We start from the raw sequence: 70,447 nt of genomic DNA on the forward strand, positions 1-70,447 counted from the left end.
AACAGAATCGAAGCTATAAACCTGCAAAATGGTCTGAACAACATTTGATGAAGTGCAGGTAATTGTAGGCACGAGTTCGTGGGCATAAGCCTTCGTCTCGAGGGAAGTATTTATGTACACAACGTGCAAAGATGGAGGAGATTTTGAGCCTTCCGCCAAATAATCCATGTAGGCAGGAGCAGATGCAGCATCCGCCAGTGAACAGCCGATTCGATCGTCAGACATCCGATAGACACCGATCTGCATGTAAAAAGCACAGACAAGATCAACGATCTTTGTTTCACAGATAACTTAAGTTGATTAACAGCAGGAGATCTGAAGACAAACATCAGATGAGAAACTACCTCAGAAAATCTAGCCTGATCGAGGATTGCACGGACGTTCTCCGACATGAAGTCTACTCCGAGAACTGTTATGAACTGGCACCCAGCTTTTGCCATCTTAACGGCTGAGTCAGCCATGACCAAAGAATCGGAAATGTGGATGTGGGGCCATTCCTTCTGTGCAGCTGTGAGGATTCCTTGGACTTCCGGGTCCATATAGAAGTGTGCCACAACACCAATCTTCTTCTCCTTAAGCACACCAACAAGTTCTTTCACCTTGAACCCGTCCGGAGATAAATATCTTGCCTGCAATGATACTACAACGAAACTCAGGTTCTTCATTGCAGTTAGCAACTTTCTAGCTAATATAGGCTTAGATCAGATCCCTGAACTAAACCTCGACGGAAAAATACATAAAAGAAGACTGGAAAGTTACCAACCTGAGCTTCAGCATAGCTGCCCTTGGCATGGATGCCACCGGCCGTAACGACCAGAGACGGGAATGGCTGGAAAGGAGCCTTACCGTCACGCTCAGCCATTAACATCTTAGTTCTCTTCTGCATGCTAATCAACACGTTATGCCATGTGTTGACACGGGAACGTTCACCACCGCGGGGCAACCCCACATTCAGAGATGCCAAGTCCTCCGTTTTCAATTCTAACACCTCCTCTGGTGCGGCACCGTCGAGCATCCAGACCAAGCAAGAGCAGAACCCTCTGGTGATCTCAGAATCACTGTCAGCGCCAAACCTCATCTTCCCATCTTTATCCATCGTAGCCTCTAACCACACCTGTGGGCAGTTGGTACGAGAGAACCATCAATGGAACAGGCCAAGGCGCATAAAGCGAATTCCTTTCCTAGGAGCTTGGGGGGGGGGGGGGGGGGGGCTTCCATTTTTCTAACGAAATAATGGAAAAGATTAGAGCTTTGATTGGAATTCGACCTGAGCAGTGCATCCCATGACCCGGTTCTTGTCGACGCGAGCCGAGTCGGAGAGCCTGGGGAGGAGGGTGGCGTAGTGGAGCAACCGCGTCACCCTGTCAACGGGCTCCGACAGGGACTGGAACTCGGAGACCAAAGACTGGAGCTTGGAGGAAACGAGGTCGGACGTTGGGGATGGTGAAGAGAAGGTGAAAACAGAGCACGCGACGAGGGAGGTAGGGTTCTTGGAGTCGCGGGATTGGGCTAGGGGGAGGTGATGTCTCTCTCTATGCTGGGGGCGGCGGGAGGGGGAAGGGAGGAGCCTGATGGGGAGGGATCTGGGGTTGGAAGTAGGGTTTGGAGGGAAGCCGAAGCGAGGGGAAGGGGGAGCGGACCTCATCATGCCCGTAGCTGCTGCAGCAGAGTCCATATGCAGTAGTACCACTAGAGACAGAGGGGGCAGAGATAAACAGAAACAGAAAGAGAGAGAGAGAAGCTCGAAGAGAAAGGGGCTAAGTTCACAAGCAGGAGAAGAGGAAGAAACGGAGAGGGAGGAAGCAGGAGAGCCTTTTAATTAGAGGGAAGGAGAGGCCGAGGCCGAGGCAGAGGCAGAGGCAGAGGCACGCCCACCACACCCCACCCAACCGCTCTGCTGCGGAAACTACCCGTGAAGCATACTCTCTCTCTCTCTCTCTCTCTCTCTCTCTGTGTCACTCCCCACTGTTGCCACGCTATGCTATGCTACGCTACGCTTCTGATCCATATCATCATCATCGTCATCATCATTGTGTTTGTATATACATGTCCGTATACATATATATATATATATATATATAGATTTCATTCATCGGGATGAATCAATCATGCACATCATGCTAAGACGATATTGAGTTATGTTCTTTTTGACGTATCTGCTAAAGCTCATCCCCAAAGATTTTCTTACTAGTCGTGGTTAGGATAAAGTATTGGTTATTTATTCTCATATGATATAAAATAAAATATCATATGCATATCCTTATGCAAAGAAGAAAAGTGCTTAGAACCATAGAGATTTTCGTGTATAAAAATATACGTATCGATTGCTTGCGGCCATCGTGCGCAAACTGACAAGACAATGGCCATGAAAGATTTCAATTTCCTAGACTAGACTAGATTGCAATAAAATTCCCCTAGAAAAGCAGTTCCTTTCCCCTTCTTCTTCTTTTTATTTTTTTTTTTATTTTTTTTTTTGTGAAAGCAGTTATGGGAGTTATTTGGAACGATGGGAAATCACACTCCTCGCACTCTGCCTGCCCGGATTGTGGTAGCTTATGATCGGCATGGCTTCCCATCCTTCATGAGGCGCAATCCGCCACCGAGCTGCGTGCTAAATATCAGCGGGTTCAGCTTATATTAGCTCCCTTAAGTTCGAGAGAACCCTTTTGCAAACTCTTTCTTCTTCTTTTCTTTTCTTTTCTTTTTTTTTTTAAAAAAAATTACGTGTCAAACTTTCACTTTATGATAACTATGATTGCATAAAAACAACTTGATTTCTTCTATAATATTATCTTCGTGGTAGAGATCTGCTATTGCTTTGTAGTATGGTTCTATCAAAGCTCTTTACATGACGAGCATCATGATGCTGCTGATGATGATGATGATGATGATGATGATGAATTGGTAATGATCCATCCAACTATACAGTTAACAAAAGGATTGGAACTTGTAGATAGATAGCGGGATGAAAAAAAGGATACGCTGCTGCTGCGAGGCACCTTCTGCTTTTTGACCAGTCGAGTCAATCAGTAGTCTCAAGCAAAAGAGAGGAGCGCCGCCCCCCGCTTCCTTTCCTCCTTCGTCATCAAGGGCGAAATATGCCCCCCATTTGGCCTCGGCAACACCCCCCCCCCCCCCAACCCACCAACTTTCCAAAAGGGGAAGCTCTCAACATGACAATAACCAAACCAAAGCCTGATTTCATGAACTGAACAAACAGATGTTGCTTTCCATTGTCACTCGGGCAGGCGGGCAGGCAGGCTAGTGACACACGAACATAAAACCGGGAAAATCAAGCAATAAATTTGTTGCACCGAGGACTGATTGTTATGAGTGAGAGGATAATACAAAGGATATGAATGGATATTATCGGACAAGGATGGCTATGATACGATTAGGACCTACCGCGTCCGCGCGTGTCCATACCAGGGGACGGGGAAAGGAATAACCAAATAGTACAAAAAAGAGCGTTGCGCTGTCCTTGAAGCCCGCCACAGCCACAGCCACACCCTCATCCACCTAAGTACCCCTTGGATCACTCCAAAAGGCACCTCCTCCCCTTCCCTTGTGACTGAACCTATCAATATCATGAATGGCTGCTACAGCCATAGAATCTGCAAAAATATTATGGGATCCGGCCACAAATGAATTTCAATCAATCCATGAATCCTACCTCAGTCAAGATTGAACACAACTTGGATTCAGTTCGAGCGTACATAATAATAATGATTATAGTAATCTAGTCATTTCTTTAATGCCAACCTGGCTACTGCGGAAGTAAAGATGTATACATTAATTAAACCCAACTTGCAAAGGGTCCCTATACATATATAGAATTTACACAAACATTTCTTCTACGAAAGGGGGAAAAAAAAATTAAACGCATTCATCTCATTACGTAAGCCAAGAATTCCACATGTTAGCAGCAGCAGCAGCAGGAGGTATATTCTATCCGAGAAATACGTCATATGGCACCACTTCAAAAGACCCCCAGGCAAGAAAAGGAGAGTTTCTCAGAATTTACAGCATCGCTTGTTCAATTATCTTGAATAAGTATATCATTATCTCCTGTGATGGTGATCCCGATTGAAAAAGGGATGCCTAAGTGCTTCTCTCGCCGTAAGCCGATCCGAGGGGTCGTATTTCAGGAGTCCGCGTAGTAGATGTATGAGATCCCCAGCAGAATGGTCCATATGTTCCATTATCAAGTTCTGAAACAAGCCAAAATACCATATGGTTTATCAATACTTTCAACTAGAAAAATATCCCAAAGTAATTCCTCTGGTTTAAACCACCACAAAAGTACCTGAAGACGGGGCAGCTTATTAACAGCTCTGATGCTTTCTCTGGAGCTGGCTCCTTCAGGCCAATACAACCTTCCCCTTCTAACATATTTCTCCGCATGACGACTGAAGGAATCACAAGATAATTAGCAAGACTGAAACTCATTTTTCTAATTACCCAAATCCCTTAAAAACCAAAAGAGTCACAACTCACTCTGCTCTCTTCAGCATGTGAGGAAGCAAAGGACCCAAAACACGCTCCATCATCGCAAGGTGCTCAAGATTCTCATGAGTTTGGAACAATGCCTCACCCTGCATGCGAGCAAGGGATAAGGTAAGAGCCCACTTGGTGATCCATATCAACCCCCCCACCCCAACCCCCCAAAAGGGGGGGGGGGGGAGTTAAAAAAAAAATTGAAGACATTGCATGCACATACCGTGCACAGTTCCACTAAGATGCACCCAACACTCCATATATCACAGGAGTAATTCCAACCAAGACCTGTACCAGCACCATTCAATGATTAAACTTTTCATGCATTGAGCAAAGTACAAGTGGTGGTTGATAAATTCAATACGCAAAAAAGCACTTGCCTAGAATAACCTCCGGTGCTCGATAATGCCGTGTCGAGACTGTGTAATCCTGGTCCCTGCTTTCATAAACAGTGCTTCCGAAATCAATCACTTTGATAGCACTTGATTTCGGGACTCTCTTAAAGTATGAACTACTCTCAGGTGATCGAGATGTGCTCTGCAAACAGAAAGACAACATGTTTCAGCATCACATATAACTGTGAAGAGCAAGTGTCTTGAAAGATCTGCACAACGCCAACTTAAAAATGTAGAATCAGCGATCAATGCGGTTAAGTGTTGCATCACAAATATTATACACATCAAAAGAAAGCAAATATGTGAATACCCTGTATTCTGGGACTTTCACATATTCTGGAGAAACTAGAAGGATGTTCTCAGGCTTCAGATCAGTGTGTATAAGATGCAATTCATGCATGACTGCAAATCCCAGCAAAGCAAATTAGTACAGAAGTCAGTGAAAAGCACTTATGTACAACTTTCATGGTAGGAGATACTGAATTAATGGCACCCCGTTTCACAGGGGATGTTAGCATGAAAGTAGTTCCAGATATCAAAGAATAATTAATTTTTATAATGCAAGTAGAGGAGCTAGCTTCAGATAATTATTACACACATGCTACACACTCCAACAGTTGTCTGCCAATCTCACGGACGATATCAATGGGAAACGAGCGATAACTGTTTTTCTGAAGGAAATCGTATATGCTTGGCCCAAGCTTCTCAAACACCTGTTGACCCATCGGAATCCATCCAAAAGTTTTAACCCCCAAGCTTATTGTTAATTGGGGAAAACAATCCACAACAAGCTAACATATACTTACGATACAGATATGGTTACGATAGTCAAACCAGTTCCGTATTTGTACACAACTGCAAGGAATAAACCCATTCAACAAATGGTACAGAGGTTGATTAAAAAGAAAAAGGTTCAGGAATATTACTAAAAGGGATCGAAAACTGCAACTAAAGAGTACTCACAGAAGCCAATACTCACCGATTACCATCTTTATCATGCCTTCCAAGTTTCTGGAGAACATCAATTTCAATCATAGCTGCCTCACGATACTTACTGACCCCACGCACAATTTTGATAGCCACCATTTCTTTCTTTTCTTTATCCCAACATTCTAGGACCTGACCAAAAGTTCCTATAACACACAAATGGGAGAATTAAGCAACCGCCAAATAATTAGGATTTTGAGGGTTTTATTAACTTTTAGAAGTGAGAGGTGTACCTTCACCCATTTTGCTGTGGATCTTATCTGTGGAACCAGGAAAAAGAAAAAAGTTAGGTTGATAATATCAAGCAACAGCTAAACAAGGAGCGAAACTACCAAAACCAAATACATGTATATGTAACAATTTAAAAAGCTAACCAAAAAAGATAAAGGTTCTAATATCACGCAAAATTGAATGTTATTCCAATTCCAAAGCTTCCACAACAGTAGGGAGTAATCATCATCATGAGGTAGGTTCCTTAAGATTTTGGTAAAGGAAATTACAGCGTGAAGTTAAGTTTTCTCCGAGCTCAAACTTGTAATGCCCATCTTTGTCATCTTCTCTCCTCGGGGGAGAACCATTTTGAACAACTTGCTTTTCAAAAAGAGAACTAGAAGTGTATCCGGAGGGTGCTGTTGAGCACGTATAGCCTGTAAGACTCGAAACCTCGGGTCCACTTATCATTCCCACCTGAGCCTACACAAGTCATCCATCCACATACGCTAAATATAACAAACAAAACCGAAAAACTCCTCTACACAAGCAACAGAAGGTCTATGAGGTCCTGCTTCAAGATAATCAATGAAATAAACCCAAAAATTGGATAACTAACTATCAGATCAGACAAATTTCACCAAATTCTCTCCTCAGATATTGAAGAAACTTCAAGCAATTTAAGGCACTGAAATGAACCAGCAATTGTAAGAAAAAAGGCTCAAACCAAAGATATCAAGCAAAACCAACAAATTTAAGCAATAATTATTCACCTGAACCTTGTTTAAAAAGGAAAAAAAAACGGATCTGGCATCTTATGAAGCTAAAGATGCGATTGGTGTGAAAAATCAGGCGATAATACCCAGTAATCATACCCGGAGGTTGATTATCGAGTAAAGCACTTACACTTATCCAAAAATATACATAAATATATACCGGGAGGCAGAAATTCGGGAAGATCGAATTAACACGGGCTAGATCTAGAGAAATCGGGGAGAATAAGATACCTTCGGGGCTTCAGGAACATCCCAACCGAGACGGGCCCTCTTCCGAGGTCGAGGATCCATGCGGGTGTGCGGAAACTCAGTCACGCACTCGATCTCCATGACGGCAGAACTGTGAAATCTCTGGAAGATTGGTGGTAGATTGGTGGTAGACGATGGAGAAACGTAGGACAGAAACGAGACGAGGGAGGTGAGAGAGGAGTTGATTGCGATGGCGACAACCAAACCCTAAGCTTCTGAGGGAATTTTATATACACAGCCTCCTCGAAAAGGCCGGAGAGCTCCGTGACGATCTGACCGTACACGTTTCTCCCAATTATTAGAGATGGAGGACGTGAATATGCTCTGCATCTTTCTTTGACCGATGGACTTGTAGGCCCACTGGGCTCTATGGGCCTAGAGAGACGAAATCAGGTTATGGAAGCCCATGACAGATTAGGCCCATCTGAGACTATCTACCGGGACACGACAAAGAGTCGAAAGCCTTGCGCTTTACGGGTATAGTACAGTGGCACATAAGTTCAATTGCCATCGGTTCCGTAGGTTGGGTGTTGAGATTGAACCTGGACTAGTCGAGGTCCGAGCTACAAAAAAAGAGATACTTTCGTTTGATCAACGAAACCCGAGAAGACACCTCCTTTAGGAAAAAAAAATTCTGTTAGGAAAATCAGTTATAGCAGCTATTAAATAAATTGCTCGTCAGCCAAGAGATGGTAGTTGGACCATAAAAATGGAGCTACAGAGGCATACCAACAAATTCAAGCTTCCTAGGTTGTTGCACTAATGAAATAGGATAGATCTTCGGTGGTCCTGCGTGCTACAAAACTGATGAACATCGATCCCATGAAGTCGATGCCAAACTCATCACCCGGCTCCATTCATCCCCTCTACTCAAACCCACTGTTGGTTTGGACTTGGCTTATCAAATTAATGGACTCGGTAAAGGCAAGATCTTCTTATTATTGGCCTGGAAGCGAAAACGGTGGGTGGTCCGACACTGAAGAGGTCAAAGAAGATGCTAGAACATTCCAATCCAGGAAGTTCCGGAACCTCCGGAAGGCAAGGAAGCAGTTGAAGGTTCGGGTTCCGGGCTTGAGGCGCACATGGTTCCGAAGAAGGAGGGCCAGGATATTATTCTTAATCTCTTCCCTGAAGCTTTCATGGGAAAGAGCTCTGAAGAGGCTGAAGAGGGGGCTGGCCCACTGGAATGTTCTTCTTTCAGGGAACCATATGTTGTTCATGTGATCGCAATTTGGTCTATGACTTAATTTGCCACTTCCATGTCGTTCAGTGGTCATGGAAGAACGGTGTACTATGTTGCCACGTGCAACGGTGGCTGAGTTGTCACCTGCTTTTCCAATTCCAAGAAGTTTTTGCAATTCAGTATAATCAAACCAAACCGCCTCCACCTCTGGTTTTGTTATATCGTGTATATATATATATATATTCACTAATAGGAAAAGGATCCTCCATGAAAGCTCCAACGTTAGCTGCAGTCTTCTCTTCTTTCTTCTTGCCAGCTTAATTGTTCAGCTGCTTTCTGTAAAAATAGTCTTCTCCCTTCCCAATCGTTTATATAGTTCTCGGTGCGACAAGATGACGACTGTTGCAGTGCCGAGCATCAAAGAAGGTTGTTTCATGGTCCGGGGCAAGGCGGTTTTGCATGGAGTTCCACAGAACGTGTCTGTCAAACCGGTCACCTTGCAGTCGGTTTTCATTGGTGCAAAGTCCACCTCTCCAAGCTCGCACCATATCTTCACTCTTGGACACCTAGAGTAAGTTTCCGATCGTCCCCTCGAGCTTAAAGGTCGATTCATAAGCTTAACAGGTGCCATTTATACATAACCCAGACTACTTGTTGGCTTGAAAGTGTTCAAGAATAGGACGTTCTTAAATTTTCTCGAGGTTTAAATGATGTCGTACTAGTGATGACAGGATATCCAAGTTCCTGTTTCTGTTTAGAGCCAAAATCTGGTGGATGATTCCCCGAGTTGGGGAATCTGCCAATCAGATTCCAGTGGAAACTCAAATGTTGCTGCAAGGAGCAAGACGAGATTCTGCTGTAGACGATGGAATGTCACCCGATGGAAATCCCGAGAGTAGGTTTTACATTCTAATGTTACCGGTCTTGGATGGTCCATTCTAGGCAAGCCTACAAGGGAATACGAAGAATGAGCTCCAGCTCCGCTTCGAAAGTGGTAAACTAGCAATCAACAGGAGTACCGATTCTACTGCAATGTTGTCAGAAGATCCTGTGTCCTGTGCTCGAACTTTTGCTACTCGTGTCTCAGGTGATACCAATGTCCAAACCACCGAGGCCCTGGAGTCAGTTCTTGTGAATTCTGGAGATAACCTGTTTGAAGTTATTAAGGATTCGATCAAGTGTGTTATTGCATTGGCATTGCTCGGTTCCTTCATTATTACCACAATTACTCATAGATAATTACACTTGTATTCGTCTCAAATATACAGGATATTAGAGAAGCAAAAAGGCACCCTCTGACACATTGAAAACAAGAAGGTAGAGAAGATGAATATATCCGTAACAATTTTATTTTCCCAATTGGAGGGAATTGATGCTTGTTTTTCTGCTTAGTAGAAACATGCCCATTTGGATTGGTTTGGCTAGCGTATATGGGATGCTTTTTACACAGCAGTCAATGCACGAGGAATCGAAGAGGGCCTCCTCAGGTTGAAATTTGAATTTAAATTGTGGATCCTTCTTTTTCCCATTCCTTCTCATCAGCCAAGGGTGAGAGTTTCTCTTTCGAAGCAGTCTTTGAGAAGGAGGCTGTTCCCCGAGATTCCTAATTATAGATGACGGTTGGCAGGACACATTCAACGAATTTCAGAAAGAGGGTGAACCGTTCATTCAAGGCACACAGCAAGTATTCGTTCCCGTAGTTTGTTTTCAGAGCCATTTCCTTCGGTCGAGTAACATTCTTCTGATGTGGGTTTAGGTTCGGAACAAGGTTGGTCGATATCAGAGAAAACAACAAATTCAGGAGATCGGGATCAGAAGCTTCCTGCAATGACTAGTACGAGTTCATTGATATCATCAAAGGAAAATACGGGTTAAAGTAAGATTTTGTTTTATGGAAGTGTGGGATCTTATGTTATTTAACGGCTACCTCTGTATTGAAGAGCTATCAGTCCCTGCAGATTCATGTATATGTGGCACGCTCTACTTGGTTATTGGGGAGGGCTCCATCTGGCATCGAACAACTTGAAGAAGTATAACCCGAGATTGGTTTTCCCAATCCAGTCAGATGGAAACACAGCAAACCTCCGAGACATCGCCATGGATTGCATAGAGAAGTACGGGACTAGGATTATAGGCATAGAGAGAGTGCACGATTTCTATGATGATCTCCATGGCTATTTAGTGAGCTGCGGGGTCGATGGTGTCAAAGTAGATGTCCAAAGTTTACTTGAAGCTTTAAGTAATGGTTTCGGAGGAGGGTGGTGCTGACTAGATGGTTCCAGGGAGCTCTTGAACAATCCGTTTCAAGGAACTTCAAGGACAATAGCGTTATTTTCTGCATGAGCCACAGCTATGATTCTATATTCAAGTTCAGTAGTTCATTAATTTCCTCTCCTCCTCCTACTAATTCTCCAATCATCACTTTCTTCATTCTTATCGGTTCGTTGGTTCAGTTCAAAGAAGAGCGCAGTCGCGAGAGCATCAGAGGATTTCATGCCGCGAGAATCGACCTTTCAGACCTTACATGTCACGTCTGTGGCTTTCAACGGTCTTCTCCTGGGGGAGGTCATGGTTCCAGATTGGGATATGTTCCAAGTGATAAGCTTCTCAATTTTACTTTCTTAATCCAACTTTTAGAGACACTGAAACTCGTGTTTGAGTGTTCTAAGCAAATGTAGCTGTTAAATGTAGACCGTACACGATAAAGCTGAATTTCATGCTGCAGCAAGAGCAGCCGGGAGTTGTCCAGTATATATAAGGTAGGACCATCTCACCTATCACTTGTCGTAACCAACTCTTTAGAATATTTCTGCTGGCTCTTCTTCTAACCAGCCAAGAGTAATCCTTATACAGTAACAAGCCTTGGAATCACGATTTCAAGATCCTCGAGAAGTTGGTGCTGCCAGATGGTTCTGTTCTAAGAGCAAAGTATGCAGGTCGGCCTACCTGAGACTGTTTATTCAAAGACCCTGTCATGGATGGAGAAAGGTAAGCGTAATATCGGGAAGTTCACACCTCAGTTGTAACATAATGAGACTTATTTCCGGTCCCTTTTCTTCTGTCTGTTGAAGATATGGAACCTGAACAAGTTGAGTGGGATAGTAGGAGTGTTCAATTGCCAGGGAGCTGGTCCTTGGCCTTTGAAGCAAGGAGGGTTGCAGAAGCCCATCACGACACTCACTTTCCCTCCTATTTCAACCAATTTGCGTCCCGTCCATGTTGAATTCCTCGAAGAGGTCGCCGGTGAGAACTGGAATGGAGACTGTGCTGTATATGCATTCAACTCAGGTGATCATTCACAGAACAAAAGCATACAAATAAATCTTGTATGTGCATCTGGAGCTATCTCGGCAATATGTTTCGGTTTCTTAGGAACACATAAGAATAAGTACTATTCAACTTTTGCACCTTACAAGATGTTCTAAAATCGATCTTTGTTTCCGGAAAGAAATCGAAGAAAACATGAGATCAAACATATTGTCGTGCGGGATTGCTAACCCAAATGAGCTATGATGTTGCAGGATCTCTTGTTAGATTGCCTAAGAGTAGGAGTACCGAGGTGTCGCTCAGGACGTTCAGCTGCAAAGTATACACAATATCTCCCATCCAGGTATGGTCCGCCATTCTCGGTTTCATGTAATGCAAAGTTTCTCTGGACCTTACAATCAGGCGGTTCAAATGACAGTATTTTATTATGTGCTAGTCTTTGATCAGGGCGTTGAATTTGCTCCCATTGGACTGCTCGACATGTACAACTCAGGAGGGGCATTAGAGGCCCTAAACTTCAGAAACACGGACCTCCTAGGCTGCACAGTGGACGTTAAAATGCGAGGCTGTGGGTGGTTCGGAGGTTACTCGAGCGTCAAACCAAGGCATTGCAGGGTGGATATGGAGGAAGCGAAGTTCAGCTTCAGCGATGAAGACAATCTGCTGATAGTTAAGCTCCCTAAAGAATGCTACTTCAGGGTTATAAATATTGTATACTGACACCTTCTCATGCAATATTCTCCATAGCTATAACCAGAGCTCATCTCGGTACCCGATATTGAAAGGTTGCTGCAAGACATAATTGCTTTAGAAAACCAGATTATGTTTTATGACATCAGTTGCCCGTTTCTCGATATGTCTTTCAAAATTGAACGTGGAATATCTACATTACCATATGAGAATGAGTGTCATTTGTTGAAAGTTTAGATCATACGTGGAAAAACTAAGAAGATTAAGTATCGCAATCTACTATATCGGGCTTTTGACTTGAAAATGAGCTCAATTGTTTATAGGTCTAGTGAAAATTTTACATGGTCAATCACCTTATAGGCCCAATGGAAATTTTACATCACTGCATTACATTCCCATTCCGGTATTTTATTTGGACTGTAAGAGCATCCAAACCTTTTAGAACAGCCGGTTATCCGATTCATCGAGCTGAAGGAACAATACCGGTAGGGTAAAGCCCATTAAAGACCCAAAGTATCTGTCCTCTGCATTAATGGGCCCAGCCTGGCCACCAGCCGAAAACCCATAGCTGCTTCCATGCCGTTGACAGTTGCCCTTTCCCGCGAATGAAGCCATGGCTTCTCCTCATCTTCTTAAACCCTTATCCTTAAGCAGCTTAAACCTCTCTCTCTCTCTCTCTCTCTCTCTCTCTCTCCCCTGCGAGTGAAAATGGCATCAGTGAAGCCATTGTCCGTGACAACTTCGCTCTGGAAGTCTCTTCCATCCCTCTTCTTTTCCATCGGAAAGACTCCTTCACTGAAACTCCCATGCGCTCCAAACCAACCCATCAGACTCCTCCTCTCTTGCTCCCACTCCATCCTCGGCCTCCGTTATGCAGCCGAGACATCAGAGTGGGCACTCCAAGTACAGGAAGAAGAGGCCGAGAATGAGGTCCGAGTCCGAGCTTCAGATAGGGAGTTAGGTGTATTAAATTTCCATTGGACTTATACGGGCTCGGGCCCATATCCACTTAAAAGCTCAAGCTGATAAGTGGTGGTACCCAAGCCATATATTAACCCATGGATTTTCCTTTTCTTTTCCGATGTGGGATTTATCCCATTTTACTTCTCAACAAGGTGATATAGAAGAAGCGACTCTTGAGTTCGAGGATGAGGGAGACGGCACTGATGGCGGGGTGTTTGAGGAGAGGGAGGAGGAGCTTTATGTCGAGACGTCCGACACGGAAAAGTGTAAAATCTTTGTCGGGAATCTTCCATTTGATGTTGACAGTGAGAAGTTGGCTATGCTTTTTGAGAAGGCTGGAACTGTAGAGCTTGCTGAGGTATTGTAAAGATAAGGTTTTAAGTTTGCCCGTGCATATTCCTCGCATTGTTGTTGAAGCCGCAGGGGAGGGGAGTTATCTGAGTTTGTACCGAAATTGCAGGTGATTTATAATAGAGATAATTACCAGAGTCGTGGATTTGGGTTCGTGACTATGAACTCGGTCGAGGAGGCAGAGGGAGCTATGGGGATGTTCCACCAATACGTGAGTTCCCCTTCCTGCTCCTTTACTTGTGGCATCTGAACTGCAAGCATAAAAGCTCATGTGCATGAGAGTAATATGAAGTTCATTTCGTCAAACAGGACCTGAAAGGGAGAGTTCTTACCGTGAACAAAGCTTCTCCAGAGGGCTCGAGGCCAGAGGGCGTAGCTCGAGTTTTTGATCACGTGCCTGAAATCTATGTCGGGAACCTGCCGTGGGAGGTGGACAGTGCCCGTCTCCAGCAGGTTTTCAGTGCACATGGGAAGGTTGTCAATGCTCGGGTGGTCTCTGATAGGGAGACAGGCCGTTCCCGTGGTTTTGGCTTTGTCACGATGACCTCAGAGGCTGAAGCTAACAATGCCATTGCTGCTCTTGATGGACAGGTATTATAATCTGCTCTTCTACTTTGCCAAGGAAACTCACCATTTATTAGCTAGCTTCTACAGACAGAATGTTATTACCATCATCAAAACAGAGTGCATTCTTTAAATCGACTCCGTGATATCGTTCTTTGCATGCAGAGTTTGGATGGGAGGGCAATCCGGGTCAATATCGCCGAGGAAAGACCAAAGAACAGCTTTTTTTAACTGCGAACAAAGCCATTCAGCGCTATGGAGTTCACTGTAGATTATGTACTTTTTTGTGGAGAGGCTTCTGTACGCAAAATGCTTCTGTGAATAAGTTCCAGCTGAGTTTTCATTCGAAGCATTTATTTATATACCAAAATGCAGTATTAACAATACAAATGATTAGCTGGAAATACGACTAGAATTTATTGCTGAGTTTCATTCATTAGTACAGAGACTCTGCACAAACATATCTTCGATAGGTTGGATGCCTTGAGCGGCTACTGTACAAAATAAGCTTTTGACAACAGAAGCTTGTTAAAGTGGGATTAAGATTTTGCCCTCAATCGAACTTGTTACTACAAAGTTCAGATACGCAACTTGAAGGATCAAACCAGATCTCTATTGACCCCGTAGTTGTGCATCTCGACTGGTCAGGGGGACATACCGAACAGCAGTCTCATCATGCATGCTGACAGTTCCATCCAAGTTCTTGTCCACCACTTTCAAATCCTGAAACAAATCACCGACTGGGATCACCATTCTGCCCCCGGGCTTCAGCTGGTCAATAAGCGCTTGGGGAATTTCCCTTGCAGCAGCTCCAACGTGAATCGCATCATACGGTGCAAACTCAGGCCATCCCTGTCTACCATCTATATCATGTTCTCAATCAGTAAGTCAGAAATGCCATATTTTCTCCACGACAAGATAGCATAGAAATCTTGGAACATACCTCCAACATGAATGCAGAGAGAACCTTCTTTCAGAAAAGAAGCTGCTTCACTTTTCTCAATGTTCTTGATCGAGGAGGAAACCAACTCCGGAATATGTTCGACACCTACTGCACGACCTTGATGCCCGACCATTACAGCAAAGCATGCAGTTAAATAACCAGTTCCTGAAAACAGAATCGTAGTTGCAGAGTATGGAGGTCATGTTTCAAAGATGAGATAAAATATTAGCACATAAAGCTCTCCCTAGGAGCATCAACATTGACGCTCAATTACTTGAAATATCCAAATAGAAAATTTCAACTAATGATACATAATTTCCTAACCATATCCTAAGTGCTTCGCTTCTGTCTTCACGAATTTAAATTTCTTGAGGACAACGTTAATAGCATGTGTGAAAAGGGCTATAAAGAAAAGAAAAAGAGCAGCGAGATGAAAACCTGAACCAACGTCTAAAACATGCATCCCTGGCTGCAAATTTGGCTCCAGCAGCTGAAGGCACATTGCATGCATATGAGGTGCAGATATAGTAGCATTGTAACCAATCGTCATGGGGCTGTCGATATAAGGTGGGGTCCCATCAGGAACAAAGCAAGCACGATCGATTTTCTCCATCACTTCAGCTACCCTCTCAGAGTTAAACACTCCATAACGCTGCAAGTGAGACACCATATTCGTGTTCCCTTTGATCCCACTTCCACCCCAAAGCCGCTGAGAAAACAGTCATATTTGATTCTCACTTAATTTCCCGAAACGAGCGTCCCATCATTCACAAGGAGAAGTAAATATTACACAACAAGAAGAGTATATAACAAAAACCACTACCATCATTTTGCGCAACCTAATGACACCTGAAAATAAAATTGAAGACTCAAACCGGAAACTTTATACATCTTATATTATGAAATACTCTTAAATGGCTTAGATCCATGGTAAATCCGACCAATTACGATAATCTGTCATGCCGGATGAAACTCCTAGCTGCCCCCTTTCAGCATGATATGGATTCAGCTAAATAAGTCATATACTCATTAATATCATTACTATTTGCCCAAAGTAGGCTAAAGACGAATAGCTTTCAAATTCAAGGGAAATGCAGATCAACGGAAAATTGTCAAACCCAGCAACAAAAGAATCAATCTTGATCCATTCTAAGAGGAGAGAATTTTCCTCAATTCACCAAGAAACCAAGAACGGTACCCCCGATAGAGCTCAAATCAACGCACAAGCACACCCGAGCTCGAACACTGAGCAGATACACAGTAGAGTAAAGTGCAATTCTGCTGCGCAGGTCTCCGTTGATAGCAGTCAGTTGGCACAAGCAACAGACAAGTCAAACAACGATGATATTGTGTACCGTGGTCTGACAGAGAAGGCATTTACCTCCATTCGCGAGCAAAGAAAGTTACCCAGTGAGACGATGAGGCGATCGGAGGCGGACAGAGAGGGAGAAGGGAAGAGAGCTCAGAGGAATGAAGAACGAAGGAGGTGAACTTGGGTAAGATAGCGGCAACAGGACGCCAATGAACATTTCTTTTCCTCCTTTTGCTTCTGCAGTCTCTGTCTGTTTTCTTTTTTCCCCTTTTTTTTTCCCTTTTTTGATAATCTGTCTAATAAATTTAATTTTCATTTTAGCACGTACCATGATACGTGGAAGGCAGACGAATCCTAATTAATTTAGTTCGAGTTATGTTGACCCACTAAAGGATGAAATCTCACAAATAAGAATTTTTTACATTCGCAAGGCTCGAATTCAAAACTGTGCTTAAAGAAAATATACATCGAATCATTTGAATTAATCCTCATTAGCAATAAAAATGATTTAATGTGAGACTGAAATTAATTAAAGATTTCAAAAAGAAAAAAACAGAGGAAATACTTCCTGCGATTGTCTATCAATACAAAAAATTACTTCAGTCTTTTTTATTTTAGGACTAGCGCTTCAACTGTCTATATTAATGTGCTCGAGAAAAGCATATTCCAATAAAAACAAGAACAAGTTCGTTCACATAAGCATTTTAAAAACTTTTGGAAAAAAAAAAGTAACTAAATTGACGTCCTCTTCGAATTCTTTTTTCTTTTTCTCGGAAGTAATGAGATTGTTGTCATCACGGAAAATTCGAGTACATAATACTCGATGGAATATTATTACAAAAAGAAGACATTGGAGGGATCCTCCAAAATTAAACTCCAACAGAGAATAGTGAACATTACCCGAACAGTTAGCCCAAAGTAACTACTAATGCATCAAGAGAGGAAATAGCACAGTAATACACCTCTCGTATGGTGATCTGGAGATCTCAAATTCGATATCCAGTGGGACTATTCGTGCAGTTTTATTAAATATTTAGAATTTTTATTTCAATGTATTAGATTCATTGACCTCCTTTGTAATCGAAAAAAAAGTAACTACAAATGCCCTAATCAAACCTCTCGCCGACCGTAGGATTCCCAATGAAAACTGGAAAGGAATCTCTAACCATTAAATCCAAGTGATCTCAGCTTCTAAAAAATGGGGGAAAATATGAGCAACATTGCTGGGGCCTGTAATTTTAATACTTTGTCCGGCTCATCAACTTTCAAAAGCCCATGTTCTCGCCGACAGCAAACTGGGAAAACTGGGTTGGGCCTACAGGTTCAAGGCCCAGCCCATGGAGAGAGGACCGCGGCCGATTGGGCTTGCAAGTTGAATATTCTTCCTCTCTCTCTCTCTCTCTCTCTCTTTTTAAGGGCTGCGTTGAAAAACGTCGAATATTTTTTTAATGGTATATATATGTGCCGGATTTTATAGACTGCAATATTATTAATTATCCTCATTTCCTTGTCAATAAAAGGGAAAAAAAAGAGTATTACCGTCAATCACAGGTGTATATATTAAAATTTAAAATTCCATTTTACTGCCAATTGTCCAAGCAATCCGAGACTCTTATTCTATTAAACAATTCAAACTTCAAACCCTTATTGACGAGTAATAATAAAATAAGTAACAGATCAGTATATGTAGTAATATTGGACCATTGCAGTTACTGCCCCCCCCCCCCCAACACTTTTTACTTATCCTAAATCATTGTAGTTGAACTATATATGGATATTAATATCGAAATTTTCTCGATTTTTTTGTCAAAAGAAGGATCATTTGTATGTATATGCGGTCACACCAGCTTTTTAGGATTGATTCTTTGTTATATAGATCACATTAAAAAAATTGATCAAATGGTTTGCTGAAGATGAGAACCATTTCTAAAAAGGATCGGAAAAACTCATAATATTGTTACTCAGCGTTGTATTATTACTACGTTAATTCACCTATGCGATGCACAAAAGTCTTAGAATAATATTTTTTAAATTACATTCGTTTTTACTAATGTTAAGTTGTCAGGAATTTAATTTAATGAGTTATCCATTTAATTTTATCTAAAAAATTTCAATCCAATTCTTTTTATATAATTATATATATGAGAATAAAATATATTGTTATGTAAAACTCAATATAGTGACTTATGACAAGTTTCTTTTTTAATGATAGATGTGACATATAACACGGTAAGGAGAGTTTTTTGGAATTCTCTTTTAGTTTAATATGTTCATAATAATTGATATTAATTTTAATTTTAATATATTAACATAGATAAGATATATATAGATACGGACATAAAATTGTCCAAGAAAGTAGAGAGGGACATATTATTTCATAATGGTGACTTTTTATTTTTTTTATTTTTTTGGGTATTCATGAAAATTGTTAATTAACGACCTTTCTTCTATCGTGTTTGCGGGGCAAGGGCTGCTGGGGGCCCAGTTCACGTTGTTGTCAATTGAGAGGTCCATATTGGCGGTCTGAGAACGATCGAAATGATCAAACGGCTGAGAATGATCGAAAGACTTCCGCTCCTCGATCTGTTGACTTGACCGACCCAGGGACGGAAGGGAAACGTCCAAAGGCAGTTGACCCGAAGTCTTCGGTGACGTTCCCGATTTTGGACCTTTTATTCCACGCGCGATCGCTATCATCATCGAACAGTGGAGATTTCATCAACCAACAAAACGGTGTAGATGATTTTTAATCTAAAATATCATTAAGAAATATATTTTATTACATATATATATATCATATATGTGTATATCTAAAACAAGTCGTTCTCTCTGCCCATCGTAATAAGCACGTCTGTCGGACCCACATACATCGAGAAGATGTGCCAGTCTAATCATTTCATTATTATCGACATTTAAATCCAATCGTGGATTGGGCACCATTGACTAGTCAAGAACAAATGTTTCGGGTTCCAGTCCCTTCAATCAAGAGAGTCGTAAATTCTCGTATCAAGAATTATGAGATACAACAACCGTAGAAGACCGTAAAGAGATTTTGGACGATATTCGCCCGATGCATGTGCTAATGAATTTACACCCTTCGAGTTCAAGATGTTGCAAAGTTGCAAACTTACAAGAGCCAAATATCTCCAGTTGTTCTGAATTTACTAGAAATATCAATATCAATTTCTATGAAATTTCTTCTTGTAGGTAGAAATTCAGCAGATAGCCTTTATAGTAGAGAAAAAAAAATTGTAAAACAAAAAAGAAAAGGAAGAAGAAGAAGAAGAGGCGGAGGAGAAGAAAGTGAAGTCAACCCAAATGGGCCCCAAGAGTGAAATTTTCCACACGGCAGTGCACTTAATAAAATGGACAACGGCCAGCCCATTTGAATATTCAGAGAGAGCTCAAAACTCTCGACTCCCTCCCTCCCTCCCGCCGGAAACACTAACAGCCACCACCACCACATGGCTCCCCGCTACCTCCCGCTCTCCCTCCTTTTCATCCTCTCCCTCCTCGTTATCGCTCATGCAAGGCTAAGCCTTGACCGGTCCGATCTCGAGGCCCTCAGGACCATCCAGAAGGACTTGGGCATTGAAATCAACCGGTTCGCATCGCCCTGTGGCGTGCCCGGGATAATCTGCGAGAGGCGGCTCTCCGACAACGGGACCAATTATATCCTGAGAATCACGAGACTCGTCTTCAAGTCGCAGGAGCTTGAGGGGTCCATCTCGCCGGCAATCGGTCGGCTGTCCGAGCTCAAGGAGCTCTCCCTGCCCACCAACCACCTCGTTGACCAACTCCCTTCCCATATCCTCAAATGCAAGAAACTAGAGATCCTCAACCTCAAGAACAACCGGCTGTCCGGGAAGATCCCGAACGAACTGTCCTCCCCCTCGAGGCTGCGTGTACTTGACCTCGAGTCTAATAAATTCTCAGGGGACCTGAGCTTCCTCAAGTACTTCCCAAATTTGGAGAGGCTCTCTTTGGCGGACAATCTCTTCTCCGGTAAGATTCCCGCTTCTCTCCGTTCGTTCCGGAACCTCCAGTTCCTTAACCTTTCGGGGAACAACCTTCTCGAGGGTCGGATTCCATCTTTGAAGCAACTTGAGCAGTCCGATTATAACGGCAACCCAAAGCGTTACGTTCTTGCGGAGAATTCGGCTCCAACATCGAGCCCGAGAAGAAACTCATCGGCCTCCATCTCTCCATCTACTGCTCCTGCTCATGCTCCTGCATCAATAGCAGGAAGCAGACACAAACACAAGAACACCAAGAAGAAGGTAGCAGGTTGGATAGTCGGGTTCTCAGGAGGAGCGATTGCGGGAACCATCTCAGGGTTCGTCTTCTCCCTGATGTTTAAGCTGACCTTGGCAGTGATAAGAGGCGGCGGGAAAGGAGGGCCCATGATCTTCAGCCCGCTCATCAAGAAAAAGGAGGACTTGGCCTTCCTGGAGAAGGAAGATGGGTTAGCTACCCTTGAGATCATCGGGAAGGGTGGCTGTGGAGAAGTCTACAAGGCTGAGCTACCGGGAAGCAACGGGAAGATGATAGCTATAAAGAAGATCGTTCAACCCCCGAAGGATGCTGTCGAGTTAGCAGAAGAAGAGAGCAAGGCCCTCCACAGGAAGATGCGCCAAATCAGATCGGAGATACAGACCGTGGGAAAAATCCGACACCGGAATATACTTCCTTTGTTGGCACATGTCCCCCGACCTGATTGCCACTACTTGGTATACGAGTTCATGAAGAACGGGAGCTTGGGGGATGTATTAGCGAGAGTCTCCGAAGGGACCTATGAGTTGGACTGGCTCGCGAGGCACAAGATCGCCCTCGGAGTGGCTTCTGGGCTTGAATACCTCCACAAGAACCAGAGCCCAAGGATCATTCACCGGGACCTCAAGCCTGAGAACGTCCTTCTTGACGACGACATGGAGGCCCGAATAGCTGATTTTGGGCTTGCCAAGGCAATTCCTGACGCCCACACCCATATGACCACCTCCAATGTGGTCGGGACTTTGGGTTATATCGCACCTGAATTCCACCAAACTGTGAAGTTCACAGAGAAGAGCGACATATACAGCTTTGGGGTGGTACTTGCTGTCCTTGTGATGGGAAAGCTGCCATCCGATAATTTCTTCCAGAACACCGAGGAGATGAGCTTGGTCAAGTGGCTGCGGAATGTGATGACCTCAGAGACTCCCCACCGTGCAATCGACCCAAAGCTTATGGGCAACGGGTTCGAAGAGCAGATGCTGCTCGTTCTGAAGATCGCATACTTCTGCACTCTCGATGATGCGAAGCAAAGGCCCGAGAGTAAGGACGTAAGATGCATGCTGTCCCAGATCAAGCACTGACGCCATGCTATAGATGAGAGTGCTCAGTGCATATAATTTTATATCGCCGGTGGAATTTGTCTTCTCAATTACATGAACTAAGCATGTAAGATATAATCTTTTTCCTTCAGCGTTTAAGATGTACTACTGCTACCTGTCAAAAGAACCTGACGTATGATATAATAGCCTCTTTCTGATTGTTGTTGCTACAGATTACTTCTAATACTCATTCAGATAATCATGGTCATGCTATAAGAAATGGCAAAACAAATCAATAAGCATAAGCATAAGCATCTGCTAATAATAAACGTAGATTAGGAAGACGATATCATAGATTAGCTGCTGTTTTTGTGATCAAGAAAGGATAAATGCCCTATTGTTATCTTTTTTACTTCACCGAATTTTATTAGTGTCTGTCGGAGGAAAAAGTACTCTAAAAAAAAATAATTCTAAACACTGTCAATATGAATTTACATATACTGACAGAGTCGACATCGCGGAGTTAGTCTTTGTACAATTTCTGAAATGACCAAGGGAGCACATGAACGGAAACTGCAAACAAGCAATGCAAAATGAATTACATATCTTTTCGGTTACTGTATCTCCCGTTGTGGACATTTTTAAAAAAATCAAGGAGTAACTGCAGAAGAATCCTCTCCAGATGGGTTGCTTCAATCTTAGTAGCGCCCTCTGCTGTGGCTATTGTAGCAGCACGTCGAACAGCCTCTACATCAAAATCACATGAGTTTTATTCAGTGCCACCTGACATTCATACATCCAAGAAAAAGATAGATATGTAGAATACACGAAAAGTGACAAAGAGCCGCGGAAGTTCACAGCTCAGCGTCAATGCGTCAGCATTAGCTGCAAGAGTGATTCCCCGGTGCCAGAGGTAAAGCAAACACAAAAGGAACGAGCACAAGCATGATTCTTAATCCTACCGAAAAATCATATATTATTCCAAAAATCCCGTCGGGATATAAATAACAAGAAGTACCAGAAATCGGTCAATTCTTCTTGGTTGTTGGTATTACGGTATTGCCTTGTCACGAGAGGTTACCATCCCGCTTGCTGCTCCAGGATATAAAACACAAGGCATCATACAACTTAATTATTCCCATTTCCCAGTTTTTCACAGTTCACGTTATTTTTAGGACTTAGGAGCCTCTGATTCTTTGTATGGTTGAGTTAATAATAAAGAAAAAAAGATTGAAGAAAGGCAAGTCCTTGGAGGGATTTCACTGACACTGATCTCGCTAACACTAATCTCATCCTCTGCTTATGCGTCGAATTGCTGGAGGATTCATCTGTGTTCATTACTATGTTCGGAGCTATATCGTGCTCAGGTCGGACGGACTGAAAGCTGTCTGAGCATTGGCAGTTATACTTTCATCAGCAATGCTAATTAGTTCTAGGATTGTGATGAAAGGCTCACCTGAGGTTGACTAATAATGTCGTGGATTTGGAAGTTCAGAGCATTACTTGGGGCGGTTCATGGCTTGTTTGGCATTAGACTCTACTCAACTTTGTATATTTATATATATATAATTGGGTTATAATGATTGTGTTATTGAATTTTAAGAAAAAAAGTGTGAAAAAGTAATGAATAGTTGAGAGAATTTAGTATTAAAAATTAAATTGAATGGTCAAAAAAATTGAAGAAAAATGAAAAATTAATAATTGTGTTGTTGAATTGAAGATAAGTGGATAGTAGAATTAAAATTAAACTCCAAAATCAAACAAGGTATTAATTTCTAGCTGGAAATATTGAAAATTTGAAGGGGATAGATGAATGCTCTTGATCATCTGAGAAATAGTAAGCTATGATGTCTTCCACATCCTTGAGCTGGGTACTTGTATACATCTGGAAACAAGTTGATAAGTCTTCCCTTGCTTTCTTCTTTCATTGGAAATGCTAAATTCGAAGCATGTTGCTTAACCCCAGCTTGCCCCGATGCATCATATGTTGTACTTGTTTGTCATGGCATGGTAATCCTTTCCTTTCCTCGAGGTTGCTGGTTGGTTGTTCCGATGGTGTAGAACAAATGATATGGGACTAGACTCTTTGATCTTATCCTGCAAGTGGATCGGACTCGAAATGAGTTGCTCTTCTGAATGTCTTTTAACACTTAAAACAGGCACTTATAATAAATTAGATCAGTCCAAATATAAGATCTGATCCTCTTCTTCACTTCAAACTTCAAAGTGGACTCGCGAACCTTGTCGTGTGCCTGTGTTTTTGCTTTTCTTGATTTCTGGTTCATCATGTGATCAACTATATGCATTTCATTAGACGAATTACTTTTAGATTGTGAAGTATATAAGATCCAACATCGAGATACTGACAGTTACGACTGACCCTTGATAACAATGGAATCGAAACCCGACTGTGTTTAAGAGATACTGACTCGGGGTAAAACAAGCGTAGTATATAGCTCATCTTGGTGACCCTTCTGCAGTTTTTGAACCTTTGAAGGATTAAAAATTTAAAATATATAAGAAAACTCTTCTTTTAGTAAACCAAGATTATAACAAAGGTAATAATTTTAAAAATTATAGATTATAGTAAAGGAATAAAAAAAAATTGAACAGATGGGGAATTTCTTGGTGAATGTTATTCCTTTGGTGATCAGTCTGCAGTAAAGAGATCACAGTACATGCATTTGTCATGGCGTCGCCACATCTTGACAGTCCGATCCGATGATCCACTCATTAACAAAGCACCACTGCCTCGAGGAAAGCCATCTGGTCGGTGTCATCGTCTCTCTACGATACCATGATCTGATGATTGCTGCTGCCGGAGAACAGGACTGATTCATCATTGTTCAGTGTAAGCCCATTGACTGATGATGTGTGCTTTCTCGAGTGTGTTCAGAAGTCTGCACCTTCTCGTAGTGCTGTTTTTCACCCGTACTCTATAAGGACATCGGCGGAACCCGTGTATACGGGATACCATGCAACTATTGCGTTAATGGCATCCTCATGCGCTTTCATGGACTCTAAGCACCTCGTGCAATCCATTGTGTTCAATTTCTCGAGGCTCTGGTCCCACAAGACTGAGTACATTAGTCCTTCAAGACGGCTCACTGCCAGCCCCCACACAGCATCACAGTGCTCGATCCACAGCCGCTTCCTATGCCGCCTGACAATGACATAGTTCCTCAGGGAAGCAGCTGGTCTGTGAAGGTGGGGAGCGTCTGCTGGAGGCGGTGCCACCTCGACGAGGCCGGGCCACCACCCCCCACACGCTGATCTCACAGTCCTGGTGGGCGGTGAAGACCTCATCAGCGGACCAAAGGCCCAACAGTAAGGACGTCAGATGCATGCTGTCCCAGATCAAGCACTGACATCGTGCTAAAGATGAGAGCTCAGAGCACATAATCATATATTGCCAATGGAATTTGTATTGTCAATTAGATGAACTCTAAGCATGTAAGATGTCTTTTTTTTTTTCCCTCCTTCGGTGTATAAGAATTAAGATGTCTATAAAATAACTGTCAAAAAAACCCGATGTATGATATGATATCATCTTCCTAATTGTTGTTGCTGCAAAATCCTTTTAATATGCATATCAGATAATCATGGTCATTCTATAGGAAATGGCAAGACAAACCTATAAGTTTACCAGCATCTGCAAATTAATAGAAGTAATTGTGTTACTGATTCAGCTCTCAATCAGACACAGGTGAAATCTTCATAGATCAGGAAAACGATATCATAGATTAGCAAGGAAAGTTGTCTTTTACTTCATCGAATTTGATTACAGTGTCCATCAGAGGAAAAATACTTGAAAATTTTTCACACTGAATATCAATTCACATATACTGATAGAGTAGACATGCTCACAGAGTCGGTCTTTGTACAATATCTGATAAGGCCAAGGGAGGGAACATCTTCTATGGAAACTCTGCAAATTAACAACGCAAAATGAATTCCATATCTTTTCTGTTTTTTGTATCTCCCGTTGTGGACTACCTTAAAAATCAAGGAGTAACTGTGGAAGAATCCTCTCCAGATGGGTTGCTTCGATCTTAGTAGCGCCCTCTGCTTCGGCTATTGTAGCAGCACGTTGAACAGCCTCTGCATCGAAATCACATAATTTTATTCAGTGTTATCTGACATTCATACATCCAAGAAAAAGGTAGATGTGTAGAATACACGAAAAAACCTGTGACAAAGAGCCGCAGAAGTTCACAGCTCAGCTTCAATGCGTTAACGTTAGCTGCAAGAGTGATTCCCTGGTGTAAGACAGAAAAGCAAACACAAAAGGAACTCACGCAAGCATGATTCTTAATCCTAACGACAAATCATATATTATCTTCACGATCACATATATTATTCCAAAAATACCATCGGGATAAAGTTAATGCCAAGTACCAGAAGTCAGTCGATTCTTCTTGGTTGTCCCAGCTCCTGCTTGCTGTTCCAGGATATAAAACACAAGGCATCATACATCTGAGAAACTCAATTATCGCAACGATGCTAAGAATCTATATTATGCACGAGAACCCAATGTAGGGATACAAATCTGTTCAAGAAGAGCTGGCGTTGCCCAGAGTCTATGGCAAACTATACTAGCACTGCATATAAGAGCTTTCAGCATCGATTGGATGTGTTTGAGCAGAGAAATGAAAGCCATTATCGCGATATCAGTATATGAACATGGCAGCATTTGCAAATTCTCTATCAGCAGCTCTAGCATTGCCAAACTATCAGGAACTCAAACGAACAGAGGATGTCGATGCTACCTCACCGTCCACTGCGTCATCCGCTTCATTCCGTGCACGCTCTGCGGACGGGGAAGAGTCGAAACGTCAGGAACAATTGGCAAAATAAGCAAGGCAACCGTACATGAACAAGGAGGAAAATGATTGCTTGCAAAATGGACAACTGATCAGACCGAGAGCACGTCGGGTCCAGATATTCTTGAAAATGGCGTGGATGAGATCCTGCTTCCATAAGGGCACAACGAAATTGATCAGAAAACTTCAATAGTTGGTCGTGGAAATCAAGAGATTGCCGGAATCTTAGGAAACAATAACTCTCCGTACGGTGTCGAAGGTCGGTTCCTCCTCCATGAGAAGCGCGCGGTCGAGCTCGAGAGAGCGAGGATAGATGAATTGAATTTTGGCGTCAATTTCAATCTCCTTTCTTTTTGTTGGAAAGAAAAATTCAATTCAATTCAATTTCGAGTCAAAGTGGAGTGGAGCCCTTTTACCGATCGTCAATCTAATCAGGCCGATCATGCTTGGGCCTTATGCCCATGACAGTCCGAAATGGGCCGAGCTTGAACAGCACGGCCCCGACCATGTCCCACTGTGCTGCCGCCCTTTGCTTTCGGCGCCGGCGGCTCCGGCTCCGGCTCCGCGAAGTTCCGCCGCGCCGAGCTCTCGAAGATTCAAAATTTTCAGCTTGTAGATCTCCGGGATGGCCAATTTCTTGCAGAAGCTCGTCAGAAGCAGCAACACTTCGTCCTCTCGCATGCTCTTGGGCTCCTCCAATCTTCAAGAGATCATCCCATTCCTTCCGAAACCCGCAGCCGCAGCATCTTCCCTCATCCCCCAACCCCGACCAGATAAAACCAGGGATTCCTCTACCTCCAAGAATCGATGGAAGTCCCAACCTTTCGCAATACCAGCAACTTATTTTCCCCAATTCGCCATTTGGGTTCTGCTCGAGCCCTGTTTCCTCGGCTGGGGTGAAAATGTCGGAGGAAGCTGAGGGTGATGATCAGCGGATAATTCGGGCAGACAGTGTGAAGAAGAAGAGGAAGAGGAAGATGAACAAGCACAAGTATAAGAAGCTCAGGAAGCGGCTCAGGCGAAAGGCAAAGTGATTGCTACTCTGCAAGTGATGAGGTCGTAAGTAGTAATTGACAATGAATTCCATTTTGCTGTTCAATCCCTGCTCTTGTACAGATTTGGGATGTTAATTTCTGCACGAATATGGTTTCGATGATCCTAAGATTGAAGAAATTGTCCGCAATTTACTCCGAATTTCTCAGCTCACAATCCGTGTCAGGAGCCTCTCTGTTTTGGAAAATAACAGTTGATGTTTCACCCCTTTGTATGGTTAAGTTAAGAAAAGACGGAACAAGGGCAGGCAGGTTCTTGGAGAGACTTCATTAACCCTGAATCTCATCCTCTGCCTATGCGTTGAATTGCTGTCATTCATTAGGATTCATGTGTGCATATAGTTATGTTTTGGAGGAGCTATCTGTCATGCTCGTGCTCGTGCTCGTGCTCGTGCTCGTGCTTGGGTGGAGTAAGAGCTGTATGAGCATCGACAGTTAAGACTTCCATTAGCTAGGATTGTGATGAGAGGCTCACCTAAGGTCGACTAACTATGTCACGGATTTGCAAGTGCTGAGCATTACTTTGGGCGGTTTCTGTGCACCGGACTATTACCGATGGGCAATATTAGAAATTTGATGGGATAAATGAATCTTTTGATCTTCTGATCTATGGGGTCTTTTACATCCTTGAACTGGTAACTATATACATCCGGGAGCAAAATGCTGATTAGTCTTCCCTTGCTTTCTTCTTTCATTGGCAATAATAAAATCATACATTATATCTGTCTGTCGCGGCATGGTGATCCTTTTCTCGAGGTCTGGTTGGTTGCTCCGATAGAATCTTCAGTGTAGAATAACTCTTGAGGGCCTACACTCTTGTTTAATTCTTCGAATAGATAGGATTTGAAGTGAGTTAAACAAACTCATGCTTGCTTTTCTTATTGGCTTTTAACAGTTAAACAAGACACTTAACACATCAGATAGTCCGAATATAAAATCCCGTCCTTCTTCTGCACTTGAAATGGGCTCGTGAACCTCGTGGTGTGCCTGTGTTTTGTCTTTCTTGATTTCAGGCTCATCATGGGATCAACTATGTTCATTAACAATAATGAAATGCTTAAATATTATGAGGTGAATTATGATATGATGGAGTCTGGTAAAGAAGAGCAAGTGGTCATTATTCGGATAGAGCTATATAACGGGATGCATGGGGTTTCAAATTTCAATCTCTATGAAAGGCCTAGAAATGCTACAATGACTATGCGAAATTTATCGGTTTTGGTACAAGAAAAAATTGTGTTCGTAGATCAAAAATGAAAAAAGATTGTCGCCCAAGATTTGTCTATTATAAGATTCTGATACTTAAAAAGCATTTGAGAATGAGAAGTGTCACAACGCGATGGAATGAGACAATAGAAGGGCGTAAGGCGATATCAAGAACCGTACTCTATAATATGTCTGTATAAGGGGGGAAAGAGGAAGGAATCACGGAGCTTGATGTTGAATCAAGGAGGTTTTGGAGAATCGGGATGTCATAAAAGCTTTGGTTGCCCGAGAGAATTGAGGTAGAATCAAAATAGAGTGTTGCGCAAAATTGAGATTGTTCGGCACGCCCAGCCAAAGCCGGATGCGCCGACAAAAAAATATATCAGTCAGTACCAAAATCGTCTCACTTTGATACTATAAAGGATATAGAAAATTGATACAAAACTCGCACACATAATTATATGGAGATTGTTATTATTTATAAATTATGATTACAACCAATATAAAAACATAATATTACATAATAATTAACATCCCATAAACATAAAGATCCCCATAATTCTAGGTCATATCAATTCTTATCCTTGATTCTCTCTTAATTCTCTCCAATAATATATATATATATATACACACATAATATTACATAATAATTAACATCCCATAAATATAAATATCCCCATAATCTCCTAGGTCATATCAATTCCTATACATAATATTACATAATAATTAACATCCCATAAATATAAAGATGTCATATCAATTATTATACATAATATTACATAATAATTAACATCTCATAAACATAAAGATCCCCATAATCTCCTAGGTCATATCTGATGCAAATCGTAGCATGACTTCAAGGGATCCAGCTCAAGTTCCAATTGGACCGATTACGCGAGCACGAGCAAAGAAGTTTAAAGATGAACTCAACGGCCTGATTCAAGAGGTTTGGGCTCAAGCAAATTCGTGGAGGCCCATTGGACATGAATCACGTGATCCACAAAGATCCATCAACATTATTCAAGTTATAGAAGATTCCGGACAAGGCTAAATTCAGCAAGTGTTTAAGGAAGCTTCTAGAACAGTTGATGATCAACAGAAGATAACATCAGATTTGTTTGAAGTTTAAATCTCATAGAGATATTCTAGGGGTATTTAGATTTTATATCTTTATAGATTATGTCATATCTCTATCGATATTCTTGGTTTTAATTTCCTTATCTATAGGAGGAGATATGACCATATTAGGATTACTTTATGTCTATATATATTCATCTTAGTCAATTTTTAATGAGAGGAACATTCAGAAAATTGTGAGAGTATTCTCTTTGGTTCTTGAAGAACTAATCGAACTTATCGGAAGTTTCCGTGGCGTTCATCATCGACTTATCAAACGGCTTTCCACCACCGTTTGTGGCGTCTTCATCGACTTATCAAGCGGCTTTCCATTACCGTTTGTGGCGTCTTCCTATATACCGAGGTTCTTGTTTCGCATTAAACAACGGGTTGAGGTCAGTTATACCAAGGTTCTTGTTTTTATCGTAAACAACGGGTCGAGGGTTCGTCAATCAAATCTGATCGTGGAACGATCTTGGGTTCCTTTAGTTGTCGGGTCTCGTCATTCTTGGCGGGAATCGCATCAATATCAATTCCTATCCTTGATTCTCTCTTAATTCTCTCCAATAATATATATATATATATATACATAATATTACATAATAATTAACATCCCATAAATATAAAAATCCCCATAATCTCCTAGGTCATATCAATTCCTATACATAATATTACATAATAATTAACATCCCATAAATATAAAGATGTCATATCAATTCTTATACATAATATTACATAATAATTAATATCCCATAAATATAAAGATCCCCAATAATTCTATGTCATATAAATTCTTATCCTTGATTCTCTCTTAATTCTCTCCAATAATATATATATATATATATACATAATATTACATAATAATTAACATCCCATAAATATAAAAATCCCCATAATCTCCTAGGTCATATCAATTCCTATACATAATATTACATAATAATTAACATCCCATAAATATAAAAATGTCATATCAATTATTATACATAATATTACATAATAATTAACATCCCATAAACATAAAGATCCCCATAATCTCCTAGGTCATATCAATTCCTATCCTTGATTGTCTCTTGATTCTCTCCAATAATATATACATAGTGTTCATGCACTTTAGAAATTATATTGTAATTCTGACCAAAAAAATTATATCGTAATTTCATGAACTACAGGGAAGCCACCAACAATGAATTCCCCTTCATCAATCCTCGCGTTTTCAGTAGCATTAATGGCTCTTGTGTTAACCATCTCTAGCCTTCCATCCTCCTACTCGGCCCATCGAGCACCCCCAATAAGCTTCCAGACCAGTATGATTCACCGGAGCTCTCCAGAATCTCCGCTCTACAACCCGAATGCCACCCCTGCCAACCTCAGTAGGATGGCCGCCATTGCAGCAAAAACCAGGAGAACTTACATTGCCCGTCACAGGGCCGGCCAGAGTGCAGATGGAGGTGGTTGGGCGCATCCTGACGCATACACCTCTCCCATGACGCCATTCGGCAACATAGGGGAGTACGTCATCCGGTACAGCATCGGGTCGGACCCACCGACAGAGACCTACGGGATGCCAGACACAGGGAGCGATCTCATATGGCTACAGTGCCTCCCGTGCCACCGGTGTTATACCCAGAGCGTCAAGTACTTTGACCCGGCAAAGTCGTCTAGCTATAGCCTGATAAGTTGCAATGATAAGATTTGTACCAGGAACCCCGATGCGCATTGCGAGCCTCCCGACGGTTATTGCCATTACAACGTAACATATTTAGACGAATCAATGACGAGTGGGAACTTGGCGACCGAGACGCTCACATTTGCAGACGACACTAGCCCCACGCAAATAGCGAAGCTATACAACATGGTTATAGGGTGTGGTCATTACAACATAGACAACAGGGAAGATGATAAAGGTGCTATTGGCCCCCCCGGTGTAGTAGGATTGAGCTGGAGAAGATCCTCCTTGATTGGCCAACTCGGGTTCAACAGGTTCTCGTACTGTGCCTCGCCGATCCGGGACCGGAATAAGGGCCACAGCTTGCTGAAAATCGGTAGCTCCGGGGCGTTGATAACAGGGAAGGAAACGCAGACACCGCTTTACTCTTTCCGATCAGGCTTGTACTTTCTGAATGTCACGGACCTTATGGTAGATGGGGAGAGGCTGAACATTCCTCCGGCCCATTTCAGTAGGGTCCCAAAAGGAAGCCGTGGCACCATCATCGACACCGGCACGACATTCTCCGAGTTTGTCCCCGGCGCTTTCGATGCCCTAGTAGAGTATATAAATACCGTGCAGGCGTTACAGCAACAGTTCCCCATCAAGGACTCAGATTTCGACCTCTGCTATGGGGACATAAGGTTCGCCCCGAAGGTCACGATCATGTTCGAGAATCTGAACTTTGAGTTGAGCAAGGAAAACATATGGGAGCAAATCGAGCCGAGGAAGTACTGCCTGACGATACTGAGAGGTGACCGGACAAACATAATAGGGATGTACCAGCAAAGGAATGTCAATGTAGGATACGACCTTAAGAACAAGGTGATCTCTTTCAAGGATATGGCATGCCCATTGCTGAAGCATTAAGTGAAATTAAGACCGTATTGATTTATAACTTCCCCGGTTTTAGATAATTAATTACATGGAGACATATATGTAGCTTTGTTTAAGGCATTATGTCTAAAGTTCAATTGAAAATTCGTCTTTCACATCCATATGTGATTTATGTTTGGCATATCGGCATAACTAATTTGTTTTTCTTCATGACAAATGCACAAATCTCAATCCTAATAACTAATAAAGGAGTACGAATATCAAACTTGGAACCTCTTGATTACCAAGCGATGGCATACGTCCACTGCGCTTTACTTATTTTTTTATAAGAAATTAATTATTTGCCCTTAAAAAAAGCAATTATTTGAATCACTTTCCTGAAAAAATAAAGGTTTGTGGACAAGATCATGCGATGCCTGATACCTCGATGATCTGATTATATATAAATGTCCTTAGTCCCTCAACAGCCACTCTTTCTATCTCTATCTCTATCTCTATCTCAAGTTCTCAACCCCTGTAGGAAACTAGGAACGAAATATTGAACTATTGATGCCTTCTCTCTCTCTCAAGACCCCAACGGCCCAACACCTCATCTGAGCTGACTCGCCGTGTCGCACGGCAGACTCCTCTACGCCGCTGCTTCCCATGGGATCTTCATCTTTGATATCTCGACCTCTACCCTGGTCAAATCCGTCAACAACGACGCTATCTCCGCTGGGTCAGCAAAGTCCATCGCCTTCGACTGGTCTGGTATAGTAAGGTCTTCACAGCCCACCAGGATGGCAAGATCCGTCTTATGGAGGTCGCTGCCCTGGGCTCATCGAGGCGGCACCACCTCTTGCAGACACTCCCCACCTTCACAGACCAACTGCTTCAATTTGCTTCCCCACGCGAGGAACTATGTCAACATCAGGCGGCATAGGAAGCGGCTGTGTATCGAGCACTGATGTGATGCTGTGTCAGAGAGCTGGCAGTGAGCCATCATAAAGAAGTGATGTTCTCAGCCTCGAGGGACCGGAGCTTCAAGGTGTGGAACACAAGGGATAGCATGAGGTGCTTAGAGTCATGAAAGCGCACGAGATGATGCCATTAATCCAATAGTCGCATCAAATACCGGGACCGTATAGGTTCCGCTGATGGTCTCATTAGAGTTTGGGCGAAAAACGACACTACGAAAAGGCACACACTTCTTAATACACTCGACAAGCACACATCATCAGTCAATGCATTCGCACTGAACAAGGACGAATCGGTCTTAATGTTCTCCGGCTGCTGTGATGATCAGATCATGGTATGGAAGAGAGATGATGAAACCAACCAGATGGCTTTCCTCGGGGCTTTGCGGGGTCTCACAGGGGTTGTGCTGTGCTTGATCGCTGGATGCGGTGATCTGTTAGTCAGCGGATCATCGGGCTGGAGGGTGAGGATGTGGCATAACGTCATGGCAAATGTGCGGAGTATAGTTGCATGCATGGGAGTGATAGAAGGGTATGAGCTAGGGACCCGTCAAGTCAATGGGGAGTGCTCGGGACGGTGCATATGATAAACATGTCGTTACAATCTGCCGGGGAACTCTCGACGGAGAGATATGAAGTCTTTGGAGATTTACCGAATCGAATTTGCTCAACGGATTTCATGTCTGGGGACATTAACTAATGCTGGTACTTTGCGGAGTCACATGGACACGATTCGATGTCAAATTGTTTACTCAAGGATGAAATTAGTGGAGCCAATAATGAACGGCTAAAGGAGTAGCAGAAGTTCATTTTGATTTTCCAGACAAAAAGCTGTCGAGCAAAACAGATTGCTCTTTCAGTTCATTTGCGTTTTGCCTCCTAATTATTTTCTTTCTGATTAAATATTTTAATATTATATTCAGCTTAGACCTTAATTTTTAAGAATGCTGCTTTTGTCTCATCCACCAGTAGTTGTTGTCCCATGTTTTATGCAACATTTTGGTACACCAAACCCGAAAATATATGACAGGTCGATATACTGATGGGCTCATGTTCTTCCCTTAGACGATGTAATGCGATCTATATCGTCCATTTGGTTATGAAGGTAAATTGTGTGACAAAGCTCATCTTAATTATTAAGAAATAAACCTTTATTTATTCTTTGGAGATATTATCTTTATTATAAATCTTTGTTTAGCAAAAGAATAATTTTATTATATATGTTTAATCCTTCAAAGGGCTCAAAAGCTGCGGAAGTGTCACCAATATGAGCTATATACTGCACTTGTTTTACACAGTGGCAGTATTTCCTAAACGAAGACTGGTTTAAAATTCTATTGCTATCGAGGGTCAGTCACAAACGTAGGCATCTCAATGTTATACCTATAAACCGAATATACCTGTAAACTGAACCAAACAGAATACCTATATTTAGGTTTCGGTTTTAACCGAAAATTAGGGAAAATAATTTTTTTTAATGTCTGTTTGGAATCCTATGAAATATAAGAATTCAATCGAACTCTATTATTTTGAATGCAAATGTCACAAAATTTCTTTGAAGAATGCAAGATTTCTATTGGATTTCCAATTAGGCCAAAATCAACAAGATTTAGCCCAAATTCAATTCATTCGGAACTAATGATTTTTAAATTTTACTCTTATCTAAAAATTCATTTCAAACGAGATTACTCAATTCATTTAAGTTAAATTCCTTAGTTTTCGGAATAATATAATTCAATTACAGTTGAATTAGAATTGAAATGAATTGAATTGAAATAATTTTTTACGAGAATTGATTCCGAACAAAGTGAAATATCAGACAATTTATTAAAAAATTCATACAAGGAATGCATTTATGCATGACAAGAAAACAAAAATCAAATTAAATTAATAAAAATATCAGAAATTTGAATTTATGAGATACCAACATATTTTTATTGATTCTTTTCAGCCTTTTATCTCAATTTTCAACTGTGTTTTGATTTTTTAATTATCATTTTAGTTTCAAATTTTACATTTTTAATAACATATTTTTTATGATTTTTCGGGTTCTTGTCTTTTATTTTAATTTTTTTTGCTTTTGTTTTATATTTTTTTAATTTATTTCAAGTCTTTAACATTTTACGAGTAATGATAATTTTTCATATTTTTATCAGATCACCATTTTTTCTGGTTTCTACCCTATATAATTATTTTTCAAATTGCATTTAAAATTTTTTGAATTCTCCTTGAGTTCATATTTTTACCCATTTTATGAATTTTATGTTACTACTTATTTATTTAGACTATTTAGTCTCTATTTTTACTTCTTTTCATATTAATTCTTATTTATTTTATTTTCAGATTTTAATTTGTTACATTTATAAAAAAAATTATTGATTTTTTGAATAGTCTTTAACGTTTGTTTTTTTTTTCTTTTTAATGGAATTTTATATCAGTGTTATTTTTTAGGAAATTTTCAGTGTGAATCCCAGTATCCGCCTACTTGGAAGCCCAAATAATTGGGCATCCACTAATCCAGTAAAGTCGTGTTGACCCACTAAGGAATATAACTCTCTCATCACGAATTTTTATTCACAAGACTTGAGCTCGAGACTTTGTTAAAAGAAAATAAGTGTCAAACCACTTGAACTAACCAACGCTGATATTTTTTAAGAAGTTTGTTGATTTGTTTGATTTTATGAAATTTTCAAAAGATTTGCCAGATAGTTCTTTTATTTTTCGGTGAACTAAGGGGCATGTTGAATAGGTATTTAATTTGTTACTTCACAAAGAAAAAAGAAGAAGAAAAAGGACGAATCGTGACACATATTCAAAGTAATTATACGCTATTGATTTTCTAAGAGACACGCGTCATCCTCTGGTGAGGGTACATGAGATGGAGATAGAAAATTGGGCCGATTTTGAAATTTTTGTCCAACAAAAGTTTTTTTAAAAAATCTTTTAGGAATTATACACTTTCTTTTTGTTTAAATCGAATCAGTGGTGGGAATTCATAAAAAGGGTATATGTATATATATGATGGAAATGGGACACCACAATTTTTGTCCATCGAAAAGGGGGGAAAAGAAGAAGAAGAAGTGTATTTTCATGGGATCGATTTCCAAATTAAAAGGAGGAATCTAGGAAATAATTCCTATAAAATCTTCAAAACTACTTCATCGTATAACTTACATACTTTAAGGAATAACTGAGATATACGCATCTATATATATATATATATATATATAGTAAATAGGAAACCATATATATGGAATTTATTAATTGCAGTTCATAATTTCTGCCTATTTTAAACAATTAGTCCGGAGTGTAATGTTTCCTGAAATATATGCACCTTATACCTTTCCATATGTATGTATGCATGTCTATGTGTGCGCATATATATATATATATATATATAAAGGGTATAGAGAATTGGTACAAATCTCACACACATAATTGTGTGGAGATTGTTCTTATTTATAAATTATGATTACAACCAATATAGAAACATAATATTACATAATAATTAGCATCTCATAAATATAAGATGGTTGAGAGGAAGCTCAAGATGATAAGATGGTGGCTAGATCTTGAGAGTAGCAATGGGAGTGGCCCACAAGAGGGCTAAGCCATTCGGAGTGAGTAAAAAATATTAGAACGTATTTGGATTTAGAGTTGTGTTAAGTTAAGTTGTAGTTTTAATTAGTTTGTAATGATTGTATTGTTGAATTATGAGAAAAAGTAATGAATAGTTGAGATAAAGTAATAATTAAGTAATGATTGTATTGTTGAATTATGAGAAAAAATGTGAAAAAATAACGAATAATTGAGATAAAGTAATTATTAAGTAATAATTGTATTGTTGAATTGAAAATAAGTGAAGTTGAGTTGAGTTGAGTTAAAAAAATTTTAAAATCCAAACACACCGGTTCTGTAATATGCTTGTTTAAGGGGGGGAAAGAGGAAGGAATCACGGAGCTTGCTGTTGAATCAAGGAGGTTTTGGAGAATCGGGATGTCATAAAAGCTCTGGTTGCCTGAGATAATTGAGGTAGAATCAAAGTACAGTGTTGCGCAAAATTAAGATTGTCTGGCACGCCGGGCTAAAGCCAGATGCGCCGACAAATAAATATATCAGTCAGTACCAAAATCGTCTCACTCTGATACTATAAAGGATATAGAAAATTGATACAAAACTCGCACACATAATTATGTAGAGATTGTTCTTATTTATAAATTATGATTACAACCAATATAAAAACATAATATTACATAATAATTAACAATCCATAAATATAAAGATCCCCATAATCTCCTAGGTCATATCAATTCCTATCCTTGATTCTGTTTTAATTCTCTCCAATAATATATATATATATATACACACACACACACACATAATATTACATAATAATTCTCTCCAATAATTAACATCCCATAAATATAAAGATCCTCATAATCTTCTAGGTCATATCAATTCCTATACATAATATTACATAATAATTAACATCCCATAAATATAAAAATCCCCATAATCTCTTAGGTCATATCAATTTTTATACATAATATTACATAATAATGAACATTCCATAAATATAAAGATCCCCATAATCTCCTAGGTCATATCAATTCCTATCCTTGATTCTCTCTTAATTCTTTCGAATAATATATATATACACATAATATTACATAATAATTAACATCCCATAAATATAAAAATTCCCATAATCTCCTAGGTCATATCAATTCCTATACATAATATTACATAATAATTAACATCACATAAATATAAAGATCCTCATAATCTCTTAAGTCATATCAATTCTTATACATAATATTACATAATAATTAACAACCCATAAATATAAAAATTCCCATAATCTCCTAGGTCATATCAATTCCTATCCTTAATTCTCTCCAATAATATATATATATATATATATATATATATATATAGTGTTCATGCACTATTATATTGTAATTCCGACCGAAAAAATTATATTGTAATTTCATGAATTACAGGGAAGCCACCAACAATGAATTCCCCTTCGTCAATCCCTGCGTTTATATAAATCCTTATAAAACACAGCTTTTTTGCCGTGTCTGCTCAGATATTGGAGCTTAGAGCTGCGGACAGGGAGGGCGATAATGGGGGGAGTCACTTCATCAATGGTGGCGAAATTCGCCTTCTTCCCGCCAAACCCACCTTCTTACAAGCTAGTTATGGACCCTATAAATATTATGTATATATATATATATATATATGTATATACACACATAATATTATGTATATATATATACACACATAATATTACATAATAATTAACATCCCATAAATATAAAAATTCTCTTAATCTCCTATGTCATATCAATTCCTATCATTAATTCTCTCTAATAATATATATATATATATATATAGTGTTCATGGACGAATCGGTCTTAATGTTCTCCGGCTGCGGTGATGATAAGATCCTTATTATTCTAGTAGTGTATCACTAGCGTATATTTTCATTGAACATATACAGACCCCATCGAATTCATCATTCTTTGTCTTCTTTTTCCTCCCTCACCAAAATAACAAAATAGAAACTTATTCATGTAATTTTTTAAAAAATCATAAAAAGCAAAATCTAAAATCTAAAAGCATCTTGAAAAATGAGACAACACTAATATAAAATTTCATAGCAAAGTGAAAAAAAATTAAAGACAATTTATTAAAAAATTCATACAAGGAACATATTTATGCACGACAAGAAAACAAAAATCAAATTATATTAATAAAAATATCAGATATTTGAATTTATCAGATACTAACATATTTTTATTGTTTCATTTCAGCCTTTTATCTCAATTTTCAACTGTGTTTTAATTTTTTAATTATCATTGTAGTTTCAAATTTTACATTTTAATAACATATTTTTATGATTTTCGGGGTTGGTTTTTTTCCTTTATTTTTAATTTTTTTTCTTATGTTTTATATTTTATTTTAATTTATTTCAAGTTTTCTAACATTTCACGAGTAATGATAATTTTTCTTATTTTTATCAGATCACCATTTTTCTGGTCTATACCCCATATAACTATTTTTCAAATTGCATTTTAAATTTTTTGAATTCTACTTGAGTTCATATTTTTACCCATTTTATGAATTTTATGTTACTACTTATTTATTTAGACTATTTAGTCTCTATTTTTACTTTCTTTTTGGATTAATTCTTCTTTATTTTATTTTTACTTTATTTTATTTTCAGATTTTAATTTGTTACATTTATTAAAAAAATATTGATTTTCCGAATAGTCTTTAACATTATTTTTTATAGAATTTATATCGGTGTTATTTTTTAAGAATTTTTCAGTGTGAATCCCAATATCCGCCTATTTGGAAGCCCAAATAATTGGGCATTCGCTAATCCAGTTGAGCCAGTTTGGCCCACTCAGGAATAAAACTTTCTCATCGCGAATTTTAATTAATAAGGCTCGAACTCGAGACTTTGTTAAAAGAGAACAAGTGTCAAATTACTTGAACTAACCAATGTTGATATTTTTTAAGAATTTTTTTGATTTGTTTGATTTTATGAAATTTTCAAAAGATTTGCCAAATATGTCTTTTATTTGTCGGTGAACTAAGGGGCATGTTGAATTGGTATTTAATTTGTTACTTCACAAAGAAAAAAGAAGAAGAAAAAGGACGAATCGTGACACATATTCAATGGGATTATACGCTATAGAATTTTTTAAGAGACACGCGTCATCCTCTGGTGTGGGGACATGAGATGGAGATAGAAAATTGGGCCAATTTGGAAATTTTTGTCCAACAAAAGTTTTTTAAAAAAATCTTTTAGGAAGTATACACTTTCTTTTGGTTGAAATCGAATCAGTGGTGGGAATTCATAAAAAAGGTATATGCATATATATGATGGAAATGGGACACCACAATTTTTGGCCACTGAAAAGGGGGGAAAAAAGAAGGAGAAGTGTATTTTCATGGGGCCGATTTCCAAATTAAAAGGAGGAATCTAGGAAATAATTCCTAAAAAATCTCCAAAACTACTTCATCGTATAACTTACATAGTTTAAGGAATAACCGAGATATACGCATTTATATAAATATAAATATATATAAATATATATAAGTAAATAGGAAACCAAATATATGGAATTTTTTAATTGTAGTTCGTAAAATATAATTTCTGTCTGTTTTAAACAATTAGTCCGTTGTGTAATGTTTCTTGAGATATATGCACCTTATACTTTTTCGTATGTATCTATGCATGTCTATGTGTGTGCCTATATATATATATATAAAGGGTACAGAGAATTGGTACAAAACTCACACACGTAATTGTGTAGAGATTGTTCTTATTTATAAATCATGATTACAACAAATATAGAAACATAATATTACATAATAATTAACATCCCATAAATATAATCTCCTAGATCATATCAATCTCTATCTTTGATTCTCTCCGATACTCCTCACAAGCACAACGGTAGATGTCAAATATTGAGTTTGAATTTGTCCTGTGAAACATGTTGTGAAAAGAGACTCATGAAATCAAAATGCTAGACTAGTGGAAATCCAATATGAAGTGATGACTTGCATTACTCCACAGTAAGCAAAACGGTCCTTGAAATAGAGAGGCTGAAAATGTGACTAGAACTTGTTCAGTATGGGTCAGTCCATTGTGGCTTGAAAGAAATGCTGAAAGAAAGATGAGAAGGGATGCGGTTGAGAGGGAGCTCAAGATGACAAGATGGTGGTTAGATCTCGAGAGTAGCAACGGGAGTGGCCCACAAGAGGGCTAAGCCATCGGGAGTGAGTAAAAAATATTAGAATGTGTTTGGATTTAGAGTTAAATTTTAGTTTTAATTAGTTTGTAATGATTATATTGTTGAATTATGAGAAAAATTGTGAAAAAGTAATGAATAATTGAGATAAAGTAATAATGATTGTATTGTTGAATTATGAGAAAAAGTGTGAAAAAGTAATAAATAGTTGAGATAAAGTAATTATTAAGTAATAATTATGTTGTTGAATTGAAAATAAGTGAAGTTCAGTTGAGTTGAGTTAAAAAAATTATAAAATCCAAACACACCGGTTTTGTAATATGCCTATATAAGGGGGGGAAAGAGGAAGGAATCATGGAGCTTGATGTTGAATCAATGAGGTTTTGGAGAACCGGGACGTCATAAAAGCTCTGGCTGCCTGAGAGAATTGAGGTAGAATCAAAGTAGAGTATTGCGCAAAATTGAGATTGTCTGGCACGCCGGGCTAAAGCCAGATGCGCCGACAAATAAATATATTAGTCAGTACCAAAATCGTCTCACTCTGATACTATAAATGACATAGAAAATTGATACAAAACTCGCACACATAATTATGTTGAGATTGTTCTTATTTATAAATTATGATTACAACCAATATAAAAACATAATATTACATAATAATTAACATCCCATAAATATAAAGATCCCCATAATCTCCTAGGTCATATCAATTCCTATCCTTGATTCTCTCTTAATTCTCTCCAATAATATATATATATATACACACACATAATATTACATAATAATTAACATCCCATAAATATAAAGATCCTCATAATCTCCTCGGTCATATCAGCTCCTATACATAATATTACATAAATATAAAGATTCCCATAATATCTTAGGTCATATCAATTCTTATACATAATATTACATAATAATGAACATTCCATAAATATAAAGATCTCCATAATCTCCTAGGTCATAGCAATTTCTATCCTTGATTCTCTCTTAATTCTCTCCAATAATATATATATATACACACACATAATATTACATAATAATTAATATCCCATAAATATAAAGATCCTCATAATCTCCTTGGTCATATCAGCTCCTATACATAATATTACATAATAATTAACATCCCATAAATATAAAGATTCCCATAATATCTTAGGTCATATCAATTCTTATACATAATATTACATAATAATTAACATCCCATAAATATAAAGATCTCCATAATCCCCTAGGTCATATCAATTCCTATCCTTGATTCTCTCTCAATTCTCTCCAATAATATATATATATACATAATATTACATAATAATTAACATCCCATAAATATAAAGATCCCCATAATCTCTTAGGTCATATCAATTCCTATACATAATATTACATAATAATTAACATCACATAAATATAAAAATCCCCATAATCTCTTAAGTCATATCAATTCTTACACATAATATTATATAATAATTAACCACTCGTAAATATAAAGATTCTCATAATCTCTTAGGTCATATCAATTCCTATCCTTGATTCTCTCCAATAATATATATATATATATATAGTGTTCATGCACTTTAGAAATTATATTGTAATTCTGACCGAAAAAATTATATTGTAATTTCATGAACTACAGGGAAGCCACCAACAATGAATTCCCCTTCATCAATCCTTGTATTTTCAGTAGCATTAATGGCTATTGTGTTAACCATTTCTAGCCTTCCATCCTCATACTCGGCCCATCAAGCACCCCCAATAAGCTTCCAGACCAGTATGATTCACCGGAGCTCTCCAGAATCTCCGCTCTACAACCCGAATGCCACCCCTGCCAACCTCAGTAGGATGGCTGCCATTGCAGCGAAAACCCGGAGAACTTACATTGCCCGTCACAAGGCCGGCCATAGTGTAGATGGAGGTGGCTGGGCGCACCCTGATGCATACACCTCTCCCATGACACCATTTGGCATATACCAAGGGGAGTACATCATCCGGTACAGCATTGGGTCGGACCCACCGACGGAGACCTACGGGATCCCAGACACAGGAAGCAATCTCATATGGCTACAGTGCCTCCCGTGCTACCGGTGTTATACCCAGAACATCAAGTACTTTGACCCGGCAAAGTCGTCTAGCTATAGCCTGATCAGTTGCAATGATAAGATTTGTACCAGGAACCCCAAAGCGCATTGCGAGCCTCCCGACGGTTATTGCCATTACAACTTAACGTATGTAGACAAATCAATGACGAGCGGGAACTTGGCGACCGAGACGCTCACATTTGGAGATGAGAACAGCCCCTCGCACATGGCGCAGCTATACGACATGGTTATAGGGTGTGGTCATTACAACATAGACAACAGGGAAGGTAATAAAGGTGCTACTGGCCCCCCCGGTGTAGTAGGATTGAGCTGGAGCAGATCCTCCTTGATTGGCCAACTCGGGTTCAACAGGTTCTCGTACTGTGCCTCGCCGAACCAGGACCGGAATAAGGGCCACAGCCTGCTGAAAATCGGTAGCTCCGGGGCGTTGATAACAGGGAAGGAAACGCAGACACCGCTTTACTCTTTCCGATCAGGCTTGTACTTTCTGAATGTCACGGACCTTATGGTAGACGGGGAGAGGCTGAACATTCCTCCGGCCCTTTTCAGTAGGGTCCCGAAAGGAAGCCGTGGCACCTTCATCGACACCGGCACAACATTCTCCATGTTTGTCCCCGGCGCTTTCGATGCCCTAGTAGAGTATATAAATACTGTGCAGGCGTTACAGGAACAGTTCCCCATCAAGGACTCAGTTTTCGACCTCTGCTATGCGGACATAAGCTTCGCTCCGAAGGTCACGATCATGTTCGAGAATTTGAACTTTGAGTTGAGCAAGGAAAACACGTGGGAGCAAATCGAGCCGAGGAAGTACTGCCTGGCGATACTGAGAGGTGACCGGGCAAACATCATAGGGATGTCCCAGCAAAAGAATGTCAATGTAGGATACGACCTTAAGAACAAGGTGATCTCTTTCAAGGATATGGCATGCCCATTGATGAAGTGAAATTAAGGCCGTATTGATTTATAAGTTCCCCTGTTTTAGATTAATAATTACATGGAGATATATAAGTAGCTTTGTTTGAGTCATTATGTCTAAAGTTCAATTGAAAATTCGTCTTTTACGTCCTTATGTGATTTATGTTTGGGATATCGACATAATTAATTTATTTTTGTTCATGACAAATGCACGAACCCCAATCATAATAACTAATAAACGAGTACGAATATCAAACTTAGAATCTTTTGATTACCAAGCGATGACATACGTTCACTGCGCTTTACTTATTTTTTATAAGAAATTAATTATTTACCCTTAAAAAAAGCAATTATTTAAATCACTTTCCTGAAAAAAAAAAGTTTGTGGACAAGATCATGCGATGCCTGATACCTCGATCATCTGATTATATATAAATGTCCCTAGTCCCACAACAGCCACTCTTTCTATCTCTATCTCTATCTCAAGTTCTCAACCCTTGTAGGAAACTAGGAACGAAATATTGAACTATTGATGCCTTCTCTCTCTCAAGACCCCAACACCTCATCTGAGCTGACTCGCCGTGTCGCACGGCAGACTCCTCTACGCCGCTGCTTCCCGTGGGATCTTCATTTTTGATTTCTCGACCTCTACCCTGGTCAAATCCGTCAACAACGACGCTATCTCCGCGGGGTCAGCAAAGTCCATCGCCTTCGACTGGTCTGGTATAGTAAGGTCTTCACAGCCCACCTGGATGGCAAGATCCGTCTTTCAGAGGTCACTGCCCTGGTCTCATCGAGGCGGCACCGCTTCTTGCAGACACTCCCCACCTTCACAGACCAACTGCTCCAATTTGCTTCCCCACGCGAGGAACTATGTCAACATCAGGCGGCATAGGAAGCGGCTGTGTATCGAGCACTGATGTGATGCTGTGTCAGAGAGCTGGCAGTGAGCCATCATAAAGAAGTGATGTTCTCAGCCTCGAGGGACTGGAGCTTCAAGGTGTGGAACACAAGGGATAGCATGAGGTGCTTAGAGTCATGAAAGCGCACGAGATGATGCCATTAATCCAATAGTCGCATCAGATACCGGGACCGTATAGGTTCCGCTGATGGTCTCATTAGAGTTTGGGCGAAAAACGACACTACGAAAAGGCACACACTTCTTAATACACTCGACAAGCACACATCATCAGTCAATGCACTCGCACTGAACAAGGACGAATCGGTCTTAATGTTCTCCGGCTGCTGTGATGAACAGATCATGGTATGGAAGAGAGATGATGAAACCAACCAGATGGCTTTCCTCGGGGCTTTGCCGGGTCTCACAGGGGTTGTGCTGTGCTTGATCGCTGGATGCGGTGATCTGTTAGTCAGCGGATCATCGGGCTGGATGGTGAGGATGTGGCATAACGTCATGGCAAATGTGCGGAGTATCGTTGCATGCATGGGAGTGATAGAAGGGTATGAGCTAGGGACCCGTCAAGTCATTGGGGAGTGCTCGGGACGGTGCACATGATAAACATGTCGTTACAATCTGCAGTGGAACTCTCGACGGAGAGATTAAGTTATGGGAAGTTTCGATATGAAGTCTTTGGAGATTTACCGAATCGAATTTGCTTAACGGATTTCATGTCTGGGGACATTAACTAATGCTGGTACTTTGCGGAGTCACATGAACACGATTCGATGTCAAATTGTTTAATCAAGGATGAAATTAGTGGAGCCAATAATGAACGGCTAAAGGAGTAGCAGAAGTTCATTTTGATTTTCCAGACAAAAAGCTGTCGAGCAAAACAGATTGCTCTTTCAGTTCATTTTGGTTTTGCCTCCTAATTATTTTCTTTCTGATTAAATATTTTAATATTATATTCAGCTTAGACCTTAATTTTTAAGAATGCTGCTTTTGTCTCATCCACCGGTAGTTGTTGTCCCATGTTTTATGCAACATTTTGGTACACCAAACCCGAAAATATATCACAGGTCGATATACTGATGGGCTCATGTTCTTCCCTTAGATGATGTAATGCGATCTATATTGTCCATTTGGTTATGAAGGTAAATTGTGTGACAAAGCTCATCTTAATTATTAAGAAATAAACCTTTATTTATTCTTTGGAGATATTATCTTTATTATAAATCTTTGTTTTTGTTTTTTTTGGATAAATGATAGAGACTTTTATTAATCAAAAAGGGTTTACATCAAGAGACCATTTACCCTGTACATCATCAACAACATCAAATAATTCCCAGTCTACACCTCAAAAGAAAATTGATTAACTATTAGCACTATCAAGAGGGTAAAAGATGTGATGGACTATGACAGAGTTTACAATTTTGTGAGAGAAACGGGGGAGCACATATAACTTTGCTTTTACGTCTGCAAAGATCTTTCGAACCATAGCCGCTGTAGATGCGGCTTGTCCTTGATAGATTCTAGCGTTCCTCTCTCGCCATATGCTGTAAATGTAGTGTGTCCAAAGTAATTTTAGGCAAATCACATCAAGCTTCTTGCCTCGAAGAGAGGATATCCAACGAAATTCCGTACTCCAGCATACTTGTGTTCGGTGTAAGCCGATTCGAGCCAACAAACTTCTCCAAATTCCTTGGGTGACTGGACAATCAAAAAAGAGGTGGTCGTGAGTCTCCCACTGCATATGACAGAAATCACATTCAGTTGCTTGAAGCTGAATCCCCCATTTGAAAAGACGATCCTTCGTCGCTAATCGGTTATGTATACAAAGCCAACTAATAAAAGAAGAACGAGGAAAGTGCCCATCAAACCAAATTGCATTGCTCCATTCAATTCTTGAACTGCTGGGCCTTAAACACTTCCAGGCATTAGCAAGAGAATATTGCCCCGATTTGTGAAGAGACCATAAAACTCTATCTTGGTTGGAAGGTTCGAGATTAGCGGCCATGTCTCGGATCAAAGAGGCTTGTGGGTCAGAGCTCCTCGGCCAATGCCAATGGCCTTCCGTTAGAACAGCGCTAACATTTACATGCTCACTAAGAGAAGGGAAGCATTGAAGTCCTCTGCAGCAAAATTTGATCAAAGGTCCGACTGGAAGCCAATTATCATGCCAAAATGAGACTGTTGTGCCAGAGCCAACTTCACAACTAACATAAGGAAACATCAGAGGTCTAAGTTGCATTAGTTTCCTCCAATTCCATGAGCAATCTCCAGGTATACGTAAAGACCAAAGACTTCGGCCTTTTGTTAAGTGCTTCTTGGCCCACGCAACCCAAAGGGATCCAGAACTCACTAGGAGAGACCATAAGTTTTTCAGCACACAAACCTTGTTCCACAAACTTAAATCTTTGATGCCGAGGCCTCCCTCAGCTTTGGGAAGACAAACGGTCTCCCAACTGATTTTGCCCCCACCTGTGTGTTGTTCGAGACCTTTCCAGAGGAAGGATCGACATTTCTGATGCACTAGCTTTACAACTTGTTTCGGAAGAATGAAGTGGGAGCACCAGTAACTGGCCATACTAAAGAGAACAGAGTTGATCAATTGCAATCTACCTGCATAAGACAGGTGCTTCACAGACCAACTCTTGATTCTTTTCACAATTCTCTCAGTTAGGGCTTCACAATTCCTTGAAGAGAGTTTCCCAGATATAAGGGGAAGACCTAAATAACGCACAGGGAGCATACCTCTTTTAAAACCAGACCAAGTCATCAGATCAATCAAAGATTCCCCAGAGATGCCTCCCGTAAATATTTCAGACTTTTCAGGGTTCAACTTTAAGCCAGACCAATGATAAAATGTGTTCAATAGATCAAGAATGGCAGTGATGGACGTCTTAGAACCATTTGTGAATAGCAACAAATCATCCGCAAAGCATAGATGGGTTAATTGAAGTGACTTACATCTAGGATGATAGCCAACTTTACCTTCAGCTGCAGCCGAATCCATAAGCTGTGAGAATACCTTCATGGCAATGACGAAAAGAAATGGGATAGTGGGTCGCCCTGTCTAATTCCACGCTGGCCTGGGAAGTATCCTGCTAAGGATCCGTTAATAGCCACAGAAAAATAAGGCGAGGTGATGCAGCCTTTAATCCACCAGAGAAAGATGGGAGGAAATCCCATGGCTTCCAAACTGTTGAGAATGAAATCCCAACTTAAAGAGTCAAAGGCCTTCATAAGATCTATCTTTATAGCACATCGAGGGGATACTCCTTGCTTGTGGTAGTTTCTCACAAGCTCATGGGCAAGTAAAACATTATCTGAAATTCTCATTCCTTGCACAAAAGCTGTTTGATTTAAGCTGATAATATCAAGGAGAACTTCTTTCAATCTATTGGCAAGCACCTTAGTAATGCATTTGTAAACTACATTACAGCACGATATAGGCCGAAAATCTTTCATGCAATCAGCTTTCTCCTTCTTTGGAACTAAGGCAATAATAGTTGAGTTTACCTCCCTTCGAAGCTTTCCTGAGGAGAAGAAGTGTTGCACAGCTCTAGTGAAGTCAGGTTGAACGATGTGCCAGGCATGCTTAAAGAAAAAAGCTGTGAAACCATCCAGGCCCGGTGACTTGTCATTACCCATCGAGAATAAGGCTTCTTTGATCTCAGCATCCGCTATGGGAGACAGGAGCATCTGATATTTGGAAGCGGGAACTTTCCTCTTGAAGATGGAGGAAAGCATAGAGGCCGAGACTCCCCTGATACAGTCATCCTTCCTCCCAATAAGACCCTCATAGAAATTCACTGCTTCAGCTTTAATTGCCTGCACTCCTTCTAATTTGGCACTCGAAGTGGAGTATAGGACTCGTATAGTGCATTTTGCATTTCTGCCTTTTACTGCTTTGTGAAAGAAGGAGGTGTTTTGATCTCCTGCTTTTAGCCATGCTACTCGAGATTTCTGTTTCAAGAGCTTTTCTTCCTTGTCTAGTGCTGCTAGTAGCTTTACCCTCAAGTCTATTTCCTTCTTTATAGATTCTGGAGATTCACAAGCGCTTTCCATCAATGTAGCTTGAGCCTGAGCAAGTTCATTCTGTAGGTCCGTGACCTGTGTGTGCACATTCCCAAATTCAGATCTGTTGAAATCCTTGAGCTGCATTTTGAGGAATCTCAACTTCTTGTAAAGCACAGCCATTGGGGTACCCTCTTGAGTCTTAGACCAGACTCTCTCAACTAGCGCCATATACCCCGGGTGTTCAATCCAGAAGTGAAAAAATTTGAATGGCTTAGGACCCGCATTCTCCTTTTCTCCAAATTTCAACAAAGCTGGGCAGTGGTCAGAGATACCAGAGGGAAGGAATTCTACAGTTGAAGCTATGTCCCCTTGAAACCATTTTTCATTTACTAAGACTCTGTCAATCTTCCTAGCTTGGAATCCCTTTTGTCGTTTATTACTCCACGTAAAGTAACAACCAATAGAAGTGTGGTCTATGAGCTCAGTTGCATTCATGAAATCAGAGAAATCCCTCATGCTTTGATCGATGACCACCTCTCTCCCAACAGCTTTAACCTCCTCAGTGCTCTTGACCGCATTGAAATCACCCATCAATACCCAGTTGTGTCTCATGTTTACAGCCAATGCTTGCAAATCCTGCCATAGCACCCGTCTCTCCAGCATATCGTTTGAAGCATAAACAAAGGTTATTGCAGTCCAACCAACTCCTTTGGGCACATTAAAAAGAAGGTGAATAAATTGGTTGGATTTACCAAGTAGTTGCACTTGTAAATCCTCCCGTACCATTATCCAAAGTCTTCCATTACTAGCAGACTGGTAATTTTCAAAAAGAGACCAACCTTTCCGAAAGTCTTCCATTATAAATCTTTGTTTAGCAAAAGAATAATTTTATTATATATGTTTAATCCTTCAAAGGGCTCAAAAGCTGCGGAAGTGTCACCAATATGAGCTATATACTGCACTTGTTTTACACAGTGGCAGTATTTCCTAAACGAAGACTGGTTGAAAATTTTATTGCTATCGAGGGTCAGTCATAAACGTAGGCATCTCAATGTTATACCTATAAGCCGAATATACCTGTAAACTGAACCAAACAGAATACCTATATTTAGGTTTCGGTTTTAACCGAAAATTAGGGAAATAATTTTTTTTAATGTCTGTTTGGAATCCTATGAAATATAAGAATTCAATTCATTTCACAAGAATTCAATCGAACTTTATTATTTTGAATGCAAATGTCACAAAATTTCTTTGAAGAATGCAAGATTTCTATTGGATTTCCAATTAGACCAAAATCAACGAGATTTAGCCCAAATTCAATTCATTCCGAACTAATGATTTTTAAATTTTACTCTTATCTAAAAATTCATTTCAAACGACATTATTCAATTCATTTAAGTTAAATTCCTTAGTTTTCGGAATAATATAATTCAATTATAGTTGAATTAGAATTGAAATGAATTGAATTGAAATAATTTTTTATGAGAATTGATTCCGAACAAAGTGAAATATCAGACAATTTATTAAAAAATTCATACAAGGAATGCATTTATGCATGACAAGAAAACAAAAATCAAATTAAATTAATAAAAATATCAGAAATTTGAATTTATGAGATACCAACATATTTTTATTGATTCTTTTCAGCCTTTTATCTCAATTTTCAACTGTGTTTTGATTTTTTAATTATCATTTTAGTTTCAAATTTTACATTTTTAATAACATATTTTTATGATTTTTCGGGTTCTTGTCTTTTATTTTAATTTTTTTTGCTTTTGTTTTATATTTTTTTAATTTATTTCAAGTCTTTAACATTTTACGAGTAATGATAATTTTTCATATTTTTATCAGATCACCATTTTTTCTGGTTTCTACCCTATATAATTATTTTTCAAATTGCATTTAAAATTTTTTGAATTCTCCTTGAGTTCATATTTTTACCCATTTTATGAATTTTATGTTACTACTTATTTATTTAGACTATTTAGTCTCTATTTTTACTTCTTTTCATATTAATTCTTATTTATTTTATTTTCAGATTTTAATTTGTTACATTTATAAAAAAAATTATTGATTTTTTGAATAGTCTTTAACATTTGTTTTTTTTTTCTTTTTAATGGAATTTTATATCAGTGTTATTTTTTAGGAAATTTTCAGTGTGAATCCCAGTATCCGCCTACTTGGAAGCCCAAATAATTGGGCATCCACTAATCCAGTAAAGTCGTGTTGACCCACTAAGGAATATAACTCTCTCATCACGAATTTTTATTCACAAGACTTGAGCTCGAGACTTTGTTAAAAGAAAATAAGTGTCAAACCACTTGAACTAACCAACGCTGATATTTTTTAAGAAGTTTGTTGATTTGTTTGATTTTATGAAATTTTCAAAAGATTTGCCAGATAGTTCTTTTATTTTTCGGTGAACTAAGGGGCCTGTTGAATAGGTATTTAATTTGTTACTTCACAAAGAAAAAAGAAGAAGAAAAAGGACGAATCGTGACACATATTCAAAGGAATTATACGCTATTGATTTTCTAAGAGACACACATCATCCTCTGGTGAGGGTAATGAGATGGAGATAGAAAATTGGGCCGATTTGGAAATTTTTGTCCAACAGAAGTTTTTTTAAAAAATCTTTTAGGAATTATACACTTTCTTTTTGTTTAAATCGAATCAGTGGTGGGAATTCATAAAAAGGGTGTGTGTATATATATATATATATGATGGAAATGGGACATCACAATTTTTGTCCACCGAAAAGGGGAGAAAAGAAGAAGAAGTGTATTTTCTTGGGATCGATTTCCAAATTAAAAGGAGGAATCTAGGAAATAATTCCTAAAAAATCTTCGAAACTACTTCATCGTATAGCTTACATACTTTAAGGAATAACTGAGATATACGCATCTATATATATATATATATAAGTAAATAGGAAACCATATATATGGAATTTATTAATTGCAGTTCGTAAAATATAATTTCTGCCTATTTTAAACAATTAGTCTAAGGTGTAATGTTTCCTGAAATATATGCACCTTATACCTTTCCATATGTATGTATGCATGTCTATGTGTGCGCATATATATATATATATATATATAAAGGTATAGAGAATTGGTACAAAACTCACACACATAATTGTGTGGAGATTGTTCTTATTTATAAATTATGATTACAACCAATATAGAAACATAATATTACATAATAATTAGCATCTCATAAATATAAGATGGTTGAGAGGAAGCTCAAGATGATAAGATGGTGGCTAGATCTCGAGAGTAGCAATGGGAGTGGCCCACAAGAGGGCTAAGCCATCGGGAGTGAGTAAAAAATATTAGAATGTATTTGAATTTAGAGTTGTGTTGAGTTGAGTTTTGGTTTTAATTAGCTTGTAATGATTGTATTGTTGAATTATGAGAAAAAGTGTGAAAAAATAACGAATAGTTGAGATAAAGTAATTATTAAGTAATAATTGTGTTGTTAAATTGAAGATAAGTGAAGTTGAGTTGAGTTGAGTTAAAAAAATTTTAAAATCCAAACACATCGGTTCTGTAATATGCTTGTATAAGGGGGGGAAAGAGGAAGGAATCACGGAGCTTGCTGTTGAATCAAGGAGGTTTTGGAGAATCGAGATGTCATAAAAGCTCTGGTTGCCTGAGAGAATTCAGGTAGAATCAAAGTACAGTGTTGCGCAAAATTGAGATTGTCTGGCATGCTGGGCTAAAGCCGAACGCCGACAAATAAATATATCAGTCAGTATCAAAATCGTCTCACTCTGATACTATAAAGGATATAGAAAATTGATACAAAACTCGCATACATAATTATGTTGAGATTGTTCTTATTTATAAATTATTATTACAACCAATATAAAAACATAATATTACATAATAATTAACATCCCATAAATATAAAGATCCCCATAATCTCCCAGGTTATATCAATTCCTATCCTTGATTCTCTCTTAATTCTCTCCAATAATATATATACACACACACACACACATAATATTACATAATAATTCTCTCCAATAATTAACATCCCATAAATATAAAGATCCTCATAATCTTCTAGGTCATATCATTTCCTATATATAATATTACATAATAATTAACATCCCATAAATATAAAGATCCCCATAATCTCTTAGGTCATATCAATTCTTATACATAATATTACATAATAATTAACATCCCATAAATATAAAGATCCCCATAATCTCCTAGGTCATATTAATTCCTATCCTTGATTCTCTCTTAATTCTCTCCAATAATATATATATATATACACATAATATTACATAATAATTAACATCCCATAAATATAAAAATCCTCATAATCTCCTAGGTCATATCAATTCCTGTACATAATATTACATAATAATTAACATTACATAAATATAAAGATTCCCATAATCTCCTAGGTCATATCAATTTCTATCCTTGATTCTCTCCAATAATATATATATATATATATATATATAGTGTTCATGCACTTTAGAAATTATATTGTAATTCCGACCGAAAAAATTATATTGTAATTTCATGAACTACAGGGAAGCCACCAACAATGAATTCCCCTTCATCAATCCTTGCGTTTATATAAATACTTAAAAATCCCAGCTTTTTTACCGTGTCTGCTCAGATATTGGAGCTTAGAGCTGCGGACAGGGAGGGCAATAATGAGGGGAGTCACTTCATCAATGGCGGCGAAATTGGCCTTCTTCCCGCCAAACCCACCTTCCTACAAGCAAGTTATGGACCCCATAAATATTATGTGTATATATATATATACACACATAATATTACATAATAATTAACATCCCATAAATATATATATATATATATACACATAATATTATATAATAATTAACATCCCATAAATATAAAAATTCTCATAATCTCCTATCTCATATCAATTCCTATCCTTAATTCTCTCTTATAATATATATATATATATATATATATATATATATATATATATATATATAGTGTTCATGCACTTTAGAAATTATATTGTAATTCCGACCGAAAAAATTATATCGTAATTTCATGAACTACAGGGAAGCCACCAACAATGAATTTCCCTTCATCAATCCTTGCGTTTTTAGTGGCATTAATGGCTATTGTGTTAACCATCTCTAGCCTTCCATCCTCCTACTCGGCCCATCGAGCACCCCCAATAAGCTTCCAGACCCGCATGATTCACCGGAGCTCTCCAGAATCTCCGCTCTACAACCCGAATGTCACCCCTGCCAACCTCAGTAGGACGGCCGCCATTGCAGCAAAAACCCGGAGAACTTACATTGCCCGTCACAAGGCCGGCCAGAGTGCAGATGGAGGTGACTGGGCGCACGCTCATGCGTACACCTCTCCCATGACGCCATTTGGCTTATACCAAGGGGAGTACATCATCCGGTACAGCATCGGGTCGGACCCACCGACGGAGACCTACGGGGTCCCAGACACAGGGAGCGATCTCATATGGCTACAGTGCCTCCCGTGCCACCGATGCTATACTCAGAACATCAAGTACTTTGACCCGGCAAAGTCGTCTAGCTATAGCTTGATCAGCTGCAATGATGAGCTTTGTACCACGAACCCCCACGAGCATTGCGAGCCTCCCGACCGTTATTGCCATTACAACTTAACGTATGCAGACGAATCAATGACGAGCGGGAACTTGGCGACCGAGACGATCACATTTGGAGACGAGACCAGCCCCTCGCACATGGCACAACTATACGACATGGTTATAGGGTGTGGTCATTACAACATAGACAACAGGGAGGGTAATAAAAGTGCTATCGGCCCCCCCGGTGTAGTAGGATTGAGCTGGAGCAGCTCCTCCTTGCTTGGCCAACTCGCGTTCAACAGGTTCTCGTACTGTGCCTCGGCGAACCAGGACCCGAATGCGGGCCACAGCCTGCTGAAAATCGGCATCCCTGGGGCATTGATAACAGGGAAGGAAACGCAGACACCACTTTACTCTGCCCCATCAGGCTCTTACTTAGTGAATGTCACGGACCTTATGGTAGACGAGGAGAGGCTGAACATTCCTCCGGCCCTTTTCAGAATGGGCCCGAAGGGAAGGCCTGGCACCATCATCGACACCGGCACGACATTCTCCGAGTTTGTCCCCGGCGCTTTCAATGCCCTAGTAGAGTATATAAATGCAGTGCAGGCGTTACAGCTCCAGTTCCCCATCAAGGACTCAGATTTCGATCTCTGCTTTGCAGACATAAGCTTCGCCCCGAAGGTCACGATCATGTTCGAGAATCTGAACTTTGAGTTGAGCAAGGAAAACACGTGGGAGCAAATCGAGCCGAGGAAGTACTGCCTGGCGATACTGAGAGGTGACCGGATAAACATCATAGGGATGTCCCAGCAAAAGAATGTCAATGTAGGATACGACCTTAAGAACAAGGTTGTCTCTTTCAAGGATATGGCATGCCCATTGATGAAGTGAAATTAAGACCGTATTGATTTATAAGTTCCCCTGTTTTAGATTAATAATTACATGGAGATATATAAGTAGCTTTGTTTGAGACATTATGTCTAAAGTTCAATTGAAAATTCATCTTTTACGTCCTTATGTGATTTATGTTTGGGATATCGACATAACTAATTTGTTTTTTTTTATGACAAATGCACGAACCCCAATCTTAATAACTAATAAAGGAGTATGAGTATCAAATTTGGAAACTCTTGGTTACCAAGAGAGGGCATACGTCTGCTACGCTTTAATTATTTTTTTTGTAAGAAATTAATTATTTGTCTTTAAAAAAAGCAATTATTTGAATCACTTTCCTGAAAAAAAAAAGTTTGTGGACAAGATATGCGATGCCTGATACCTCGATGATCTGATTATATATAAATGTCCTTAGTCCCTCAACAGCGACTCTTTCTATCTCTATCTCTAGTTCTAGACCCTTGTAGGAAATTATGAACGAAATATTGAACTATTGATGCCTTCTCTCTCTCTCAAGACCCCAACACCTCATTTGAGCTGACTCGTCTTTGATGTCTTGACCTCTACCCTGGTCGACTCCGTCAACAACGATGCTATCTCCGCTGGGTCAGTAAAGTCCATCGCCTTCGATGGGTCTGGTATAGTAAGGTCTTCACAGCCCACCAGGACGGCAAGATCCATCTTTCGGAGGTCGCTGCCTTGGTCTCCTCGAAGTGGCACCACTTCTTGCTGACACTCCCCACCTTCACAGACCAACTGCTCCTCTTTGCTTCCCCACGCGAGGAACTATGTCAACATCAGGTGGCATAGGAAGCGGCTGCGTATCGAACACTGATGTGATGCTGTGCCAGGGCTGGCAGTGGGCCATAATAAAGGAGTGATGTACTCAGCCTCGAGGGACCGGAGCTTCAAGATATGGAACACAAAGGATAGCATGAGGTGCTTAGAGTCCATGAAAGCACACGAGATGATGCCATTAATCCAATGGTCACATCAGATACCGAGACCGTATGGGTTCCACTGATGGTCTCAATAGAGTTTGGGCGAAAAACGACACTACGAAAAGGCACGCACTTCTTAATACACTCGACAAGCACACATCATCAGTCAATGCACTCGCACTGAGCAAGGACGAATCGGTCTTAATGTTCTCCGGCTGCGGTGATGATCAGATCCTGATTATTCTAGTAGTGTATCACTAGCGTATATTTTCACTGAACATATAGGGACCCCATCGAATTCATCATTCTCTGTCTTCTTTTTCCTCTCTCGCCAAAATAACAAAATAGAAACTTATTCATGTAATTTTTTAAAAAATCATAAAAAACAAAATCTAAAATCTAAAAGCTTCTTGAAAAATGAGACAACACTAATATAAAATTTCATAGCAAAGTGAAAAAAATTAAAGACAATTTTTAAAAATTAAAGACAATTTATTAAAAAATTCATACAAGGAACATATTTATGCATGACAAGAAAACAAAAATCAAATTAAATTAATAAAAATATCAAATATTTGAATTTATCAGTTACTAACATATTTTTATTGTTTCATTTCAGCCTTTTATCTCAATTTTCAACTGTGTTTTGATTTTCTAATTATCATTGTAGTTTCAAATTTTACATTTCAATAACATATTTTTATGATTTTTGGGTTTTTTCCGTTATTTTCATTTTTTTTTGCTTATGTTTTATATTTCATTTTTAATTTATTTCAAGTTTTCTAACATTTCACGAGTAATGATCATTTTTCATATTTTTATTAGATCACCATTTTTCTGGTCTATACCCTATATGATTATTTTTCAAATTGCATTTTAAATTTTTTGAATTCTCCTTGAGTTCATATTTTTACCCATTTTATGAATTTTATGTTACTACTTATTTATTTAGACTATTTAGTCTCTATTTTTACTTTTTTTTTGGATTAATTCTTCTTTATTTTTATTTTTATTTTATTTTATTTTCAGATTTTAATTTGTTACGTTTATAAAAAAAATTATTGATTTTCCGAATAGTCTTTAACATTTTTTTTTATAGAATTTTATATCAGTGTTATTTTTTAAGAATTTTTCGGTGTGAATCCCAGTATCCGCCTATTTGGCAGCCCAAATAATTGGGCCTCCACTAATCCAGTAGAGCCGGCTTGGCCCACTAAGGAATAAAACTCTCTCATCGCGAATTTTAATTCATAAGGCTCGAACTTGAGACTTTGTTAAAAGATAACAAGTGTCAAATTACTTGAACTAACCAATACTGATATTTTTTAAGAATTTTTTTGATTTGTTTGATTTTATGAAATTTTCAAAAGATTTGCCAAATAAGTCTTTTATTTTTCGGTGAACTAAGAGGCATGTTGAATAGGTATTTAATTTGTTACTTCACGAAGAAAAAAGAAGAAGAAAAAGGACAAATCATGACACATATTCAAAGGGATTATACGCTATAGGATTTTTTAAGAGACACGCGTCATCCTTTGGTGAGGGGACATGAGATGGAGATAGAAAATTGGGCCAATTTGGAAATTTTTGTCCAACAAAAGTTTTTTTTAAAATCTTTTAGGAATTACACACTTTCTTTTGGTTGAAATCGAATCAGCGGTGGGAATTCATAAAAAAGGTATATGTATATATATATATAATGGAAATGGGACACCACAATTTTTGGCCATCGAAAAGGAGGAAAAAAGAAGAAGTGTATTTTCATGGGGCCGATTTCCAAATTAAAAGGAGGAATCTAGGAAATAATTCCTAAAAAATCTCTGAAACTACTTCATCGTATAGCTTACATAGTTTAAGGAATAACCGAGATATACGCATCTATATAAATATATATATATATATATAAGTAAATAGGAAACTAAATATATGGAATTTATTAATTGCAGTTCGTAAAATATAATTTCTGCCTATTTTAAACAATTAGTCCGTGGTGTAATGTTTCCTGAAATATATGCACCTTATACCTTTTCGTATGTATCTATGCATGTCTATGTGTGTGCCTATATATATATATATATAAAGGGTATAGAGAATTGGTACAAACTCACACATAATTGTGTAGAGATTTTTCTTATTTATAAATCATATTTACAACCAATATAGAAACATAATATTACATAATAATTAACATCCCCTAAATATAAAGATCCCCATAATCTCCTAGATCATATTAATCTCTATCTTTGATTCTCTCCAATACTCCTCACAAGCACAACGGTAGATGTCAAATATTGAGCTTGAATTTGTCGTGTGAAACATGTTGTGAAGAGAGACTCATGAAATCAAAATGCCAGACTAGTGGAAATTCAATATGAAGTGATGACTTGCATTACTCCACCGTAAGAAAAACGGTCCTTGAAATGGAGAGGCTGAAAATATGATTAGAACTTGTTTAGTATGGGTCAGTCCATTGTGGCTTGAAAGAGATGCTGAAAGAAAGATGAGAAGGGATGCGGTTGAGAGGAAGCTCAAGATGATAAGATGGTGGCTAGATCTCGAGAGTAGTAATGGGAGTGGCCACAAGAGGGCTAAGCCATCGGGAGTGAGTAAAAAATATTAGAATGTGTTTGGATTTAGAGTTGTGTTGAGTTGAATTTTGATTTTAATTAGTTTATAATGATTGTATTATTGAATTAAAAGAAAAAGTGTGAAAAAGTAATGAATAGTTGAGATAAAGTAATAATTAAGTAATGGTTGTATTGTTGAATTATGAGAAAAAGTGTGAAAAAATAACGAATAGTTGAGATAAAGTAATTGTTAAGTAATAATTGTGTTGTTGAATTGAAAATAAGTGAATTTGAGTTGAGTTGAGTTAAAAAAATTTTAAAATCCAAACACACCAGCTCTGTAATATGCTTGTATAAGGGGGGAAAGAGGAAGAAATCACGGAGCTTGCTGTTGAATCAAGAAGGTTTTGGAGAATCGAGATGTCATAAAAGCTCTGGTTGCCTGAGAGAATTGAAGTAGAATCAAAGTAGGGTGTTGCGCAAAATTGAGATTGTCTAGCACGCCGGGCTAAAGCCGGATGCGCCAACAAATAAATATATCAGTCAGTACCAAAATCGTCTCACTCTGATACTATAAAGGATATAGAAAATTGATACAAAACTCGCACGCATAATTATGTAGAGATTGTTTTTATTTATAAATTATGATTACAAACAATATAAAAACATAATATTACATAATAATTAACATCCCATAAATATAAAGATCCCCATAATCTCCTCGGTCATATCAATTCCTATCCTTGATTCTCTCTTAATTCTATCCAATAATATATATATATATATACACACACATAATATTACATAATAATTCTCTCCAATAATTAACATCCCATAAATATAAAGATCCTCATAATCTTCTAGATCATATCAATTCCTATACATAATATTACATAATAATTAACATCCCATAAATATAAAGATCCCCAAAATCTCTTAGGCCATATCAATTCTTATACATTAATACATAATAATTAACATCCCATAAATATAAAGATCCCATAATCTCCTAGGTCATATCAATTCCTATACATAATATTACATAATAATTAACATCACATAAATATAAAGATCCCCATAATCTGTTAGGTCATATCAATTCTTATACATAATATTACATAATAATTAACATCCCATAAATATAAAGATCCCCATAATCTCCTAGATCATATCAATCTCTTTCTTTGATTCTCTCCAATACTCCTCACAAGCACAATGGTAGATGTCAAATATTGAGTTTGAATTTGTCCTGTGAAACATGTTGTGAAGAGAGACTCATGAAATCAAAATGCTAGACTAGTGGAAATCCAATATGAAGTGATGACTTGCATTACTCTACCGTAAGCAAAACGGTCCTTGAAATGGAGAGGCTGAAAATATGACTACAACTTGTTTAGTATGGGTCAGTCCATTGTGGCTTGAAAGAAATGCTGAAAGAAAGATGAGAAGGGATGCGGTTGAGAGGGAGCTCAAGATGACAAGATGGTGGCTAGATCTCGAGAGTAGCAACGGGAGTGGCCCACAAGAGGGCTAAGCCATTGGGAGTGAGTAAAAAATATTAGAATGTGTTTGGATTTAGAATTGAGTTTTTATTTTAATTAGTTTGTAATGATTGTATTGTTGAATTATAAGAAAAAGTGTGAAAAAGTAATAAATAGTTGAGATAAAGTAATTATTAAGTAATAATTGTGTTGTTGATTTGAAAATAAGTGAAGTTAAGTTAAGTTCAGTTAAAAAAATTTTAAAATCCAAACACAGCGGTTCTGTAATATGCCTGTATAAGGGGGGAAAGAGGAAGGAATCATGGAGCTTGCTGTTGAATCAAAGAGGTTTTGGAGAACCGGGATGTCATAAAAGCTCTGACTGCCTGAGAGAATTGAGGTAGAATCAAAGTAGAGTATTGCGCAAAATTGAGATTGTCTGGCACGCCGAGCTAAAGTCGGATGCGCCGACAAATAAATATATCAGTCAGTACCAAAATTGTCTCACTCTGATACTATAAAGGAAATAGAAAATTGATACAAAACTCGCACACATAATTATGTGGAGATTGTTCTTATTTATAAATTATGATTACAACCAATATAAAAACATAATATTATATAATAATTAACATCCCATAAATATAGAGATCCCTATAATCTCCTAGGTCATATCAATTCCTATCCTTGATTCTCTCTTAATTCTCTCCAATAATATATATATATATACACACACATAATATTACATAATAATAACATCTCATAAATATAAAGATCATCATAATCTCCTAGGTCGTATCAGCTCCTATACATAATATTACATAACAATTAACATCCTATAAATATAAAGATTCCCATAATATCTTAGGTCATATCAATTCTTATAGATAATATTACGTAATAATTAACATCCCATAAATATAAAGATCCCTATAATCTCCTAGGTCATATCAATTCCTATACATAATATTACATGATAATTAACATCACATAAATATAAAAATCCCCATAATCTCTTAGGTCATATCAATTCTTATACATAATAATATATAATAATTAACATCCCATAAATATAAAGATTCCCATAATCTCCTAGGTCATATCAATTCTTATCCTTGATTCTCTCCAATAATATATATATATATATATATATAGTGTTCATGCACTTTAGAAATTATATTGTAATTTCATGAACTACAGGGAAGCCACCAACAATGAATTCCCCTTCATCAATCCTTGCATTTTCAGTAGCATTAATGGCTCTTGTGTTAACCATCTCTAGCCTTCCATCCTCATACTCGGCCCATCGGGCACCCCCAATAAGCTTCCAGACCATTATGATTCACCGGAGCTCTCCAGAATCTCCGCTCTACAACCCGAATGCCACCCCTGCCAACCTCAGTAGGATGGCCGCCATTGCAGCGAAAACCCGGGGAACTTACATTGCCCGTCACAAGGCCGGCCATAGTCCAGATGGAGGTGGCTTGGCGCACCCTGATGCGTACACCTCTCCCATGACACCATTTGGCATATACCCAGGGGAGTACATCATCCGGTACAGCATCGGGTCGGACCCACCGATGGAGACCTACGGGATCCCAGACACAGGGAGCGGTCTAATATGGCTACAGTGCCTCCCGTGCCACCGGTGTTATACCCAGAACATCAAGTACTTTGACCCGGCAAAGTCGTCTAGCTATAGCCTGATCAGTTGCAATGATAAGATTTGTACCGGAAACCCCAACGCGCATTGCGAGCCTCCCGACGGTTATTGCCATTACAACTTAACGTATCTAGACCAATCAATGACGAGCGGGAACTTGGCGACCGAGACGCTCACATTTGCAGACGACACCGGCCCCACGCAAATAGCGAAGCTATACAACATGGTTATAGGGTGTGGTCATTACAACATAGACCACAGGGAAGATAAAGGTGCTATTGGCCCCCCCGGTGTAGTAGGATTGGGCTGGAAAAGCTCCTCCTTGATTGGCCAACTTGGGTTCAACAGGTTCTCATACTGTGCCTCGCCGAACGGGGACCTGAATAAGGGCCACAGCCTGCTAAAAATCGGTAGCTCCGGGGCGTTGATAACAGGGAAGGAAACGCAGACACCGCTTTACTCTTTCCAATCAGGCTTGTACTTTGTGAATGTCACGGACCTTATGGTAGACGGAGAGAGGCTGAACATTCCTCCGGACCTTTTCAGTAGGATCTATGAACAAAGCCTTGGCACCATCATCGACACCGGCTCGACATTCTCCATGTTTGTCCCCGGCGCTTTCGATGCCCTAGCAGAGTATATAAATACTGTGCAGGCGTTACAGGAACAGTTCCCCATCAAGGACTCAGTTTTCGACCTCTGCTATGCGGACATAAGCTTCGCTCCGAAGGTCACGATCATGTTCGAGAATCTGAACTTTGAGTTGAGCAAGGAAAACACGTGGGAGCAGATCGAGCCGAGGAAGTACTGCCTGGCGATACTGAGAGGTAACCGGTTAAACATCATAGGGATGTCCCAGCAAAAGAATGTCAATGTAGGATACGACCTTAAGAACAAGGTGATCTCTTTCAAGGATATGGCATGCCCATTGATGAAGTGAAATTAAGGCCGTATTGATTTATAAGTTCCCCTGTTTTAGATTAATAATTACATGGAGACCATATATGTAGCTTTGTTTGAGGCATTATGTCTAAAGTTCAATTGAAAATTCGTCTTTCACGTCCATATGTGATTTATGTTTGGGATATCGGCATAGTTAATTTGTTTTTCTTCATGACAAATGCACGAACCCCAATCGTAATATCTAATAAAGGAGTACGAATATCAAACTTGGAACCTCTTGATTACCAAGCGATGACATACGTCTATTGCGCTTTACTTATTTTTTTATAAGAAATTAATTATTTGTCTTTAATAAAAGCAATTATTTGAATTACTTTCCTGAAAAAAAAAAGTTTGTGGACAAGATCATGCGATGCCTGATACCTCGATGATCTGATTATATATAAATGTCCTTAGTCCCTCAACAGCCACTCTTTCTATCTCTATCTCAAGTTCTAGACCCTTGTAGAAAACTATGAACGAAATATTGAACTATTGATGCCTTCTCTCTCTCTCTCTCTCTCTCAAGACCCCAACACCTCATCTGAGCTGACTCGTCTTTGATGTCTCGACCTCTACCCTGGTCGACTCCGTCAACAACGATGCTATCTCCGCTGGGTCAGCAAAGTCCATCGCCTTCGATGGGTCTGGTATAGTAAGGTCTTCACAGCCCACCAGGACAGCAAGATCCGTCTTTTGGAGGTCGCTGCCCTGGTCTCCTCGAGGTGGCACCACTTCTTGCAGACACTCCCCACCTTCACAGACCGACTGCTCCACTTTGCTTCCCCACGCGAGGAACTACGTCAACATCAGGCGGCATAGGAAGCGGCTGTGTATCGAACACTGATGTGATGCTGTGCCAGGGCTGGCAGTGAGCCATAATAAAGGAGTGATGTACTCAGCCTCGAGGGACCGGAGCTTCAAGATATGGAACACAAGGGATAGCATGAGGTGCTTAGAGTCCATGAAAGCGCACGAGATGATGCCATTAATCCAATGGTCACATCAGATACCGGGACCGTATGTGTTCCACTGATGGTCTCATTAGAGTTTGGGCGAAAAACGACACAACGAAAAGGCACGCACTTCTTAATACACTCGACAGGCACACATCATCAGTCAATGCACTCGCACTGAACAAGGACGAATCGGTCTTAATGTTCTCCGGCTGCGGTGATGATCAGATCCTGATTATTCTAGTAGTGTATCACTAGCGTATATTTTCATTGAACATATACGGACCCCATCGAATTCATCATTCTCTGTCTTCTTTTTCCTCTCTCACCAAAATAACAAAATAGAAACTTATTCATGTAATTTTTAAAAAAATCATAAAAAGTAAAATCTAAAATCTAAAAGCTTCTTGAAAAATGAGACAACACTAATATAAAATTTCATAGCAAAGTGAAAAAAAAATTAAAGACTATTTATTAAAAAAATTCATACAAGGAACATATTTATGCATGACAAGAAAACAAAAATCAAATTAAATTAATAAAAATATCAGATATTTGAATTTATCATATACTAACATATTTTTATTGTTTCATTTCAGCCTTTTATCTCAATTTTCTACTGTGTTTTGATTTTTTAATTATCATTGTAGTTTCAAATTTTACATTTTAATAACATATTTTTATGATTTTCGGGTTTTTTCCTTTATTTTTAATTTTTTTTGCTTATGTTTATATTTTATTTTTAATTTATTTCAAGTTTTCTAATATTTCACGAGTAATGATAATTTTTCATATTTTTATCCGATCACCATTTTTCTGGTCTATACCCCATATAATTATTTTTCAAATTGCATTTTAAATTTTTTGAATTCTCCTTGAGTTCATATTTTTACCCATTTTATGAATTTTATGTTACTACTTATTTATTTAGACTATTTTGTCTCTATGTTTACTTTCTTTTTGGATTAATTCTTCTTTATTTTATTTTCAGATTTTAATTTGTTACATTTATAAAAAAAATATTGATTTTTCGAATAGTCTTTAACATTTTTTTATAGATTTTTATATCAGTGTTATTTTTTAAGAATTTTTCAGTGTGAATTCCAGTATCCGCCTATTTGGAAGCCCAAATAATTGGGCATTCACTAATCCAGTAGAGCCAGCTTGGCCCACTCAGGAATAAAACTTTCTCATTGCGAATTTTAATTCATAAGGCTCGAACTCGAGATTTTGTTAAAAGAGAACAAGTGTCAAATTACTTGAGCTAACCAATGCTGATATTTTTTAAGAATTTTTTTGATTTGTTTGATTTTATGAAATTTTCAAAAGATTTGCCAAATAAGTCTTTTATTTGTCGGTAAACTAAGGGGCATGTTGAATAGGTATTTAATTTGTTACTTCACGAAGAAAAAAGAAAAAGAAAAAGGACGAATCGTGACACATATTCAAAGGGATTATATGCTATAGGATTTTTTAAGAGACACACGTCATCCTCTGGTGAGGGGACATGAGATGGAGATAGAAAATTGGGCCAATTTGGAAATTTTTGTCCAACAAAAGTTTTTAAAAAAAATCTTTTAGGAAGTATACACTTTCTTATATAATAATTAACATCCTATAAATATAAAGATTCCTATAATCTCCTAGGTCATATCAATTCATATCTTTGATTCTCTCCAATAATATATATATATATATATATATATAGTGTTCATGCACTTTAGAAATTATATTGTAATTCTAACCGAAAAAATTATATCGTAATTTCATGAACTACAGGGAAGCCACCAAAAATGAATTCCCCTTCATCAATCCTTGCATTTTCAGTAGCATTAATGGCTCTTGTGTTAACCATCTCCATCCTCATCCCGGCCCATCGAGCACCCCCAATAAGCTTCCAGACCAGTATGATACACCGGAGCTCTCCAGAATCTCCGCTCTACAACCCGAATGCCACCCCTTCCAACCTCAGTAGGATGGCCGCCATTGCAGCGAAAACCCGGAGAACTTACATTGCCCGTCACAAGGCCAGCCATAGTGCAGATGGAGGTGGCTTGGCACACCCTGATGCGTACACCTCTCCCATGACCCCATTTGGCATATACCAAGGGGAGTACATCATCCGGTACAGCATCGGGTCGGACCCACCAACGGAGACCTACGGGATCCCAGACACAGGGAGCAATCTCTTATGGCTACAGTGCCTCCCGTGCCGCCGATGTTATACCCAGAACATCAAGTACTTTGACCCGGCAAAGTCGTCTAGCGATAGCCTGATCAGTTGCAATGATAAGATTTGTACTAGGAACCCCAAAGCGCATTGCGAGCCTCCTGACGGTTATTGCCATTACAACTTAACGTATGTAGACAAATCAATGACGAGCGGGAACTTGGCGACCGAGACGCTCACATTTGCAGACGACACCAGCCCCACGCAAATAGTGAAGCTATACGTCATGGTTATAGGGTGTGGTCATTACAACATAGACAACAGGGAAGGTGATAAAGGTGCTATTGGCCCCCCCGGTGTAGTAGGATTGAGCCGGAGCAGATCCTCCTTGATTGGCCAACTCGGGTTCAACAGGTTCTCGTATTGCGCCTCGGCGAACCAGGACCTGAATGCGGGCCACAGCCTGCTGAAAATCGGCAGCTCCGGGGCGTTGATAACAGGGAAGGAAACGCAGACACCGCTTTACTCTGCCCCATGAGGCTTTTACTTTGTGAATGTCACGGACCTTATGGTAGACAAGGAGAGGCTGAACATTCCTCCGGCCCTTTTCAGTAGGGTCCCGAAAGGAATCTGTGGCACCATCATCGACACCAGCACGACATTCTCCATATTTGTCCCCGGCGCTTTCGATGCCCTAGCAGAGTATATAAATACTGTGCAGGCGTTACAGGAACAGTTCCCCATCAAGGACTCAGTTTTCGACCTCTGCTATGCGGACATAAGCTTTGCTCCGAAGGTCACGATCATGTTCGAGAATCTGAACTTTGAGTTGAGCAAGGAAAACACGTGGGAGCAGATCGAGCCGAGGAAGTACTGCCTGGCAATACTGAGAGGTAACCGGATAAACATCATAGGGATGTCCCAGCAAAAGAATTTCAATGTAGGATACGACCTTAAGAACAAGGTGGTCTCTTTCAAGGATATGGCATGCCCATTGATGAAGTGAAATTAAGACCGTATTGATTTATAAGTTCCACTGTTATAGATTAATAATTACACGGAGACATATATGTAGCTTTGTTTGAGGCATTATGTCTAAAATTCAATTGAAAATTCGTCTTTGACGTCCTTATGTGATTTATGTTTGGGATATCGGCATAATTAATTTGTTTTTCATCATGACAAATGCACGAACCCCAATCCTAATAACTAATAAAGGAGTACGAATATCAAACTTAGAACCTCTTGATTACCAAGCGATGACATACGTCCACTGTGCTTTACTTATTTTTTATAAGAAATTAATTATTTGCCCTTAAAAAAAGCAATTATTTGAATCACTTTCCTGAAAAAAAGAAAAAAGTTTGTGGACAAGATCATGCGATGCCTGATTCCTCGATGATCTGATTATATATAAATGTCCTTAGTCCCTCAACAGCCACTCTTTCTATCTCTATCTCTATCTCAAGTTCTCAACCCTTGTAGGAAACTAGGAACGAGATATTGAACTATTGATGCCTTCTGTCTCTCAAGACCCCAACACCTCATCTGAGCTGACTCGCCGTGTCGCACGGTAGACTCCTCTACGCCGCTGCTTCCCATGGGATCTTCATCTTTGATATCTCGACCTCTACCCTGGTCGACTCCGTCAACAACGACGCTATCTCCGCTGGGTCAGCAAAGTTCATCACCTTCGACTGGTCTGGTATAGTAAGGTCTTCACAGCCCACTAGGATGGCAAGATCCGTCTTTGAGAGGTCGCTGCCCTGGTCTCGTCGAGGCGGCACCGCTTCTTGCGGACACTCCCCACCTTCACAGACCAACCGCTCCAATTTGCTTCTCCACGCGAGGAACTATGTCAACATCAGGCGGCATAGGAAGCGGCTGTGTATTGAGCACTGATGTGATGCTGTGTCAGAGAGCTGGCAGTGAGCCATCATAAAGAAGTGATATTCTCAGCCTCAAGGGACCGGAGCTTCAAGGTGTGGAACACAAGGGATAGCATAAGGTGCTTAGAGTCCATGAAAGCGCACGAGATGATGCCATTAATCCAATAGTCGCATCAGATACCAGGACCGTGTAGGTTCCACTGATGGTCTCATTAGAGTTTGGCGAAAAACGACACTACGAGAAGGCACACACTTCTTAACACTCTCGACAAGCACACATCATCAGTCAATGCACTCGCACTGAACAATGACGAATCGGTCTTAATGTTCTCTGGCTGCAGTGATGATCAGATCATGGTATGGCAGAGAGATGATGAAACCAACCAGATGGCTTTCCTCGGGGCTTTGTCGTGTCTCACAGGGGTTGTGCTGTGCTTGATCGCTGTATGCGGCGATCTGTTAATAAGCAGATCATCGGGCCGGACAGTGAGGATGTGGCATAACATCATGGCAAATGTGAGGAGTATCGTTGCATGCATGGGAGTGATAGAAGGGTATTAGCTAGAGACCCGTCAAGTCATTGGTGAGTGCTCCGGACGATGCATATGATAAACATGTCATTACAATCTGCAGCGGAAGTCTCGAAGGAGATATTAAGCTATGGGAAGTTTCGATATGAAGTCTTTGGAGATTTACCGAATCGAAGTTGCTCGACGGGTTTCATGTCTATGGCCATTAACTAATGTTGGTACTTTGCGGAGTCACATGGACACGATTCGATGTCAAATTGTTCAATCAAGGATGAAATTAGTGGAGCCAATAATGAACGGCTAATGGAGTAGCAGAAGTTCATTTTGATTTTCCAGACAAAAAGCTGTTGAGCAACACTGATTGCTCTTTCAGTTCATTTTGGTTTTGCCTCCTAATTATTTTCTTTCTGATTATATTTTAATATTATATTCAGCTTAGACCTTAATTTTTAAGAATGCTGCTTTTGTCTCATCCACCGGTAGTTGTTGTCCCATGTTTTATGCAACATTTTGGTACACCAAGCCCGAAAATATATCACAGGTCGATATACTGATGGGCTCATGTTCTTCCCTTAGACGATGTAATGCGATCTATATCGTCCATTTGGTTATGAAGGTAAATTGTGTGACAAAGCTCATCTTAATTATTAAGAAATAAACCTTTATTTATTCTTTGGAGATATTATCTTTATTATAAATCTTTGTTTAGTAAAAGAATAATTTTGTTATATATTTTTAATCCTTCAAAGGGCTCAAAAGCTGCGGAAGGGAAAATTATATCGTAATTTCATGAACTACAGGGAAGCCACCAACAATGAATTCCCCTTCATCAATCCTTGCGTTTTCAGTAGCATTAATGGCTCTTGTGTTAACCATCTCTAGCCTTCCATCCTCCTACTCGGCCCATCGGGCACCCCCAATAAGCTTCCAGACCAGTATGATTCACCTGAGCTCTCCAGAATCTCAGCTCTACAACCCGAATGCCACCCCTGCCAACCTCAGTAGGATGGCCGCCATTGCAGCGAAAACCCGGAGAACTTATATTGCCCGTCACAAGGCCGTCCAGAGTGCAGATGGAGGTGGCTGGGCGCACCCTGATGCATACACCTCTCCCATGATGCCATTTGGCATACAACAAGGGGAGTACATCATCCGGTACAACATCGGGTCGGACCCACCGACGGAGACCTACGAGATCCCAGACACAGGGAGCAATCTCATATGGCCACAGTGCCTCCCATGCCACCGGTGTTATACTCAGAACATCAAGTACTTTGACCCGGCAAAGTCGTCTAGCTATAGCCTGATCAACTGCAATGATGAGCTTTATACCACGAACCCCGATGGGCATTGCGTGCCTCCCGACGGTTATTGCCATTACAACCTAAGGTATAAAGACGAATCAATGACGAGCGGGAACTTGGCAACCGAGACGCTCACATTTGCAGATGACACCAACCCCACTCAAATGGCGAAGCTATCCAACATGGTTATAGGGTGCGGTCATTACAACATAGACCGCAGGGAAGGTAATAAAAATGCTATTGGCCCCCCTAATGTAGTAGGATTGAACTGGAGCAGCTCCTCCTTGATTGGCCAAGTCGGGTTCAACAGGTTCTCGTATTGCGCCTCGGCGAACCAGGACCTGAATGCGGGCCACAGCCTGCTGAAAATCGGCAGCTCCGGGGCGTTGATAACAGGGAAGGAAACGCAGACACCGCTTTACTCTGCCCCATCAG

At 39.4% G+C, this 70,447-nt stretch overlaps 11 protein-coding genes and 2 pseudogenes across 12 annotated transcripts in view; 9 read left to right on the forward strand and 4 right to left on the reverse strand.

Moving 5' to 3' along the window:
• Window positions 1-1,960, reverse strand: part of LOC116188167 (quinolinate synthase, chloroplastic) — a 3,763-nt gene extending 1,803 nt beyond the window's left edge. Inside the window, exons 1-4 of the mRNA XM_031517346.1 lie at window positions 1,268-1,960; window positions 764-1,114; window positions 345-629; window positions 22-240 (exon numbers count right to left, since the gene is read on the reverse strand). Of these exons, the coding sequence (XP_031373206.1) occupies window positions 22-240; window positions 345-629; window positions 764-1,114; window positions 1,268-1,675 (1,263 nt within the window). The 5' untranslated portion in view covers window positions 1,676-1,960. The remainder of the gene's footprint in view (window positions 1-21; window positions 241-344; window positions 630-763; window positions 1,115-1,267) is intronic.
• Window positions 1,961-3,681: 1,721 nt separating this feature from the next.
• LOC116188168 (serine/threonine-protein kinase AFC2-like) lies at window positions 3,682-7,388 on the reverse strand. 2 transcript variants are annotated; one of them, XM_031517348.1, is made up of 12 exons: window positions 7,097-7,388; window positions 6,380-6,572; window positions 6,113-6,139; window positions 5,872-6,025; window positions 5,699-5,747; window positions 5,491-5,605; window positions 5,203-5,294; window positions 4,878-5,034; window positions 4,721-4,785; window positions 4,498-4,595; window positions 4,307-4,409; window positions 3,682-4,211 (listed from the first exon to the last, which is right to left on the reverse strand). In XM_031517348.1, exons 1-12 carry the CDS (start codon window positions 7,193-7,195, stop codon window positions 4,062-4,064), a joined length of 1,302 nt encoding a protein of 433 aa, XP_031373208.1. In that variant the 5' UTR covers window positions 7,196-7,388; the 3' UTR covers window positions 3,682-4,061. The 2 variants fall into 2 exon arrangements, with proteins under 2 accessions (XP_031373208.1, XP_031373209.1); XM_031517349.1 differs by lacking the exon at window positions 6,380-6,572 and having other exon boundaries at window positions 7,097-7,369.
• A 1,148-nt stretch (window positions 7,389-8,536) lies between these two features.
• On the forward strand, window positions 8,537-12,418 carry LOC116188171 (annotated as a pseudogene).
• Window positions 12,419-12,894: 476 nt separating this feature from the next.
• Window positions 12,895-14,536, forward strand: LOC116188169 (28 kDa ribonucleoprotein, chloroplastic-like). The gene is made up of 5 exons (XM_031517350.1): window positions 12,895-13,215; window positions 13,370-13,575; window positions 13,678-13,779; window positions 13,878-14,159; window positions 14,298-14,536. The coding sequence occupies exons 1-5, from the start codon at window positions 12,963-12,965 to the stop codon at window positions 14,361-14,363; spliced, it is 909 nt and encodes a 302-aa protein (XP_031373210.1). The 5' UTR covers window positions 12,895-12,962; the 3' UTR covers window positions 14,364-14,536.
• LOC116188170 (protein-L-isoaspartate O-methyltransferase 1-like) lies at window positions 14,526-16,626 on the reverse strand. Its single transcript, XM_031517351.1, has 4 exons — window positions 16,457-16,626; window positions 15,514-15,784; window positions 15,076-15,240; window positions 14,526-14,995 (listed from the first exon to the last, which is right to left on the reverse strand). The coding sequence occupies exons 1-4, from the start codon at window positions 16,460-16,462 to the stop codon at window positions 14,745-14,747; spliced, it is 693 nt and encodes a 230-aa protein (XP_031373211.1). The 5' UTR covers window positions 16,463-16,626; the 3' UTR covers window positions 14,526-14,744.
• A 3,149-nt stretch (window positions 16,627-19,775) lies between these two features.
• LOC116189248 (leucine-rich repeat receptor-like serine/threonine/tyrosine-protein kinase SOBIR1) lies at window positions 19,776-21,931 on the forward strand. Its single transcript, XM_031518821.1, has one exon. It carries the CDS (start codon window positions 19,852-19,854, stop codon window positions 21,739-21,741), a length of 1,890 nt encoding a protein of 629 aa, XP_031374681.1. The 5' UTR covers window positions 19,776-19,851; the 3' UTR covers window positions 21,742-21,931.
• Window positions 21,932-24,247: 2,316 nt separating this feature from the next.
• Window positions 24,248-26,934, reverse strand: LOC116189642 (protein MHF2 homolog). Its single transcript, XM_031519396.1, has 7 exons — window positions 26,772-26,934; window positions 26,621-26,669; window positions 26,469-26,509; window positions 26,098-26,140; window positions 25,889-25,942; window positions 25,696-25,800; window positions 24,248-25,627 (listed from the first exon to the last, which is right to left on the reverse strand). The coding sequence occupies exons 1-6, from the start codon at window positions 26,796-26,798 to the stop codon at window positions 25,697-25,699; spliced, it is 318 nt and encodes a 105-aa protein (XP_031375256.1). The 5' UTR covers window positions 26,799-26,934; the 3' UTR covers window positions 24,248-25,627; window position 25,696.
• Window positions 26,935-31,121: 4,187 nt separating this feature from the next.
• Window positions 31,122-32,632, forward strand: LOC116188906 (aspartic proteinase CDR1-like). Its single transcript, XM_031518357.1, has one exon. It carries the CDS (start codon window positions 31,122-31,124, stop codon window positions 32,469-32,471), a length of 1,350 nt encoding a protein of 449 aa, XP_031374217.1. The 3' UTR covers window positions 32,472-32,632.
• Window positions 32,633-32,884: 252 nt separating this feature from the next.
• On the forward strand, window positions 32,885-33,981 carry LOC116188907 (annotated as a pseudogene).
• An 8,871-nt stretch (window positions 33,982-42,852) lies between these two features.
• Window positions 42,853-44,202, forward strand: LOC116188908 (aspartic proteinase CDR1-like). The gene has a single exon (XM_031518359.1). It carries the CDS (start codon window positions 42,853-42,855, stop codon window positions 44,200-44,202), a length of 1,350 nt encoding a protein of 449 aa, XP_031374219.1.
• A 10,014-nt stretch (window positions 44,203-54,216) lies between these two features.
• LOC116188909 (aspartic proteinase CDR1-like) lies at window positions 54,217-55,566 on the forward strand. Its single transcript, XM_031518360.1, has one exon. The coding sequence runs from the start codon at window positions 54,217-54,219 to the stop codon at window positions 55,564-55,566; it is 1,350 nt and encodes a 449-aa protein (XP_031374220.1).
• Window positions 55,567-61,816: 6,250 nt separating this feature from the next.
• On the forward strand, window positions 61,817-63,225 carry LOC116189433 (aspartic proteinase CDR1-like). Its single transcript, XM_031519090.1, has one exon. The coding sequence runs from the start codon at window positions 61,896-61,898 to the stop codon at window positions 63,159-63,161; it is 1,266 nt and encodes a 421-aa protein (XP_031374950.1). The 5' UTR covers window positions 61,817-61,895; the 3' UTR covers window positions 63,162-63,225.
• Window positions 63,226-69,564: 6,339 nt separating this feature from the next.
• LOC116188910 (aspartic proteinase CDR1-like) overlaps window positions 69,565-70,447 on the forward strand; it is a 1,125-nt gene continuing 242 nt past the window's right edge. The window contains exon 1 of the mRNA XM_031518361.1: window positions 69,565-70,447. This exon is cut by the window's right edge and continues 242 nt beyond it. Within this exon, the coding sequence (XP_031374221.1) occupies window positions 69,565-70,447 (883 nt within the window).

The sequence above is a fragment of the Punica granatum genome, chromosome 8 (assembly GCF_007655135.1).
Source record: "Punica granatum isolate Tunisia-2019 chromosome 8, ASM765513v2, whole genome shotgun sequence".
NCBI classification, from domain to species: domain Eukaryota; kingdom Viridiplantae; phylum Streptophyta; class Magnoliopsida; order Myrtales; family Lythraceae; genus Punica; species Punica granatum.

Coding starts and splice junctions, on each gene's coding strand:
- LOC116188168 (XM_031517348.1), bottom strand. CDS start 7,195: ATGGAGATCGAGTGCGTGACTGAGTTTCCGCACACCCGCATGGATCCT. Junction 6,140..6,379: donor AGAAAACTTAACTTCACGCT/GTAATTTCCTTT, acceptor CTGGTTCCACAG/ATAAGATCCACAGCAAAATG. Junction 4,596..4,720: donor TCTTAGTGGAACTGTGCACG/GTATGTGCATGC, acceptor GCTCGCATGCAG/GGTGAGGCATTGTTCCAAAC.
- LOC116188169 (XM_031517350.1), top strand. CDS start 12,963: ATGGCATCAGTGAAGCCATTGTCCGTGACAACTTCGCTCTGGAAGTCT. Junction 13,780..13,877: donor TGGGGATGTTCCACCAATAC/GTGAGTTCCCCT, acceptor TTCGTCAAACAG/GACCTGAAAGGGAGAGTTCT. Junction 14,160..14,297: donor TTGCTGCTCTTGATGGACAG/GTATTATAATCT, acceptor CTTTGCATGCAG/AGTTTGGATGGGAGGGCAAT.
- LOC116188170 (XM_031517351.1), bottom strand. Junction 15,241..15,513: donor TGTTTTAGACGTTGGTTCAG/GTTTTCATCTCG, acceptor TTCTGTTTTCAG/GAACTGGTTATTTAACTGCA. Junction 14,996..15,075: donor TCTCTGCATTCATGTTGGAG/GTATGTTCCAAG, acceptor AACATGATATAG/ATGGTAGACAGGGATGGCCT.
- LOC116189248 (XM_031518821.1), top strand. CDS start 19,852: ATGGCTCCCCGCTACCTCCCGCTCTCCCTCCTTTTCATCCTCTCCCTC.
- LOC116189642 (XM_031519396.1), bottom strand. CDS start 26,798: ATGGAGGAGGAACCGACCTTCGACACC. Junction 26,670..26,771: donor AGGAACCGACCTTCGACACC/GTACGGAGAGTT, acceptor TTATGGAAGCAG/GATCTCATCCACGCCATTTT. Junction 25,943..26,097: donor GAAGAATCGACTGACTTCTG/GTACTTGGCATT, acceptor TCACTCTTGCAG/CTAACGTTAACGCATTGAAG.
- LOC116188906 (XM_031518357.1), top strand. CDS start 31,122: ATGGCTCTTGTGTTAACCATCTCTAGCCTTCCATCCTCCTACTCGGCC.
- LOC116188908 (XM_031518359.1), top strand. CDS start 42,853: ATGGCTATTGTGTTAACCATTTCTAGCCTTCCATCCTCATACTCGGCC.
- LOC116188909 (XM_031518360.1), top strand. CDS start 54,217: ATGGCTATTGTGTTAACCATCTCTAGCCTTCCATCCTCCTACTCGGCC.
- LOC116189433 (XM_031519090.1), top strand. CDS start 61,896: ATGATTCACCGGAGCTCTCCAGAATCTCCGCTCTACAACCCGAATGCC.